The following is a 72,089-nucleotide window of genomic DNA, read 5'->3' on the forward strand; positions in this document are numbered from 1 at the left end:
TACTATTGTTTCCTTAATCATAATGGAAGCAAAATCAGTCTTTAATTTATTCATTTTTTTTTACCAAATATAAACAAGAAAGAAATCTGTCCAATTTTACCAAATGACCAATACCTTACCATATATAATTTATCATGTCAATTTAAACATACTCTACCATATATAAGCAAGTAAGAGAGGTCAATTAAGGATAACCATAAATAATAGTATACTGACAATTATTAAAAATTCACGGAATCAAATATATTGAATTACCAAAATAAATCTTATAATCAAATTGATCCATTATCAAATAGTCTACACTACAATTAAGCAAGCTAGATTAACAAATTACAACAATATGCAAAGATCAAATTTAGATATTAACGGGCAGATTTTAGAGACAAACTTATGCAATAAATCAGTGAGAGTTGTATCCAATGCAAGCTCAAATAGCTTTCAACGCAAGAATTATGAACAATTGTATATTACTGAAACATCACATACTATAACAAGCATAATAAAACAACAATAAGAAATTATACGCAAAAAAATATGAATCACTTAAAAGAAGAAACAGAGGGAGTAACGAATTTAAAAGAAATACCGGAGACAAGATCCATTTTCAAACTGACCCAAACCTTGTACTTCACCGGAACTCGCTTGGTCAGAGTTGTTGCTGACTGCTCGCTACACGGAGCTGATGTCGTTGTTGTTGTCTGCCGGCAGGAGAAGAGAGAAAGAGGCGACGGGGAGAGAAGGAGAAGAGGAAGGCGGAGGGGAGCATGTGGCGTGCTGGCTGCTGCTGTCGGTCACCTGGTGTTGCTGTTCTCGCCGATCTGCTGGACGCTGCTGCCGGCTGCTGGTGTTGCTGTCTTCGTCGGAGCTGCTGCCTCACGCTGGTGCGCTGCCGGAGCTGCTGCCTAATGGCTTCGTCCTCCTCGCTACTGCTGGTTGCTGCGCCGGCTGCTGGTTACTTTCGCTGAGCTGCTGGCCGGAGAGAAAGATGAAGCGAAGAGAGAGAGAAGAGGAAGGAAGAAGGTGGCGCCTCGCCTCTTGGTGGTGGCGATTTCACCGGGAAAGAGGAGAGGAGATGGAGAGGGGAGGCGGCGGTTTGGAGAGAGGATAGAAAGAGAATGAATAATCTTAGGGTTTTGGTCTTGACTCTTGAGGAATAAAATAGGCAAGAATAGATAGATTTAATCTAGTCCATTGATCTAAATGCGATGAACGGTCATGATTAGATCTTGAGCTTGATTAAGGTATTGGACGGATAAGATTAAAAGAGTGGATCTTGAATCTGATTTGAAATTGATTAGATTGGGATGGCTAAAATTGAAATAACACGAGCTAGAATTGAAATGAATAGGTGGCTATAATTGAAATAGAATTTGAATTGAGATGGTTAGAATTGAAATGAATTAGGATAAAATAGGCTAACATTTAAACAATTTTGAGGAAACATAAAAAAATGCTATCCAATTTAAATACTACAAATATTATAATATTTTTATATAATTAAAATCACTTAAATTTTAAAACATTTGAATAAAAATAATTATTTTGAGTTTTACTAATAATTTTAAAAATATTTTAATAACATTTACGATAATTTTATAAAGCACGCATACTAAAATGTACAAATTTTAGACAAAATCAACTAAAATTTTAGAACTCAAAATATATTTTAAAATGTGTATTTAATCGAATAGCATTCTTAAAAGGGTTAAAGGTCGGTCAAAATTGGGTGTCAACAATTACACATATCATGATGAGAGTGTAATAAAAAAAATGTGTGTTTCTCAAACTAATAAGTGATAGCTTAGGTATGAAACTCATTCTCTCAATAGTTTAGGTATGAAACTTACACTCTCAATAGTTTAGGTATGAAACTAAAAAATTGGGATAATTTAAGTGTGTTTTTGACCCTTATCTCTATTTTTTATTGATACTCATTTCATAACACATTATTAATATGAGGCTCCAATTTTTTAATTACCTTTATTTTTGCCCTGTCACATAATCAAAAATTATATTTAGCGACAATTAATTAATGACAATGAACTCAATTGCCACTAAATATGTATTTTTAGCGTCAAGTAGCACTCTTTGTATGTCCCTAAAGCTTGTAGCGGTATTGAATCTAATGACGCTTAACTAATGCCGGTAAAGAATTTAACACTCTTTATTAATGTGTCTATTTATTATCGGTAAAAGTCATTTTTGTTATAGTGTGCAAGCATATGACCTCCTCTAAGTGATTGCCCTTCTATTTAAGCACAGTTTCTCTTCACTATGAACTCCCCATCAACTGAAACTTTTTGAGTTAGAATTATACTAAGTGAGACTCAAACTTGTTGATTCTTTTTATGAGAAATTAGTATTATCTGTTCCTTGATTTTTGTACACCGTCTTTAAATTAGTTTACCATTTAATATTTCATATTACTTTGTCAATCATCAAAGCTTGCATGATTGTTTAATGTTGTTGGATCTTTAAAAGAAAACAGAGCAATCTGTAATCTTAATTCCTGTTTAACTTGTAGGTCTCAAGCTCTGGCCTCGAAGGTATCGATCATGTCAATATGTACGGTTAAAGCTGCTGGAGAGAGTGTGATTGAAGATAATTGAGTTGACACCATAGGACATTCTTGAGCTTCAAATTGAGTATCGTCAAGGTGGAGTCCTATATCGCATGCCTACATCTCAACAAGTAAGAGATATAACCAACGCTAGTTCCTTGCTTCATCATCTTAGAGTTTCACTATCTCGAGTTTTAGATTTCTTCCCTCCATTCTGCGGCCACCTTGAGGCAGAAGAGCAGAGTGGAACCACTTGTTTCTTCATTAAGTGTAACAATGCTGGTGTTCAATTCAATCATGCTATAGCTGATGGTGTTACTGTTGACCACATGTTGGATCAATCAAAGTGCGTTCCTCTACGAGAATTTTTTCCATTAAATGGAGTTCGAAACCAAACCATTTTTAGTTGTGCAAGTAACAGAGCTTGTTGATGGTATTTTCATTGGATGCACAAGTAATCACGCATTACTTGACGGATTATCTTTTTGGCATTTTTATGGTTCTTGGCCTGAGATATCTTGCGATTTTAATGTCATCTCAAAAAAACCCATTTTCAAACGTCAATTTCCTTTCAAAATTGACAATTTCTCTAATCGCATTTCTATACCAAATGAAAGAATCAATAGCAATAGCACACATATGTCGTCGTTGCAAGAAAAGGTATTTCATTTTACCAAACAAAGTATAGCCAAGCTTAAAACAAAGGCTAATCTTGAAATGAAAATCACCAAGATATCTTCTCCTCAAGCTGTGTTGGCTCATGTTTGGCAATCCGTTATACGTTGTCGTGATCTGGATCACAACGAAAAGACTACTTTTGAGGTACCAATTGACTTGAGGAAAAGATTGAATCCTCTTTTACCTGAAGAGTTTTTGGAAATGCAATTTACCCTGCTACCATAACGGTGAAGACAGGAGAGCTACTGGAGCACGGATTCGAATGGGCTGCTTTACAAATAAATGAGATGCTTGCTTCTCATGACCATGAAAAGTTTAAGTGCAAATACGAGAATTGGATGAAGGATCCAGAGATAACAAAATTGGGTGATTTGCCAAGTAATTACTTTATGTTGCACAACTCTCCGTGATTCAATTTTTATAAGTATGATTTTGGTTGGGGAAAGCCAATTGCACGTAAAAGTGGAGGGTCAAACATGTTTGAAGGGAAAATTACTGTGTCACCTGGACTAGAAGAAGGGAGCATGATTTTTGAGATTTGCCTTTCTCCAAACACAATACAAGAATTGGAGGAACACAAAATGTTTGTTCGTTTGTGTTATAGAATCTGTATAATAATATAGATAGATAATAGAGTTGATTCTTAGGGATTATAATATTTAGTTACCATAGTTAGCTTATTCTCTCCATGTATTTATACCATTGTTCTCTTTGAGTAATATACAAGTTATTCTCAATAAGTTATGATTTACATGGTATCAAAGCCAATGTCTGAGTTGGTATTTTGTCTTCGCCGGAAGTCACTGTGACTTCGTCGGAATCAACTATAGTTTCACCGGAAGTGATTGAGAGTTCTAAAATTTCTGTCACCACCCACTTAGGAAGAAGATACTTCCCACGATCTTAAACCCCTAGATCTCGACGGCTAGAAGTTACTTGTGTGAGCCTCACGTTCCATCAGTACCATTTCCAGTGAGACTGCAGTAGTGGTGTTGCATCAAAAATTCAATCTGCTTGCTATTCCAATTTCGCAGTGACATTTCCAGCAGGGATTTGGTGGTTGTTTGTTCAGCAGACCACGATTTGAGAGAGTTTCCCATTTCTGACCAATAATCTGGCCGTCTTTCTGTGTCGGGTAGCTTTGCATCATCAGGTTTTGCTCTTCAATCAACACTTTTACTTGGATCTTTATTTAATGATTTTCTGATTTATCAGGAGTTATTTTTGGGTCTATGATTAGTTGGATAGCTAGCCCTGAGTGAAATTGGTGTGGGGAAGAAATAATTACTTTGTTTATTGTTCCAAAATAGGTTATTGTCTATCTTGGGTATTGTCTGATTTTAGGATATAATTTGATTGGATTTGTTGGGAAAATGACCGACTATAATCAGAGAATTCAAAGGTCTAAAGTTGTTGGTGCTTGTAGTCCATTATCTGACAAAATGGTCCTAATTTCAGCGGAGGAGTTTGCTAAATTCTCTCAATACCAGAAAATCTCGAAGGAATCCACTTCAGTTAATTCCTTTGTTGAATAAAATAAAACATGTCTTATCACCTCTTCAAATAAATGGGTGATTGATTCAGGTGCCACAAATCACATGACAGACAATCCTAATATTTTTTTTTGCTTTCAAGCACACAAAGAACCCTCTATGGTTACCGTAGCTGATGGATCAACTTGCAACAATGTTGGATATGGGACAGTTAAGCCAACCTCTTCTATTACTCTGTCATCTGTATTAAGTCTACCAAAGTTGGCCTTTAATTTTATTTTTGTTAGCAAAGTTACCAGAGACCTTAATTGTTATATTTCGTTCTTTCCCGATCATTGTTTGTTTCATGATCTTAAGACGAATCAGGTTATTGGTAAAGGACATGTATCTGACCATCTCTACATCCTTGATGAATGGGAGCCTCGGTTTGTTGCCTGCTCTAGTGTTGTGTCTCCATTTGAAGCACAATGTCGATTGGGACATCCTTCTCTACCTCTATTAAAGAAGTTGTGTCCTCAATTCCAGAATATTTCTTCATTAGAATGTGAGTCATGTCGATTTGCGAAACATCATCGCAGCTCATTAAGTCCAAGGGTTAATAAGGGAGTTGAGTCACCTTTTGAGTTAGTTCATTCTGATGTTTGGGGACCGTGTCCTGTTATTTCCAAAACTGGACATAAGTACTTTGTTACTTTTGTGGATGATTTTTCTCGGATGACTTGGATTTATTTTATGAAGAGTCACTCAGAAGTATTTACTCACTTTTGTGCCTTCCGTGTTGAAGTCAAGACACAATTCAATGCTTCAGTGCGTATTCTGAGGAGTGACAATGCTAAAGAATATATGTCAGAATTATTTCAGTCGTATATGAGACAACATGGTATTTTCCATCAGTCTTCATGCGTCGATACACCTGCTCAAAATGGAGTTATTGAGAGGAAGAATAGACACTTACTTGAGACAACTCGAGCACTTTTGTTCCAAATGAAGGTTCCTAAACAATTTTGGGCAGATGTTGTCTCTACAACTTGTTTTCTAATTAATCGCATGCCATCTAGTGTGCTTGCTGGTAATGTGCCCTACAATGTTATGTTTTCAAACAAGTCTCTATTTCCGGTGGAACCTAAGATATTTGGAAGCACATGCTATGTTCGAGATGTTCGACCATCTATTACCAAGTTGGATCCCAAGGCATTGAAGTGTGTGTTTATGGGCTATTCTCGCCTCCAAAAGGGATATCGGTGTTATTGTATCGAACTTGGCAAATATTTAGTGTCAACAGATGTGGTATTTTCAGAGACTGCACCATTCTTCTATGCACCTCCGATTTCTACAGGTCAGGGGGAGGAAGATGAGCGGCTAGTCTATCAGGTCACCCGTGTTTTGACAAAAGAATCAGATATTGTCCCTCCATCTCTCAGTTCTTCTATTGAGGACCAATCGACTATTATTTCAGAAGCTTCTTCTCCATCTAATGTGGCAACACCGCTAATTGTTCAAGTTTACTCGAGGAGACGAGAGGCTAATGATACATGTCCTGCACCAAGTCCTTTGTCATCAGATCCTCATTTTTCTGATCCTCCACAAGATCTTGACCTCCCAATTGTTCTTCGCAAAGGTACACGTAGTTGCAAATCCTCATATTCCATTAGTAATTTTTTTTCCTATGGCCACTTATCCTCTACGTTTAGATCTTTGATTGCTTCTCTAGACTCTATTTCTGTACCCAAAACAGTGAAAGAGGCCTTGAATCATCCTGGGTGGTCTGATGCAATGCTTGATGAAATACATGCCTTAGAGGAAAACCACACGTGGGAATTAGTGGATTTACCTAAGGGAAAGAAATCGATGGGATGTAAATGGGTTTTCACAGTTAAAGTTAATCCAGATGGATCTATAGCGAGACTTAAAGCCAGACTTGTAGCTAAAGGGTATGCTCAAACATATGAAGTAGATTATTCAGACACATTCTCCCTGATTGCCAAACTCACATCTGTCCGTTTGTTCATTTCTATAGCTACTTTCGAGAATTGGCATTTACATCAGTTAGATATCAAGAATGCATTTCTTCATGGTGATCTTCAAGAAGAAGTGTATATGGAGCAGCCACCTGGTTTTGTTGCTCAGGGGGAGTATGGAAAAGTCTGTCATTTGAAGAAGTCATTGTATGGATTGAAACATAGTCCTCGAGTTTGGTTTGACAAGTTCAGTGAAGTAGTTCAGAATTTTGGGATGAAAATGAGCAAATGTGATCACTCAGTATTTTACCGGCAATCAACATCCGGCACTATCCTCCTTGTTGTATATATTGATGACATTGTCATCACAAGAAGTGATTATATGGGAATCTCTTCCCTCAAAACTTTCTTGCATACTAGGTTTCATACAAAGGACTTGTGTCCATTGAAATACTTTTTGGGAGTAGAAGTAATCAGAAGCAACAAGGGAATTTTTTTGTCTTAGAGAAAGTATATTCTTGACCTGCTTGCAGATACCGGAAAGTTAGCAGTCAAACCCTGTAGTACTCCAATGGTTCCCAATGTGCACCTTATGAAAGATGATGGTGATCCTTTTGATGACCCAGAGAGATATAAAAGGTTGGTTGTGAAGTTAAACTACCTTATTGTGACTCGTCCGGATATTGCTTTTGCGGTAAGTGTTGTTAGCCAGTTCATGAGTGCACCTATGGTCAAACATTGGGAAGCTTTGGAACAGATCCTATGTTACTTGAAAGGAGCTCCTGGACTTGGCATATTGTATAGTAATCACGGTCATACTCGTATTGAGTGTTTTGCAGTTGCTGACTTGGTTGGATCCAAGATTGATAGAAGATCTACTACATGCTATTGTGTTTTTGTTGGAGGCAACCTAGTATCATGGAGGAGTAAGAAGCAAGGTGTTGTATCTCGATCCAGTGCAAAATCTGAGTATAGAGCTATGTCACAGTCTACATGTGAGATTTTGTGGATACATCATCTTTTATCTGAAATTGGGTTGAAGCATCATACCCCAACAAAACTTTGGTGTGATAATATCAAGCTGCTCTTCATATTGCCTCAAATCCAGTATATCACGAAAGAACTAAACATATTGAGGTTGATTGTCATTTTATTCGTGAGAAGATTCAGGAGAACTTGATTTCCACTGGCTACGTGAAGACAAGAGAACAACTAGCTGATTTGTTTACAGAAGCGTTGAATGGAACTCGAGTTGATTACCTTTGTAACAAGCTGGGCATGATCAATATCTATGTTCCAGCTTGAGGGGGAGTGTTACAGAATCTGTATAATAATATAGATAGATAATAGAGCTAATTCTTAGGGTTTGAATATTTTGTTGCTTTCACGTGGGCTTGATTATCTTAAAGACTTGGTGGCATCAGAATCTGCAACCATGCGTGGCAACTGTTGTTCTTGCTCCTTGATCTTGTCTTCAAGTTCCTTAATCTTCTGACGGAGTACTCCTGTGCATTCTGTTCTTTTGCTTTCCTCAACCTTATGTTGAAGGATGTCAGACGGAGACATAAAACTCTTGCTCTCGCTCTTTTAGCTTGTCCTCAAGATCCTTGACCTTATTGTTGAGGCTTTTGCCCGTTCCAGTTTGTCCATAAGCAAAGATACATATATACATTGTAACCATCTAAAACTGAAATGGCCATTTTATTCAGATCTGTACACTCGATCATGCGCTTCATTATCTATCTTTACTTTCATCTCGACATCATTCATCGCCATGTGGTTGAGATTTCTCTAATAGTCTTAGCTTGCTCCTCCAATTTTTTATTAAGTCATTAACTAATTCATTTATATATAAATCATGCTTAATTTTAGCTATTAACTGTTGGGGTTGTAAGGTAAGAATGTAAAATGAGAAAAAAACATTTTTTGGATTGCACCTACTTTTTGGATTTTGCCTATTCAAATATAGTATTAATCATCATATCAATCCATATATATATATATATATATAAAGGCCAAACATACCTCTCTATGGCCTCCATTTCAATTTTTTTTACTTTTTTTTTTGTTGAATTTTTTTTTATTTAAATTAATTATCTTATTATAAAAGTAAATCACTTAATTATTACAAATTAATATTTTATTAATAAAGAAACACTCACAACTAAGACTCTTCACATGCCAAATTATAAAAACTTTATAGCCAACAATAGTGTTTATCTTTTTTCTCAAATTTAAATATATTTTCTCCTTTAATTTATTTAATACAATTAATTAATAAATTAATTAAGCCCACGTAGTTTATCAATTAATACAATTGATATGCTATATTTATATCTTCTTTACCTATGTTTTCCCATCATATTTGCTTATATATTTTTATACCATCATAACTCATAACTCATCTACTTAATTTTCCCTATTAATAATTCTCATAATTTACAACTTTTCATATTCATAACCACTAAATATTTAATGTAAAAGTTAAGACACCTTATGTTATTCCTTCATTTTTTTTCCTATATAAATTCATTTTTTTTTTAAGATTCAATTCAAAATTACCATTTATTTTCACTATTATATTATATTCATGCTTTTGTTTGACTTGAATAACAAGAAGAAAACTCTTGAATAGTGATAGTCTTGTGAAGTGGATATCGACAAGAGCTCACACAATTATGTATTGATTTCATTTTCCTTCTATTTTTATGATTAAAGTTGTAATGATATATGTATTTTATTTTTTCTTTCTTTCCTTTCTTATGTATTACTATGATGCCTCTTAAGTTTAATTTATATAGATTTATGATTGTTGTAAGTCTATAATTTCTTTTGATTCAAATTAGTATTTTAAAATGGAGTAGATCCTGAAGAGATATTACTTTTTTATGAATTTATCTCAATTATGATTGAAATTCAACTATAAGTACTAACCATGTTTAAATTTATAATTAATTTTCTTTTGCTCAAATCAGTAACTTAATTATGTTTTAAAGTCTGCTAACTACTAATCAAGTTTTAAAATTTATAACTGATTGCGTAAAAATAATTTTTAATGTTTGAAATATATTTTTCATTTGATATTTATTATGTTCAAGTTCTTCGAACTATCAAAAATTATGGCATGACATGAAAATTGATAAATATAAAGTAACGGGAGGGAGGGAGAGTGAGGTAATTCTAAAGAAATTATCTGTGCACAACAAATATTATTTATATTTATTTAGAATTGAGAACCAAGCCTTCCCGCGGCTGAAGAAGAGCCAGACATAAGTGCGTAGGAGTTTTCACGGCTAAAACATTATTCTTTGTTTGATGGTAATTATTACTCATTTTATATTAAAAGTATATTAATTGTCATTCACAAACTCAAAAACCTTATCCATTCTTTAATTTTCTTTTTTACTTTGACAAATAGTATATTTATGTGATTTATTTTTAATTTTTTTTATACATTGTAAGAATAAATATTCTGTTCTTTCACTTTTAAAAAATAATAAATACATCACATGTAATTTTCTTACTTTTTCCTTTGTGGAATCAAATTGTATGTCTGTGCACATTTATAGAAAGATATTATTATTTTATTTTATATATTCTTTTATGTAAGGAGAAATTCTTGAAAAATATTCACTAAACCCCAACTTAGATTTATATATATTAAATATAATATTAGATAAATATATTATCATATTTATAAACACCTCTTTCATATAATAATAATAATATTTAATAAATTATCTATTTTATATGATCGTGCGAAGCGCAAATGAATTCACTAATTATATTATAAGTGGGAAGCTTCCAAGTCAAAAGTTGAATTACGAAAATGTCCTTATAATGTCATAATATTGATGAATAAAAATGTAAATATACATTAATTATTAATAAATATTATCATATTCTATGAAACGCTATTCTTATATATTTATGGACAAAAATATAAATACATAATAATAATCATAATCATATTCTAAAATGGAAAACCCCATAATATTACTTCAAGTTTTCGGAAGTTAAACACAACTTATGACATGAATTAATATAAATACAATGAATATTTGTATTATTAAATGATAGAAGAAAATAAAAAAAAATTGTAATATTTAAACAAATCTCTTCAGATACTCCTACCGTGCAAAACTATAAAAAAAAATAATGAATTATATTCATAAATTATCTTAAATGCTAAGTAATAGCTACAATAAAATTGTTGCAAAACTTTTGATTTCCTTCCATCATAATTAGCATAAATTAATGATGAATTTTCTACTTGATAAATTAAATTTATCTTATATAAATGAACATTTAGCATATAACTAATTCTCACTATTTGGATGAAACAATATAATATATTGTAGGTGTAAACTTACCAGGTATGTAACAAAAATTCAGTCATTCATGTTTAAATATGAGTCATTTAGTTATTATTTCTAAAAAAAATTATTGTGCTTTTTATGTTGTGCTTCTCACATGAATGAAAGAATAAGATAATTTTGTTTGGAATGCTAAGAATATTGTCGTCACATATAGTTTCTCAAGCTTTTGGTATCTCAGTAATACTCAATAGTGTAGCAAAATTTATCGTCTTCTTATTTAGCTATCTCTAGGAGGTAAGCATAGAAAAGTTGGTTCAATTAATTTCTTAAATTGTATTTGTGTTATATATAACTTCTCTTGATTTTTTTCTACTAATCGTTACATTTTAAAGTACAATTGTGTGGGAATCTTGCAGATATCACTATGTACATATTTCAAAATGATCATGAATGTCGAAGCTTTATGACTTTGTTTTCTTTGATAATATCTCTAATTTATTGATAATGATCATTTCTTAGAAATTATTTTTCCTCTATAATTTGCCTTTTGACTTCTCTACGTTGGATACCTTTAAAAGCGGGATTAATTCAATAATATTTAATTTACGATATGCAAATAAGTCATAAAGAAACGAGAAGAATCATCTATTGATTTTGGATCTCTAATACATAATTATAAGTCCTATTAGACTAAGAACATTCTATCTTCACAAATTTTAACCTCGACTTCTATCCAATCCAAGATCAAAGGCATGCGACAACTATCGTCTCCTTTATAATTGTTCAATAATTTAGTGATATGACATTATTTTATTTTATTCCAACTACATAATAATCAAGTACTCTTCGCAATTTATGGATAATAAGGTTGTAAAAAAACTGACTCATAATTCAATTATTTTTGCGAAGGATTAGTATGGATTACACGTGCAACACACGTATTCAGAACTAGTATTATACTAAAAGTGGGAAGCCACAAAAGTAAAAGTTGAAATACTATTTTGCCCCTATCTTAATTCAAAATGTTATCAAATATCTAAGCAATTAAATATTAAATAATAATTACATCATATTATATTATATTAAATACTAAAAATGAAAATGTGTTTTAAAAGGCATTTTAAGAATGTCTCTCCATTCTCCAACACTACTTTTGAGTTTTCTACAGAATTCTAGGCAAACTTTATGTCTCTCCATTCTCCAACATTGTTGACACCCAATTTTGGACCTCCACATTATATATTAATCGCCGAGCCTCTTCAATTTCAAACGATTTAAAATAATTAGTCGTATAAAATTTCAAAATAATAATAATAATAATATGTAATGTAGTTTGCAAGTTATTTCAAATAGTTTGTCGTTTTATACTTATTTAAATAACGCATATGTTCTATATAAATATGTGTCTAATTAGTATATTCTATGAATATTCGAAAATCATCTCAAAAATATTTTATTTTAATTAAATATTTGGTTAATCATTTTTAGTTATATAATAGCTTATGTTTTAAATTGTTTAGTTTATAACTAAGTCAATTATTTTATTTCGTTAAGGTTAAGAAGCTCATTATTTAATTTATACAAATTTGTCTTGTTTAATTTTTGGCTAAATTAGCTTGCCTATTGTCTAATTATAATTTTTAGCCAAATCTATCAAATTGGTTTCAGTCCATTGAGAGACCAGATTTTGGGCCCATTTCGTCAACCCAAATCACTTTCCATCAGCCCCCCATTTACCATTCGATTCCACAAACCCATCAGCAAACATTACAACATGCAATACATACGTACACCAATGCCTCTATTAACCCAGGCCCAGCTGTTGCGGCAATACCAAACCCAACCCCCCTGAACCGACCCAGCCCATCCCATTTTTATTTCCAGCAAATCCCACCTTTGTAATTCCCAAACCTGGCCCACTTTCCATTGACCAAAAAGATTCTAGCAACATACAACGTTCTCAAAGCATTTAACCCAGAAAACGACGTCAACGACAACAACAACTTCACGGCTTCGTCCTTGCTCGTCTTGAGATGGATCCACGTTGCTCGTCAGGACGATGGGATCGATCCCAATCGTCCATCTCCCTTTTCCTTTTCCAGAATGGGGCAAATTTTCAGAAAAAGGGTGTTTGTCCAAATCGGTGAAAGATTTTGATTTTTGAATTTTGAATTGGGTCTTTGGTTTGAAAAAATTGAGGTCCGTTTTCCCCCTATTTTTTTCGAAGCCGATTCTCCCTTCTATATATTTGTTGGCTGTTCACTGTGAAAAAAAAATAATTTTGGGCGTTGAAGAAAATATCGGAAAAATTGGGGAGAAAAATCAGAAGGGAAAAAGGGGTTGGGAGGAAACCAAAAAGAAGATATATTTGCTCTTATTCACTGTGAGAGGGGAGAAGACAGGGGGATTTTATTTTATTTTTGAACAAAATACAAGGTAAGTTTTCTTGGCAGAAATACGAAGAACAACCTTTAGGAACAAGTAGCAATACACTCGAAATACGCTCCTGAATCGAGAACTGCTAGGACTTCTGCCCGGTTCCTCGACTATTGTTCGTGTTCAAGTTTCTCGTGGTGGAAAAACCATCGTCCTCTACTCGTTGTCTTAGTTCGCTGCCCCACAAACGATTCCATTTATTATCACCCTCGTTCATCTCTATTTTGTTAAGACAGCCAACCTACAGAAGGAAAAATCTTTTATGGAGCTTACATGGCTCTTGATTATTTTATATTACTTGCACATCCTTACTTTTTTCTGCTTCATATTTGTTCATACATCGACTAACGGAGGAGATAATCTTTTCTTCTGTTAGAGCCAAGCATAACCTTTAATTACTTCAGCTTGTTTAATTTATTTGTGTTGATGTGATTAGTGTTTTTGGCTTTACTTATATGTTCTCTAATATATAACTAGTAGTTGTACTTAATTTGGAGGTTTCTTTAAGCTATGAGACATTTCCCTCATCACATAAAACTCTTATTTTAAAGACTTAAAAAATAAGTGACCCATCTTCTTCTTTTGGCAAGACCATAATTAAAACTCGTAAAAAGACAAATTGGCTTTCCTACATTTTTGACTTTAAGTTGTGTGCTAGTTTTCCAACTTCTTATATTGTTAATAACTAGTTCTGCCCGTGTCTTGCTCTAAATTTGATTACACACTTTCCATATAGCCGTGTCATCCTTTTTCTTATATACTAAGTATTAATTATTATTTTATTTTTTAAAAAAAAATGAATAAATAATAAAGTAAGAAAATCAATCACTTTTCTTAGCCTAATTAATTAACATAAGTTTGGCCGGTTAATTGTTTTTAACAGATTTTAAAGGATGTTTTACCCCTTCCCTTTAATGTAAATTAGAACCCTTACCTAGAATCTCACAAGGTTAAGTAAATTTTAATATAGAGTTAATTTAGTATAATTTCAGCAAAATAAGTGTCCTAATTCACCTTTGACATAATCAGGTGGCGACTCTTTAAAATGGTTTTAAGATTCACCAATATGTTGTACACCATTTGAACTTCGAGTTAAAATGAGGTATAACGATATTTATTTGATTATTTGTATTTGACTAACCTTTTATTTGAATTGGTTTTATTTAATTAAATTCCCCAAAAGAAAGTCATATGAGTTATATTCTTAAAATCTTTTAGTTTATTTTATTTCCAAATAAAAAAAAATAAAAAAAAATGAAATGAATTTTCTTAGTTAATATTTTCTCAAAATTAGTCAAAGTCATTTTAGTCAAATCGCCGGTCAACCGCAAGTTAGCGGACATTCCGAGGGCCTAACACCTTCTCGGAATGTACATTGAACTTCGAACCCTTTTATTTTCAATTGATTTTATTTGTTTTAATCTTTTGAAAACCTTATATTTTTTCTTGATTTTTTACTAAAAATTAAGTGGCGACTCTGTTCTTTTGGGAAATTCGATTTCTCTTAAACTATAAGTTTAATCGATTTTTTCAAAACTCAGTCATTTTTCCTTTACTTATATTTTTAAATAAAACAAACATAACTTTTGAGCTTTCTACAAAATTCTAGGCAAACTTTTGGCTTGTAAATATCATGTGCATGAGGTAAAATTATTATTGGCAAATAAATAAGCTAATTCGCCTTTCAAAGCTCATAAGAAAAAAGAATCTGATTTCATCAATTACACAAATGCTTAAGCATGGAGATCACCGATTAAGGTAGAAAGTTGTAGTGGAGTGTTCTCTTGCTTTCCGAAGGATTTAGTCTTAGTGGTGTATGTCGTAGTAGTACTTTTATTCTTGTATTGTCTTGCTTTTGTTTTCTACTACCAATTGTTTTTATGATGTTTCAATTATTTCACTCTCTTTTTTGTCGTTGATACTGTTTTCGTAATAGTTGTTATATTATATTATATTTTCTTCACTATCATTTTTCTTTTTCATATTTACTCTATTTGCTATACTCGACTCAAGTTGAGGTTCTTCTGAATTGAGGTAAGGTTTGTGCACACCCTACATTTTGTAGACGGATTTCACGAGATATGTTATTATTATTAAAGAAATAGCTATAAAATCAGACAACAAATTTAAACGTTTTGGCTGAATTAATAAATGTAACGTTTAGGCTGAATTGATAAATGTACAACTATTTTGCTTTGTTAACAAGTTTTTTCGAGAAATATATTTATTGATCTTGTTTTATCAGTTATTGACAATTTTTAAGGATTTCTTTGTCTTTAAATTTCAATTCTCTTAGTTAATTTAGTATTTAGAGTTAGAGGTATTTACATGCATTTACAGCAATCTAGAGCATGAAATTCAGTCGACATATTTCTATATACCATTATCGGGCTATGTGATATTGATTTTCTTCACGTATTTATTGCTAGATGGTAACTGTGCTTGTCCGTTTTTTTGAGTTTATTTCTATTCAGCAAATAAATAACTAAAGTAATGAATTACAGTAAATACAATATAAGTTCACATTTTAAATGGTGTCTCCATATATGTTATAACAACAAATATTTTCTCAAGTGACATAGATTTTAAAATACATTTTTGATTTATTATTTTGTTACACAAATTTTATAATAAAAGCTGAAAATATATATGCAAAGCATGTATATATATGTATGTATGTTATGGCGTGTGAAGCAATGAATATGATGTCAAGCACCGCTGGTAAATTTTGTCTCTACTTTTATCAGAAATAAGTATTATCTTATTTTGGAGAAAAATATGATGCATACTTCGTTATACATAATTTGCAAACTGTAGGATTTGTCAGTGCAATTACTTCCCTCTCATGGTCTGTGCCTTTTGTTTTTCCTCTTTAAACTTGTAGCTTCCGAATTTTGAATATGGATAACTTATTGATTCTATATTTATTTTTTATCTATAATCTATATGAATAAAGTCTTACGAATGATGTGTATGTTGTATTTTTCTTCTATTTTTTGTATGGTTTTTCTCTATTAGACTTCACCAATCTACTTTTTATGAATTTTTTTATCATTAACTTAAGTCTGTATTGATATTTGTCTCAAATTAGTCATTTGTGACTTTATTGAAAGTGTGTTAACTACTAAACAAAGTTTTAAAAATTACCGATAATAGCTTCAACGGAATTGATTTATCGATGGTAGCTTCAAAGGAATTGATTTTAAACATTACAATGTGCCCCTCATTTGGTGTTTCTTGATGCACATTAAAAAAATATTACTCACTCCACACGATTTGCATAAATTTTTTATTGTTCTAACGAATCTATAAAAATTCACATAGAGCACACGTGTCCAGAGACTAATGTCATAAAATATGACAAGTAGAATTTTCATCATTAAACTTGACTTAGAATTGTCAACTAGTATTTTGTACTCATAATTTTGACAAATAAGCATTTAAAGTCGATAAACTTTTTTCTCATCCAATTAATGTGCATGTAATGCAACTGATTACACATGAAACTTTACGTCATTTTCTAATGACACATAACAAGTTAAATATTAGTAAATTAATTAAAGGAAAAATTGTATGAAATAGAAAATTATTAATTCAAATTAAATTCTATAATCATAGTTTATTTTATTTGTAATTAGCAGCAAACATTCCATTTTTTTGTCATCTGATTCGATATACAATTAGCCATTTTTGGTATACAATTACCCATTCGGTATACAAATGTATAAAATGTGTTTGTGTTTGTATAAAGCAAGAGAAAAGTGTATATACATATACATATATTTTCGTCATATACACTTATAATTATACAAATACATATCTTATTATACAAATTACAATGTATAAATGAATTTATACAAAACTGAATAATTTGTATAAAATTGGATGTATCTAGCGAATAATACAAATCAAAAGCTCCATAGCAAACATAAAATTTATTACGGAGCCCAATTATGCAAACTATAGCTATAACATACAAATATGATTTTTATGGTTGCTATATGTGAAAGTTGCTCTTAATTAAATCAAACAGGTCATTTCTGTGAATTCTATATTAAAAAAATTAACAATCATGTTCATCATTTTTGCTTGCAGATTGAGCATCAAGTTCATGCTAAATAACTGAAATTCTTCTTTATTTGACTTGAATTTTCAATTACAAGTTCGCAAACACAAATCAATGAACTCTAATCACCATTTTAAATTAATTTAACAAATTCACTAGACACATATATTGTTCTTTAAGATTCCTCAAACGTATCAATTAATTTTTTTTAATTTTCAATACACATTACCCACATTAGCTTTGTTGATGATCTTTTATTATTTTGTAAAGGTGATTTATTATCTGTGATTGCCTTACATAAGTGCTTTGAGGATTATTTTTTTTGGTAACTAACTGATTTATTAATCACCAGAAACAAACATTACATATCAAGCAGCTAACACAACATTCTTTGTTCTCAATAATATTCTATGCTTACTATAACTTTACTATAGCCTATAGCTTAGAATTTAAACTCAGTGAGTACATTTCTTATCCTAGGGGGAGCTCTAGCAATGGTCACGTAGACTATCTCCTTGGCCACACTTTCCGTCGTTTGTCTCTTCTTCTCAAAGATTATGTTGTTCCTCTTAATCCACACCCCATATACACATTCATCATAAATAATCTTGAACATTTGGGTTGCTCGAGCCTTCCCTTTTCCATGTTGTATGCTCCATTGTATAAACTGACCCCAATTTGCTGAAGTTACACTATGTTGTTGAGTCCATGTGAGCAATCTCTTTCATAAATATCTAGCATATTGGCATTGAACAATCATATGCTCTATAGTCTCACCAGACACAAGTATTTTGTTACATCCACACCCCACTTGGCTAGTCTGTCTACTGTTGCCAGTTTCTTGTTGAGCATAAGCCACATAGTGAAATAGGCTTTTGGCCTTGCTGCATTCTTGAACATTAGACATTTCCATTCACTTCTTTGCTGCTCTCCAATCAAGTGCAGATATATCTCCCTGATCATACTTCATTTCTTGCTCCTTCTCTGTTGAGTCTGCTCAATTATAACCCTGGCACTCATGATTTTCCTTACCATTCAGCTGGCTTGCTTGGTTCTGGCCATGGGTTTTGACCTTTTATATAGAATGTATGGATCCATCTGATCCATAACTTATCATCTTTATTAGCTAGGTCCCAGTATAATTTGGTAACTGCAGCTTTGTTCCATACTTTCATATTAATCAGCCTCATACCTCCTGCAGATTTAGGACAACAGACTCTATCCCAAGCAACTAAAGCCTTTTTAGTGACCTGTCCCACACCAGACCATAAATAGCTTCTACATAGACCCTCAATCAGATTGATTAGTTTTGCATGGATAATGAATAGTTGTGCCCAATATGATTGTACTCCAAACAACACAGTTTGTACTAGTTGGGTTCTGCCTGCATAGGACAGCTTCCTAGCTGTTCATGAATTGATCCTGGCCATGATTTTTTCAATAAGAGGGTATCATTGGATGACTTAAAGTTTCTTAGTAGACAGGGGTATCCCCAGGTATTTGTAAGGTAGTTCTTCCATTTTATAACCAAGTTGCTGGATGATTTGTTGTCTCACCCCTAGTTGTACTCCCCCAGAGAATATTAGTAGATCATCTGAAAAAACATAAGTGAGTAATGTCCATTTTAGAGCATTTTGGATGACATTTGAAAGTTTTCACATCCTAAAGCCTCTTGAGTGATCTGCTAAGATATTCTATAGTTATAGCAAAGAGGAATGGAGACATTGGATCTCCTTGCCTGAGTCATTTAGTAGCTGCAAAAGTCTGAGTAGGTTGCCCATTCACAACTATAGAGTAACTCATTGTTTCACACAAGTCATTACCCACTGGGAAAATATATCCGGAAAACCTAGCTCTTTCATAACTTGCTCTAAATAGTTCCATTCCACTAAATCATAGGTTTTTTGGCGATCAATCTTCAACATGCTTCTGGGAGATATATTCTTCCTAGTGTAAGCTTTCACCAGTTCATGAGCAAGTAGAATATTATCAGATATCTTTCTCCCTGGAATGTAACCAGCCCGACTATCACATATGACACTCTGAATAACATCATGTAGTCTTTTTGCCGATACTTTGGAAATGATTTTATACAATACAGTACAGCAGGCAATTGGTCTGTATTCCTTCACAGTTTTTGGGTTTTGCACTTTTGGGATAAGAGTTACTAGTGTGCAATTGACAGATTTGTAAATTTTCCCAGTTTTGAAAAAACTCTGAACTGCATCAATAATATCCTCTTTTATGGTCTTCTATGTATACTTAAAAGAATAAGCATTGTACCCATCTATACCTGGAGCTTTGTCATTCCCAATGGATTGCAACCCTGTTGTTATCTTCTCTTCAGTTATATCAGCACATAAATCTATCCTTTGTTGCCTTGACAGTGTAGATCCTCTCTTCATCACCTGGATATTTATAGCTGGTAGTGTAGATGCTGAGGATCCCATAAGTCTTTTATAGAATTGGACAAATTCATTTTGGATATCTTGTGGCTCATACAACACCTGTCCAGCTAGTGATGTGATACATCTGATTTGCTTCTTTTGAGTTCTCTCCTTTATAATTACACTGAAGTATTTATTGTTAGTATCCCCAGTTGAATCCATTTTGTTCTTGATTTCTGCCTTAGTGCACTCTCCTCTATCATAGACCATTTCTCCAACTTCATCAGGATTTCTTTTTCTTGATCAACTAATCATCAGTGGCTTGATCATACAGTTCTTCTTGGATTCTACTGAGCTCATATCTAGCCTTCTCAATCTGCTGGCTGATGTATTTAAATTCCTTGCTATTAACGTGCCTAAATCCAGGTTTAAGAGCTATTAATTTGCACCACACCTTATGCATGCTACCCTTACCATAATCCTGCTTCCATATACTCTCCACTAAACTCATACAAGAGTCATGTTCAGTCCATTCATTAAAGAACTTGAATTTTACCTTTACATTGTGCTGAGTTATTTGCACTGTGAGCTGCATAGGACAATGATCTGAAATACCTGGGTTCCCATACTCAGTAGTAACATGTCTTCATTTCTCCAGGCTTTCCTTTCAAAAGGGAACAAAGAAAAAGAAAGATCCATTCATAATTCCCAAAAACTCTATCAATCCTAGTAGAAATTCTATCAGTGTCATGTTGTTTATTAGTCCAAGAATAGTAATGCCCCTGCCATTGTAATTCAGTGACACCAATATCTTTAACACATTCTTCAAAATCCTTCACATTGAGACTCATATTTGCTCCAGCTAATCTATCTTGAGGGGTGAGTAGAGCATTAAAATCCCCTGCAATGAGCCAAGGTTGGGATATTCCTTGTGCCAAGCTGTTCAATTCTAACCATAACTCTTTCCTCTGCTCTATTGTATTATATCCATAAATCACAGTGAGCACAATTTGATCGTCTTTGGTTCTGTCCTTGATCAGGAAGTGCACTATTTGAGCAGTGCACCTAATTATGTTGGTCTCATACCAATTTACATCCCATATCACCCAAATCCTTCCATTCACAACTGCATTATAATTGTGCATTATACCCAACCCTGGTGCTATCCCCCTAAGGGTTGATGTCGTATTATGCACCTTAACTCTTGTTTCTATAAGCCATGCTATACTTATTTTATTGGTTTGCAGTTAGGCTTTAAGTTCCTTCTGCTTATACCTTTTATTCACACCCCTCACATTCCAAAATACCCACTTCATCAACAAGTGTTGGGGGCTCTACCTCTATCAATAGGTAGTGAAGCAAGTTTGCTATCCATAAGGCTCTCAAACCCATTTCAAGTTGGTATTGCTGCCAATATAGGAAAATTAGTAAGGCTAAAATCCAGGTGTTTACCTCCAGCATTAGGTCTCAGATTAAGTTGTGTTATCTCCCCTGGGTTTTGTTTGCCCTGTTCCTTCTTTATCTCATGATTCCCTTTCTCAGGATATTGTGACTGATCTCTCTTGCTTCTTGTCCCCTATTCTGCGCACATACCTGCTCCTTTGGTTGAATTGGCCCTTTATATTGCCATGCCTAAGTTACTTTCGTCCCCTGTTCTGCGCACATACCTGCTCCTTTGGTTGAATTGGCCTTTTATATTGCCATGCCTGAGTTACTTTCTTCTCTGGCCTTCTTTTCTTTGGTGGATCTTTCTTAGTTGTAATACCTGATTGACATTGGTGGCCTATCTTCTGACATTTATCACAAAATTGAGGTCTCCATTCCAGCACCACTTCCTGCATAAATGTTCCTCAATTGGGATCCATAATTGTTATCTGTTGAGGTATAGCCTTAGTAACATTGACCTCAATGAGCATTCTGGCATAGGAAATTCTTGTTTGCTTCGTGGTACATTCATCAGCAAAAAGAGGTACTCCAATCGCACTAGCTATTCTGCTTAAGGATCCCACACCCCAACAATTAAGTGGCAACTTGGGAAACATCACCCATAAAGGAATTTCAGCTAAAAATTCACTCCCAAAACCAATTTCTGGACTCCATTGCTTTAAAATGATAGGTCTATTGTTGATAGTATAAGGTCATGTATACAGGATCTCATTCATATCGCTAAGAATCTGAAACTTAACTATGTAATACCCTTCGTCATGAAGGTATACATTCAATTTAATCACAGCCATCCAATTCATTGTTATATACCTATTCATTGTGTTATACCCAGGGCATTCCCAATCACATAAGCAATGAGAGCACACTTCCATTTATCCTCTTCAACTTGAACCTCATCTTCCTCCAGCTGAACCATAGTTTGACCATCAAGTAGGTCAAGTTCATACCATTGTTTGTTGCTTAATTATTCTTGAACATATTAGTCCATAGTTCATCTTTACTATTATCTTTCCCTTTAGATTGCCCACCAGTAGTTCTTGCAGTATCATCAAAGTTTTCTGAATCTACGTTTACTGTTCCATTGCTTTCAGCCTCTTTCTCTTCATCATAATCCAGTCTGAGAGCTCTCTTATATCTGCTTTAGTTGGTGGAGTATTTAAGCTCAATCGCCTCACTACTTCAGCCCTCGATGTTGTTCCTTTTTCTATCGTTCCTCCTTCATTCAGTGGTAGGGTTTTGGATTGATCTTGCATTTGTAACTCCTCTCCTTCCACTCGAGTTCCTACTGAGCTTCCTATTGTCATTAAAGGAATTTTCCGGCTACATCCCCTTCCTCTGCCTCTTCCCCTCGCCATAGCCCACATCTGCGCACGTTAACTATCGTACGCTGAGAGCACGAAGAAGAAGAAGCGTTAAATTTCTAAAGCCTTAGGATTACAAGCTAATTTGGGGAAAATTTCTATGTGTTTTGGTGGAGTAGTTTAAACATAGACAATCACACATTTTATTCAATTTAGCTACATCAATACTATATAAGCTTGGTAAATAGTTAAAGAGTTTAAAATATTTATGCTACACATGTTTAGGGGTTTGGATGAAACCTCATGAAGTATAAGGGTCTAGTTTAACATTCAAGTCAAATATAGAATCTCTTATGTTATGCTGTCTTTGTTTAAAGCACAATTTCGATACGTGTATCAAAGGTCGGAATAAATTAGATTTTAACAAACTTTGTACCAACTTAGAAAACCCTACTCCCTTTGCCCCGCCTATAAATAATGTTTTAGCAATTTTCAGTCATTCTCAATGCAACTCAACATATGGTGGCTGAGAAATTGAAGGGCATTCGCCACAATGAGGAGGTCATTTATGACGATGACGATGGTGGAATTCAATTTCAACATGAATCCTCTTCTTAGATTCTCCATAACCAAATTGCCGATTCATTGCAAGTTCACTTTACTTTTTTGTTTCGGAAGTAACTCTCATCAAGTAGCACTAGTTTGAGGTGAACTAGCACTGGTTGATGTCAACCTTTTAGGAATAATTTATCAGATTGGTTAAATCTAAGATAATAACATACTCTTTATTTAATACGATCCCACTATACATATCGATTTACATATAGATTCACCGACTATATTTCAGCCATCTAGAGATTCTGATCTATTTAAACATTACTAGAATTGATATATCCATATATCATGTTTCTGCGGGCATAAGAGTTTTTTCCTTTATGTTCGGTGAAAATCACATGTTATACTATATTCCGATAAATAGATATCCGCGTTATGATACAAGTAAAATTTTATTTTCCTTATTTGATGATGTATTGAATTCATTTATTTCGTAGTGATTGAATAAACTATCATGGGCAAAAACATCTTCTTCTTTAAAATAACATTTTAATTTTAATTGGTCTATTTGATCTAATAGAAAAATTGACCAATATTATGTCTTTTAAATTAATTTTTGTTGTAAAATGAGAGCAAAATACTATAATACTAAACAAGGAGGTAAGACAAATAGAAATATTAAGTAGAAGTATTCTTTGAACTTTTTAAATATGTCTTTCATTAGGGTGAAAAGACTACCCTTTTATAGGATTTAGAAAACACCCTTTTACATCCTTCAATCAAATACGTTAGCACAACTTTTACATTAAATAGGTTCATTACGTTATGTTGTTAATGAAAAGAAACATCCACAATTCAATGGTTTTATAACACTCCCCCTTGGATGTTTATAGATAATGTGCCTCGTTAAAACCTTACTAGGGAAAACCCAGTAGGAAAAAGCCTAGTGAAGGAAAAAGAGTACACACATCTTGTAATACGCCTTGAGTGTTGCCTCATTAAAAACCTTACCAGGAAAACCCAATGGGACAAAACCTTGGCTAAGGAAAAAAGAGTACAACTCGTATTTTACTCCCCCTGATGAAAACTTTATTTGATATCTCGGAGACGACGCATTCCAATCTTATATCTTAGCTTCTCAAATGTTGACGTTGGCAATGCCTTAGTGAATAAATCTGCAAGATTATCACTCGAACGAATCTGTTGAACATTTATCTCACCATTTTGTTGAAGATCATGTGTGAAAAAGAACTTAGGTGAAATATGCTTTGTTCGGTCTCCTTTGATATATCCTCCCTTTAATTGAGCTATGCAAGCAGCATTATCTTCATACAATATTGTTGGAGTCTTTGTTTGCACAGAAAGACCGCATAATTGCAAAATGTGTTGAGTCATTGATCTCAACCATACACACTCTCGACTAGCTTCATGAATGGCTATTATCTCTGCATGATTTGAAGAAGTAGCAACTATTGTTTGCTTCATCGAACGCCATGATATAGCCGTACCTCCATATGTGAATAAATAGCCTGTCTGAGATCGAGCTTTATGTGGATCAGACAAATAGCCAGCATCTGCATAACCGATCAATTCTGACTTGGATGCATTAGAATACAACAATCCCATATCAATTGTTCCTTGAAGATATCTGAATATATGTTTAACACCTTTCCAATGTCTTCTTGTTGGACATGAGCTGAATCTCGCCAATAAACTTACTGCGAAACAAATATCTGGCCGGGTATTGTTGGCCAGGTACATTAGTGCCCCAATAGCACTAAGATATGGTGTTTCATCACCAAGAATCTCTTTATCCTTTTCTTGAGGTCGGAATGGATCTTTATTTATATCGAGAGATCTCACAACCATCGGGGTACTCAATGGGTGTGATTTATCCATGTAAAATCGCTTCAAAACCTTTTCAGTATATGTTGATTGATGGATAAATATTCCACTTTTCAAATGTTCAATCTGAAGGCCAAGACAAAATTTTGTCTTTCCAAGATCTTTCATTTCAAATTCTTTTTTCAAACACTCAACGGCTTTTGAAAGCTCTGTAGGAGTTCCAATGATGTTCAAGTCATCAACATAAACAGATATTATTACAAATTCAGATTTTGACCTTCGTATAAAAATACAAGAACAAATAGGGTCATTCTTATACCCTTCTTTTAGCAAATATTCACTAAGATGATTATACCACATTCGCCCTGATTGTTTCAATCCATATAAGGATTTCTGAAGCTTTATTGAACAACTTTCTTTTGAATTTTCATATGCTTCAGGCACTTTGAGTTCTTCAGGGATTTTCATAAAAATATTGTGGTCTAGTGAGCCATATAAATAGGCTGTGACAACGTCCATTAGATGCATTTCAAGCTTTTCATGAACTGTCATATTTATTAGATACCTGAAGGTAATTGCATCTACCACAGGAGAATATGTCTCCTCATAATCAATGCCAGGTCTTTGCGAAAATCCTTGTGCCACAAGTCGTGCTTTATATCTTACGACTTTACCATTTTCATTGCATTTTCGCACAAAAACCCATTTGTACCCCACTGGCTTGACACCTTCAGGTGTTCGGACTATTGGTCCAAAAACTTCACGTTTTTCAAGTGAAGCCAATTCTGTTTGAATTGCTTCCTTCCATTTTGGCCAGTCATTTCTCTGTCTACATTCATTGAGAGATCTTGGCTCCAAATCCTCATCTTGTTGCATTATTTCAACTGCAACATTATAGGCAAAAATATTATCCACCACAATATTATTTCGATTCCACATTTTTCTCGTCGAGACATAACTTATAGAGATTTCCTCATTCTCATTATTTTCTGGTACATGGACTTCCTCTTTGGTGTCATCATTTATTATGTCTCGGAGCTCTTCATGCGCAATTGCCTCCATATTATGATTATCTTGATCATTTATTCCTTTCCTTTTCCGAGGATTTTTATCCTTGGAACCAATTGGTCTACCACGCTTTAAGCGTGGTCCAGACTCATTTGCCTTAACATTTTGTCCTATCGGGATATCAACTCGAACTTGAGCATTAGCAGCTGGGATATATGATTTAGTAACCCGTGGAAGGTTAGTAAATGCATCCGGCAGTTGATTTGCAATATTCTGCAAATAAATTATCTTTTGAACTTCCAGCTCACATTGATTTGTTCGAGGGTCTAAATGAGACAGTGAAAGTGAATTCCAATCTATCTCATTTCCCAACTGCTTTTGTTCTCCCCCCAATGTTGGGTATACTGATTCATCAAAATGACAATCAGCAAACCTTGCCGTAAATAAATCTCCAGTTCTAGGTTCCAAATATTTTATAATAGAACGAGATTCATACCCAACATATATCCCCAACCTTCTTTGGGGACCCATCTTTGTGCGCTGTGGTGGAGCAATTGGAACATATACCGCACAACCAAATATTCTAAGATTGGAAATGTTTGGCTCCTGACCAAAAACCAATTGTAATGGGGAGATATCATGATAACTGGTTGGCCTTATGCGCACAAGTGCCGCTGCATGCAAAATAGCATGCCCCCAAACAGAAACGGGCAACTTTATTCTCATCAACAATGGTCTAGCTATTAATTGAAGACGTTTAATCAATGACTCTGCTAAACCATTTTGAGTATGAACATGTGCAACAGGATGTTCAATTGTTATTCCCGTGGACAAACAATAATCATTAAATGCCTGAGATGTAAATTCACCAGCATTATCAAGACGAATTGTTTTTATTGCATAATCTGGAAATTGTGCTTTTAACCTTATTATTTGAGCCAACAACCTCGCAAAAGCCATATTGCGAGTTGATAATAAGCATACATGAGACAATCTTGTAGATGCATCTATCAAGACCATATAATATTTAAATGGTCCACAAGCAGGGTGAATAGGTCCACATATGTCACCCTGTATCCGTTCCAGAAATGCAGGGGATTCCATCCCAACCTTAGCCACTGATGGTTTGACAACCAACTTTCCTTGTGAACAAGCAACACAAGAAAATTCCTTTGATTTGAGAACATTTTGGTTCTTCAAAGTATGTCCATGTGAATTTTCAATTATTCTGCGCATCATATTATAACCGGGATGGCCTAACCGGTCATGCCAAATGATAAAATCATTAGAACCAGTAAACCTTTTGTTTACCACGGCATGTGATTCAACTGTACCAATATTTGTATGGTACAACCCAGTAGAAAGTGCAGACAATTTTTCATGCACAATTTTCTTCTCTGCATTTATTGTAGTAATATAAAGGTATTCAACCTTTCCTTCATTCGCAGTCTCAACATGATAGCCATTTTGGCGAATAACCTTGAAACTTAACAAGTTTCTTTGAGACTTACTACAATACAATGCATTATCAATTACCAATAATGTTCCTCCAGGTAGTAATAAGGTTGCTCTTCCAGAACCCTCAATCAATTTTGTACTACCGGATATTGTATTAACATATGCCTTTTTCATTACCAAATGAGAGAAATATTTCTTTTCTCTTAGTATCGTATGAGTTGTGGCACTGTCCAGAAGGCACATATCTCCATTACTCATATTGAATCCAACTGAAGACTGGAAAAATTTATTTATCTTCATAAAAATAAAAATACATAATAAGAAGTACGAAATTTAACAAAAAAAAATCTTAAGTACATAAACTTTAATGAAGACATTAAAAATACATAAAAAAAAACATTATTCATTTTCCAGTTTAATTATCAATCTTCAGTTGCGATCCCCAAAGAAGTCCTCAGCTTCTAGATGAGTAATATCATCGAGCCCATCAAAAGCATCATCTTTCAATGCTAAATTCGCCTTAACATTCTCATCATATTTTTGAGAAGACCCTGCCTGAGCATCATCTTTGAGAGTCAAATGTGACTCCACTCAGGCATTATAAAAGGAGGCACCACCTTTATTCCCTTTCCTTTTAAAGAAATTTTGATACAGCCTGACAAAATGCTCAGGTACCCGACATTCATTTTTCCAGTGACCTTTAAGGCCACAACGATGACAGTGATCGCCCTTGCCTTTTGAAGGATTATTTTGAGAACCCATATTGTTCTCCCTTTTGTTATGACCACCACCTCGACGATTATTATATCGTCTTTTGCCTTTGCCACGTCCACGCACATTATCATGGCCCCGATTATTTTGTCTTATTTTAGACTGGCCGTGTGCTTCTACCCCGTGGGCCTCCGGTAATGGAGCACTTCCAGTGGGACGGACTTCATGATTTTTCATTAAAAGGTCATTATGCTGCTCAGCCACCAGAAGGCATGAGATTAATTCAGAGTATTTTTTAAAACCCTTTTCACGGTATTGCTGCTGTAATATCATATTAGAGGCATGGAAAGTAGTTAGTGTCTTTTCCAACATGTCCTCATCTTTTATAACTTCCCCACATAATTTTAATTGGGAAGTGATTCTAAATACAGCAGAGTTATACTCAATTACGGTTTTATGATCTTGAAACCGTAAGTGCATCCACTCATAACGAGCCCTTGGCAATACCGATGCCTTGAGGTGGTCATACCTCCCTTTCAAACCTATCCACAATTCAAGTGGATCTTTCACTGTTAAGTATTCAACCTTCAGGCTTTCATCAAGATGATGACGAAGGAAAATCATAGCTTTCGCTTTATCCTGACTTGATGCCTTATTTCCTTCGATTATACAATCACCAAGACCCTTAGCGGTAAGGTGAATTTCAGCATCAAGTACCCATGACAAATAGTTCTTTCCAGAAATGTCAAGTGCCACAAATTCAAGCTTTGATAAATTCGACATGATGAAAACTATCATAAAATAGTTGAGTTAATAACATGATTTTGATTTCTTTATAATGAAAGATAAATTAATATTTCAAATGATTAAGAATTAGTATAAAATATATCATATGCATGAATATGGGATGTTACAAAAGCATGTAAACTCATAAAGTATGAAACGGTATATATTCTAATTATTTTACTATATTTATTACTAGTTCAATAGTTATTAACGCCAAAGCTACCGTAAGATTTTAAGTCATATTTAATATAATACTATTATTCTTTATGACACACCAATATTTATCATAAATTTATGACAAGAAATTAAAATACTTACGATTATTCTAACTAGCATGTTATCATATATCCTAGTATTTAATTTAGAGTTATAAGTTACTAGCATATAAACAACATAAAAATATAAACCTGAAACGTATTGATTATTATGCCTAGTAAAGTATCATACAAATACCTAAAGCAAGTTATATATGCAGTAATTAAATCGTTGATCAAAGACTTATGTAAGTCCTATTAGATATGTTATAAACATATAAATGTATACCTGACTCGAAAAGAAAATTGATTAACTTTTTAGGGAAAAAGATAATTCCGAATTAGGTCTTAATTGGTTAGAGACTCGTGCTGATAACGTGTTGTAAAATGAGAGCAAAATACTATAATACTAAACAAGGAGGTAAGACAAATAGAAATATTAAGTAGAAGTATTCTTTGAACTTTTTAAATATGTCTTTCATTAGGGTGAAAAGACTACCCTTTTATAGGATTTAGAAAACACCCTTTTACATCCTTCAATCAAATACGTTAGCACAACTTTTACATTAAATAGGTTCATTACGTTATGTTGTTGATGAAAAGAAACATCCACAATTCAATGGTTTTATAACAATTTTGTCTTAGATTTATTTTTAATTTTTTTTAGAATAAGTGGTTAATTCAACATTTAATAAATGAGATATAACTTAATTTTTTTTAAAATTTCCAAATTAAAAACAATTTGCAGTGAGTGATTCAATTAAAAACGTTGAATCACCTACACTTAATCAATAGACTTAAGATCATTTTTTTCAATTAAGCTTTATTTAGATGAAACTGATATATATATATATATATATATATATATATATATATGAAAGTAAGTCTAAAAATTGGTGGGTAGATTATTCAACTTTATGTTTATTATACAAATTTTATTTTTCCTTTTTATGTTACATAGAAATTATATTACTTTTTCATGGTTATCAAAAAATTATTTTGACCGAATTTTATAAAACTTCCACGTAAAAATGAAATGATAGTCTTAATTAGTGTTTGATTTTAATTAAATAGAATTATTCATTATTCTATTTACTCATATCATTATTCATTGTATCACTTAATTTTGCTTTCTCATTTATATTGTATTGATGTCAATCCGGAGGAGTTTGCTCCCTTAGAATTATAATTAATTAAGAAAATTAAATTTAATTGTTTTTAATTTTGAATTTTTTTGCCTAATTTATAATTTACTAGATAATTTTAAGTCCGTGATACGGGCCCAATATAATGAAAGGCCCATTTACGGGCCCAATATTACAATATTATATATATTTATAATAGAAATTTAATTAGTTTTCAAAAAGAAAAATTATTATGACATTTTCAAATAAACATGATACAAATAATAATAAAATATCAAATGCTCTAGTGCTCATTATAACATCATGTCAAACATATATATTCGAATTAAATAATTAATTTAATGATATTCTTTTTCTATTTTATTTGAAAATTATTCAAGAGAATAGATTAAAATTATTCTCAATTTATTAACAATTTTCATAAAATATATGAAGCAATAAATTCTACTATTCACCTATAGATTAATTTTGAATACACTTATAAATTTGTTTTAAAGGTGTTTAACAAACAAAAATAACGACCTACTTGATGAAAATTAGAATGAATCATCTCATTATTTACAAAGTGATAAAGGATAAAAAAAAAGTTATGACTTTATATCTTGTTTTTATATTCATTAAAATTAGGAGAACAATCTAGTATAGTAACGAAAGATTTTTTTTCTAAAGTAATTTATATATCCGATGAATGAATGTTATACCTCAAATAATGAGATGTTAAAAATATTAACAAAAGGTAATATAATTATAGATTGCAGAAATTTAACATAAGGTAGTTAAAATAATAATTTATATAACTTGATAAAAATGATTTTAACTGATGATAAAATAATAGTACTTAATAAATAATATATGTTTCTCAATAAATTATATAATGACATATATGTTATGTGAAATTTTGGGATTATACATAAAAAGAGAAATCAAGTAAATTAGATACTCTTTACAATCCAGAAAGAAAAGCAACACCAGGAAATTGAAAAGTCTAAAGAGAACCAAAGAAAAGGACATAACATGCTCCGAAATTTTTGAAAATTTTATTCTTGAAGAGCTTGCTCACTGATTGCATTCCTTATGAATTACGCCTTTTGAGAATTGCAATTATGATTGATATTGGATTTAACATATTAACTGGTTCATTATCATATTCATTAGAATGTTTGAAAAATGTGGATCAATTGAATTTTGTTGAAAATTTGTTATATGGACAAGTTCCAGAAGTGATGTGTTCACTAAGAAATAATGAATTTTACTTTTGTCTTATAATTGTTTTACAAAAGTAGGGCCATTAGGGAATAGATGAAAAATGAAGTTCTTAATGTTGAAAAAATTGTGTTATTAGTCTTCCGATTAAGAGATTTATACTGAAGTGTGTAATATTTAGAACTATTTAATTTTCTTGATATCATTCTTGGTAGATTTTTGTTAGCGTAAAATTACATTTTTACCCTTGATCATAACATAATTCACTTAATATATAAAAAGATGTTTCTAGAATTATTTACTATCTTTCTTAATAGATTTTTGTTAGAATGAAATTATATTTTTACCCTTGGTCGTCCTACATATTATTAATTTTTATCACACTTATTTCTTTTCAAGTATATTAATTAGAGCCAAAATAAAGGTCAAAATAATTAATTCATAATGAATTTTTATATTAAAGTAGGCATTTTTGATAAGCATAATGAATAGAAAAAATTATTAAGCATTAAATTAACGTAATAGTAAAATAGAGTAATGAATAGATATTACAATAACTCACAAAAGAAAAGAAAAGAAAAGAAAGTGAAGTAATAACAAAATAAGTTAATGGTAATAACAATAACAAAAGATGTTTCTAGAACTATTTAATTTTCTTGATATCATTCTTGGTAGATTTTTGTTAGCGTGAAATTACATTTTTATCCTTGATCATAATTCACTTAATATATAAAAAGATGTTTCTAAAATTATTTACTATCTTTCTTGATAGATTTTTGTTAGAATGAAATTACATTTTTACCCTTGGTCGTCCTACCACTTCACTCTTCTATATAATAGAAATATTAACTCCATAATTGTATAATATAAAAAGAACAAATTTCTTTTGTACCTGGTAGCTTGATGAATATTGATGATGTACATTATTAAAATTTTATAAATTAGTTGTCTCAATATTCATGAAAAAAAAAAAGTGAACATACCACATAACTTTCTCAAATATATAATTTTAATAAATTAATAATCGAGCTTTTTAGATATGTGCCCTCTTCTTTATCAGAAATATACCTTTCATTCATAAATTTGGACTATTACAGCGAAATTAGACAAATTTTATGAATTCATAAATAGAAATTAGAGGGAGCCATGATTTTGGAACGTACCTGAATTGCAGAGATACTCTTGAAGTTATTCATGAAGTTACTACTGCAATTTATGTTCGTTTCAAAATCATGGGTCTCTAATTTCTATTTATGAATTCGTAAAATTTTGTCTACATTCATCTACTATTGATACACAACATGATTTTTTTTATACGTTATAACTATGAGAGAAGTCATTCTTAGCGCGAATTATAAATAATTATGAATTTAAAGTATTTTGAAAAAGAAATGTTCACCATCAATTATACTTGTGATTCTGATAATTATGATTATTATTTCATGTTCATACATGTTATTTACCACATTATCTTATCCATCATATAAGAGTAAAATTTTACCTTCTTATCACTTTAGTTTCATGATATGCAATTCAAAAGATGATTGAATATTGATAATCAGAAGCTACTAAATTTAAATGATACTGTTTTGAGGCAGATATTTTGTTAATATCCTTGTTAATCGCTAGCTAAAGATGAATAGCAATAAAAATTAAGAATCATTTCATTGATGACTTAAAGTCACATTAATCTGAACTTAAATTACATGAAAGGAAATTATGAAGCCTTGCATCTCTGTTTTCATGGTTATTGAATGATCTATGAAGTTTCATTACTATGAAAAATAGAGATGACATGCTTCATTGTATGAGTTCATACTAATCATTTACTTCGACTTTAAGTTATTAATAACATAAATTTTTCAGTCTTTATTGTTACCACATTTCTGATAACAAGGCTTTCAACAAAAAAATTGCTTTAAAATTCGATAACTTATGTTTGTCTGATTGAATCATTATTTGGGTTGTGTATCCTGAAAGTTGAACGATACAAAAATTAAATTTCATTCTTATATAACTGATGAACAGTAAAAACAAATAACATGCACAGGTGTGGATAATAATCATAATTCTTAGGATTAATTGTCAACATTTTTAGTAATCATGCAATATCATGATTTGTTATTTGTGTTACAATCAATCTTCATATTTTTGTAAATGAATTGAATTTTTATTATTCATTTATTAAAATATATAAAGGTCAACAATGCTAATTAAGAGATTTGACATGTGAGTTTAATTGAAATTTTCGAGGGAGCCCCAAACATTAATTATTAGACAAGTGATACATATTTGGGAAAAACTTGGCAAATTTGGTTAGCTCATTATATGAAGAGGATGGATAATATGAATAACATGGACATCCATATAATCCTACATATATGGCAAACAGGTTTAAGCAAATAATGCTCCCCAACAATTGTACTGTTTGAATAGACAATATTTGTTTTTACTCATTTATTTATTCAGAATATCAGAATAGACAATAGCAATCGTGATGTAACATAAATGAATGTGTTTGTTTTTACTCGATCTTTCTTGCATATCACTTGTTCAGATTCGTGTTTAGGACACCCGAATGAATACCAAGCTTGATTATTAAACAGGATGAAATATAAATGCTTGCTCCTGTCTATTCTCATTCAACGATGTAGTTAGACAATCGATTGGAGTAGACGATTAGAGATCGAGAGATCATGATCATAAAATCAAACCTATAAATCAGTAATTTGATAACCATAGTTAATTCAGGCATGAGATGAGATGTGATACCCTTGGGTCTAATAAAATATATTTGGGTCCATATCTAGTCTCTTAAAATAGAAATAAGTTTATTTCTCTATCCAAATAGTAATAATGTCATAACATATGACTCAAGTAGAATTTTTATCTTACTTTTGTTTACACCAATTTTTAGAGTTGTTTCTCTATACAAATACACTGAAATATATCGTAGCTAAATATGAAACTTTTTTACGGCCATCAGCAATAGCCAAAAAATGTGTGCGAGGTTTCTTAATATTTTTTTTAAAAAAAGTAGGATAATATGGAAATCCATCCTCCTCTGGGTACATGTAATCGCGTTGGAAGAAAATGAGGCTTTTTGTACAAGGTGAACGTCTCGCCATTGAAAACTTGCATATAATTAACGAGATGGATCTGCAAAAGCAAAGAATAAAAAGGAGAGAAACAAAGACACTCTCTATTATTTATGTTACATCACGATTGCTAAAATCATAACACAGTTGGAAGCTGCTAAGTCCACAACTTTTTACATTTAAAGGAATATTGAGGGGGGACTAGAAACTGCAGTTCCCGACATCAATCAAACAAATGGGGGTCTTGCCATATAGCCCAAGAAGCACAATTGCTTGCTATTACAACTACATACTTCACTACTAACACATGTTAGAGAATATTGGTGCACAGGGAACCCCTCTTCTATGTTTGATTTCCTTTTTCCAGCCTACGAAATTGTTCAATCAATATCTCAACACTGCAATCATTGGCTCCAAATGCAAGCCCTGAAACAAAAATGTTAAATGATGCAAAGATCAATATACTGGTATGTTTTCATCATCCTAAAACCTATTAAAACATAAAACAACAATGAACACTAAACAAGTAGATAAAGCACAAGTAAGATGCTTGTATCAATTAACTACATCTCAGTCTCATGCGCAGATGCTATATTATCAGTAAGACCATATTCCTTCCCCTCAATTCGGACCACCTTTTCTTCAACCAAAAAGGATCTTGCGGAAAAAATATTGCATCGGAGTATAACACTGGAAAAAGAGGAAAACAGCACAAAAAACATTGTTGATATACCAAATACAAGAAGTAGCACAAAAGTAGGCAAATAGTAAAAAGTAAAAGAAAAAAGACACAAATCAAGTGAAATATTTTAACCCAACAGGGATCTAATTGACTACATGCTCATTCATGAAGGATAGGGACAGCCAAGAGCTAAGCAAACAGGTTTAATAATTGGGCAAAATTGGTGTTCCAAAATATTCATGTCTCGAGAAGATAATACTTCTCTGTTTTCTCAGCAAACACTCCCAAATTTGGGACTACTGGTCAGCGTCTTTTTCTTCTAAAACCAGCTTTTTAAAACTAAAAACGAAGTGTACGCTTCCAGCACTTCTCTATTTCAACTGAGAAACACTTGTTTTTTCACTTCACGTCGCCATCAGCCTTAAAAAGCAACAAACCTGCACCTCGTTGGGCTCGCTTTCAATAGCACCGATAGGGAATATCCCTTTATCTCTTTAATGAACCCAATTTGGATTTCCCTTGTCATGGAACCAATTAGTAGTTCAATCTCTTTTCCCTTGAATTGATTATCCTTTTCTCCTAATTTCTGTTCCTCCCTAATCTAATTTCTTGCGTTTATCCTATTTTGTTCTTAATTGTTATGTTTGAGGAATTAGTCCACAATATTATTAGGAACAAACCCCAACTTCAATCCTACGAGAACAACAACAAATCTCAGATAAAGCAATTTGAAGTTTCAGCTTCAAGCTTCACCCGAGTTCCAACGGAGTTCCGCGTGTTTTGCCACAATTTCTTCCAAATTTCAGCCAGAGTTTCGATCTTACAAACACAATACAATCAGTTTTCCAACTCAATCAGTACACAAAATTTCGAACTCAACCGCTTCATTTCAAAGCTCTCTTGGCCAACAATGGCAGATTCAATTTTCATCCAAGCCTAATCCAAATGGACTCATATGCGAATCAGGAGCTCCTTACAAGCATAGGAACTAAGACCAGGCAAGCAATTTGATTGAACCTTGACAAAATCAATCGAACCTAGATAATCTTCTTTGCCAAGTCAGTTGTAAATATTTTCGGTCGAACCCAGTTCAAACATGCTTCAATTGACTCGAAACCTCAAATTCAAACTCGAAAATTAATTTCCAACCGCCTTAGACGACACCCACTTGAATTGGACCAATATCTTCAAAGAATTTTCAGATTTGAAAAGCTCTGAACCCGTCAATGGTAAATTGCAGATTTCAAAAACAGAAACAGTAATCAAGTCCAGATTTGGGTCTTCAAATCACCCAAACTTTCTTAGATTAGCAAACCTCAGGTACCAGTGGAGAAGCACAAAGAGAAATAGAGAAGAACAAGATGAGTTTCGATATTCATATTTGTTTTAAACTCAAACAGTGTAGTGCAATATGAACCAAAAAGAATAAACACATATTTACTTTTCTGATTTTTTGATAAAAATCAAATACTTAGTGTGTGTAAGAACAAACACTAATCCAAACTCTGACACCAAGATGATACAAACTCAAATGTGAAAGCAATAAAATAGAAGAAGACAATTACAAACAAGATAGTATAAAAGGGTTAATACAAGAAATTAGATCAGGGAGAAACAGAAATTAACAGAAAGATAAAAGGGATATTCCCTATACACTCACAAACTGGAGTATCATACTCATTCATCAGAATCTAGACTATGGAGAATTAAGTCATTGACCATAAACTATGCAGCTATTTATAGTAGCTACTCATGCTTATTACAGAAATGGCCAAATGGGCTGTGATTGTTAGTTGTAAAACTTCTTGACCTACTATAGCCCTTTACCTTGATATCATCTTATAAGGGTTCCAAATTGAGAGTACTAGGCAGAGATGTATCAGGAGGTAAGAAGATTTAACATTGGAAGTCTCCTCAGCATCTTTGAGACCTTGGAAAGTCTTCTTCAAGATGTTGACGAAACCAAGAGCTCTCTCAAGTTCCTAATCATTCAAGAATCGAAAGTAATATTCCATCCTTGATATCCCCAAACTGCTTCTGGTTTTGCTTCAAGAAGTGATACAATGCTAAAAAAAACTTGAAACAGATCAAGAGAACCATGTCTTAACCAGTTATCACTCCAAGAAAGTTTTTCCCTCCATCCCCACCACCACCACTCCTTTATAGTAGTATCAGCAGCCAAGGAATTCCAGTAGTCTGCTATATTCCAAACCCCAAACCCACAAGGACTGTTAACAATTCTTGAGCACCAATGTCCATCCCGATCATACTTGTCACAAATGACCCTTCTCCACAAGGTATTAACTTCCAGGTTATACCTCCATAGCTATTTCATAAGTAAGTTTTGATTGTGTGCCTTGAGATTCTTGATGCACAAACCTCCTTTCTTTTTACTTGTGATAAGTGTGTTCAAATTAACCAAATGGCATGCTTTATTGTCTTTGTTTCCTTGCCATATGAAATTCCTCCTTAATGCATCAATTATTTTCCTCACTTTGCAAGGTAAAAGGAACAAAGACATGACATAGGTAGGAAGTGCATCAAGTACAGTGTTCACTAACATCACTCCTCCTCTCATAGATAAATATTGGCTCTTCCAGATTGCTACTCTTTTCGCATCTTTCAAGTACCCTATTCTAGATTTCATGAGCTTTATCTTTGGAGCCCAAGGACAGCCCGGATAAGTAGTTGGTAGTGACTCCACACCTCACAGCCCAAAGTTGCTGCTAGAACCTGAATATTAACAATCTCTTTAACTGGGAATAGCATACTCTTTCTCCAGTTAACATGAAGCTCCGAAACTGCTTCAAAGATGATTTGAATAAGCCATAGGTGTTTAAGCTGATTTGCTTTAGCATCACAGAAGACCAGTGTACCGCATGCATTGAGGAAATGAGTGGTCTCCATATTGTCAACCTCCCTATTAGAAGCTTTAATCCTTCAGCCATCCTTTTCCTTTAGATAATGGTGCTATATAAATTAGGCAAGTTCTGGTGGATAAGGACTTGTATATAAACAACAGAGAAACCTAGATACATAGGGCTAAGAGCATGGTCTCCCATAAAATTTATGATTTGTCTGTATTTATCGCCTCACGAGGCACCAGAAAAACATTTAGGGTTCTTGATCCGGGATTTTTACCTCATTGACAGATGGTTGCACCCTTCAGAATCCTAGACCCCAAGGTTTTTGCCTCATGAACATTGAGTAAATCCCTTCATCACTGATCCACCGTAATTCTTACACAGATGCTCTCTAACTTGTAAGATTTGGCCGACTGAAATCTATTTTCCCCCCTCCTCCCACACCCCACACGTACAGCTAGAGCTAGAATTAGAAGCTCTGTAACTATTTTTCTCTTTTCCTTTCTTACTCTTTTTGGAGGTCTCTCGCATTGATAATGCTGAGGAATACAATAATACCAGTTCCTCAAAACAAACAAACAAAAAGATAGAAAAAGTTTGTTTTGGTTTAGACAAAAACAAATATGGAAAAGACAATGTTGAACATTTTTTATGACAACGTGTAGTTAATGAATTGACAACCTTACCAATAAAAAAAGTAATGACAATTACCAATAATATATGATACAATTTTTTTATAAGGCATGATCTAAGAAGTGTTCAAGCAATCATCTATAATACATATAAGTAAAACCTACACTGAGCTAGCGTTTGGCCATAGATTTCCAAATATTTTTGGCAAATATTATTTGTGTTAAAATTTGGGTGAAATTTCACCATCTGTTTGGCCATAGTATTTGGGAAACATATTTCACTTTTTTAGGAAATATGATTTATACCCATAAGTTTTAAAAACTATCAAAACTAACCATATGTTTGTATTACAAGTCACTTGGATCTTCGTTGCAACAAATAACTAGTGTCCATGACTCTGGAGCAATATGATAGTTCGGAGTAAGTGTAACAAGCATCATTCCATACATAGTGAAGTAGACAAAGCAACCCTGAGCTGATTGTTCATCATTTTCAACAATAATCATATCATCACTTTGGTGTTTACATAAAAAAATTATGTAATACAACGCAAACAACTAATATAGAAGGTGTTTTTTGCAAAACAAGAAAGTTTGGTGTAGAATTTAAATTTTTAAAAGATTCCAAATAATGAGATTTGGCTCAAAAACTAGTTTTTTCTAATATTTGGGAATTTGGGTTATTTGCCAAAAATATTTGCCAATAATGACAAATTATATGGACAAACACTATTTGCCAAATTTTCGTCCAAATATTACTTGGGAAATCTATGGCCAAACGGGTTTCTATGTCTCCCACAGCCATGAAACATTTTATAAATCTCAATGCATCATAAATTTAAGGACTTACACGAGTCAAACATTTACACATTCACCATTATTTGATACTCTTACATTATGTTTGTATAATGTGGTACCCTACTTTGTTTCAACTACTAGACAAGCCATCTCTGCTCGCCGCCCTCCCCGCTTTGGTGCTTACCTAATGCAGCGGACTTCACGAGCTTTTATGGTTACATACACTACATTTTCCTCTCTCTAATCATCTGATTTTACATTAAAATACATAATTTTTTCACAACCAAACAGGAGGCATCAGCTTCATTTCCTAAAGGTATATGCCTATCAGTAAAGGTAAAAAGTTTATTCTTCTTTTAACTTGTTTTTCTTTTTCTTGTAGAATGGTCAGATCCATCTAAAGGACTCATAATTCATAACCAACGCATGTGCAATTCTAGACCATTGTAGACCGACTTAACAAGTCAGCACATTTCTTACTGTTAAAGTTGGCTGACACAGCGTAGCAGTATGCCAAGTTGTACTTGAAGGAGATTATCTGTTATTATTTAATCATGTATTATAATCCCCACATTATCATTCAAGTATAAATTGTTCACAAACCAAACAACCTCCAGTACGGATAAGCTCTTGCTTTATTCTGTTTAAGGTGGGGCATGCTTAAGTTCAATCTTTTAATTCTGGTTGGAAATGAATTAATTTTATTCTCTTGTGTCGTTAAAAAGGAGAGTGCCTTAGTTAATCAAACAAATATCTAATGAACAATTGATAGACTGCCAAAGAATTCAAATTTAAAAAACAACAGGAAGGCAACTGAAGTTCAATAACCAGCAAAACGACAAGATTAACGACCATGCTACTTCAGAATATAATATAGAAAAAACTATTAGTTCATATAGAGAACGGTCAGATACCCTAGATTTTCGATGCCATTAATTGGCTCGAGAAGCTGCAGCTGATGTTGCTGTGTCTCCTGTTCTGTCTGAATTTGCTGCAATGCCTGCACATTACCACCATCAATTGGTGCTGCTGCAGTAGTTGGAGTCCCTTTCCCTTCCACTAACCGCCACATATACCATGCCCCTGCAGATCTATATGGCTTCCATTTGTCACATAATTGCTCCATCTGCGACGGTCTTGGCAGTTCCTCCAGCCCATACAGCAATTGCACACCTTTCCTGACCCCCAAGTCACTAACAGGCAAAACATCTGGTCTATGAAGTGAAAAGATCATGAACATGTGCACTGACCAAGAACCAATACCCTTCACCATTGAAAGCATGGTAAACAATGACCTATCATCCATCTTTACAAGAGTTTCATCAGACAAAATCCCACTTCTATACTTGTTTGCCAAGTCATGGAGATAACTAGCCTTCCGCCCTGAGATTCCTACTTGCTTGAGCTGTTGAGGAGAAAGGTCGAGGACAATATCGGGGCAAACAGCGTCCTCTCCTCCACAAAGTGACACAAAGCGAGTGTAGATTGAGGTGCCTGCTTTATAAGCTAGTTGCTGATAAAGAATGCTCTTGCTAAGGGCTAAAAACGCAGAATGGTGCAACTCAAATTGTGGGGAAGGAAGTGTATCTATTAAGGAAACAAGAAGAGGGTCCACAGAACGTAGATGCTGCAGTGCATTGTCAATCTCTCCATCAGCTGATAAGGGTTTGATGATTTGGGGCAAAACCCTTGATGATTTCGGTGCACTCTTCCGACGATTCTTCGTTACGGTAATCGCTCCGCTGGTTGCAGTGGATGATGCTGGTACGGTGGTTTCCGGGGTTTTCCCATTGGAGGATGGGGTGGAAGAGAGTTTTCGGATTTTCTGTGGTCGAATTGGGATTTTGGAAGGGTTAGAGGGGTTTGGTGGAAGATCAACTGGAGAGTTCGATACAAGGGTGGAATCAGAAATGGGTAGAGGTTGAGGTAGAGGTAGAGGTTGAGGTTGAGGTTGAGGTTGAGGTTGGGGTTGGGATGGAGTTTGGGTCTGTTCACTCATGAGCGCTAAAAATAGCCACGAAAGATTCGCTAATATTTTCCGGCGGTTTTGTAAGAGGAATAATTGGAAGTTTCCGGTGGCAATCGACGGCGGCGGCCCGAAGAGTAGCTGAAGACGACGGTGAGCAGTGCGGTCTCGTAATATTGAGGTGAAATAATCAAAATGTCCCCTTATGGCAAATGCTTTTTAAATAAAATAAAATCGTCTATCTTTCCATTTGTTGGACCTTTAATTATTATTATTTTAATTAAAAGTATCTTTTTCAAAAAAACGAAATTATAAAATGTCATATGTAATTTATAAAGTTTTGATAAAATAGTTAATATTAACTTATTAATATATATGTTGATATTATTAAGACTAATTCATAAATAATCTAATCGAACTAAATTTATTCGTGTTGATAATTATTGGAACTGAATTTTTAAAAAAATACATATGGGAGTAGTGTGTTTTTGGATCTGAATTTTTAAATGATGTATCTACAGTATGATGCTCTAAATAAACTTATATTTTTTTGGGTTAAGTCATCCACGGCCTCTTAAAGTTGTCCGCATAATTCATTTAGACATTTTAATTACGACTTGTACCTATTGAACACTTAAACTATTCAAAATATTTACATATTAAACACAAAATGCTTATGTGGCAAAATAAGTGTAGTTCACTCTAGTTGGGCGCGTGAGTAGATTCCAGATTTTTATTAAATTTTTTTTGATAAATTTGTCTTTTTTTGACACATGGCATACAATAACTAAAAGAATAATAATTTAATTCAATAATAGTCTTAATTTTTTTTAAAAATAACCAACCCACACTTCTTTACCGTCTTCTTCACTACAAAATCTTTGTTCTTCCTTTTGGTTCCATTAATTTTTCTTCTTCATTTTTTGTTTAAGGAACAAATTGAATCTGAAGAAATATATCTGGATAGAGTGTTCTTAGCGCCAATATCATTGTCGAAAAAACATCAACTAAAGAAATAATCAGCCAAAACAGAAAAAAATCAAAAGAGATTATTGATAAAAATTGTCATTGAAGTTGTAGAAGAGTATTTCATCAAAAAATAAAAATTAAATTGAGTCAAATTCCAGCGAACACTACTTTTTCCGACAAGACTAAACGGATTTGAAATTATTTTCTTTAAAACTGCTAAAAAATCAAACCATAAAGAATCACAACATAGAAGAAAAAGTAGAATATACAAATCTGAATTGAGTTTTAAAAAGAAAGTAAATTTAGGAGTGGCGATTGTGTGTTCTCAGAAGAAAAGGGGAAGATGAACACGGGGTGGTTGCGTGGGTGGGTGGGGGTATTGTGCTGAAAAGAAATTGGGGAAGGATGACTTTAATTTTTATTTTATTTTTGGCTAAACACATAATTTTCATTTTTTTTCTTGAATTGTTATTATGGGTCCATGCCATATGTCTTTTTTTTTTATTGGTCACTATGTCACATCATTTGCGAGTGTATAACACATTCTCTTTATTTTTAGTTGATTATCAAAAAATGTTCGATAGGTATAATTTTTAACTAATAAAGGTGTTCCAATCAACAAGCCTAAGATAAGGTGTCTAATTGAATTATCTGGATAATTTTAAGGGACCGTCGATGACTTAAGCCTATTTTTTTTATAGAAGTATTTGGTGTAGCTGATATATGCATAATTTAGCATGTGCATCTCATGTATTTAATCTTTTGTCTCATAATCAGGCCTCTTACCACATTATCTTGTGATTTCAATAATTTTTACTACCAATTATAATTATCATTTAAGAAAAATTATCTAATCATCTTAACCAAACTTCAGATATTTTTTATATCTATTCAATTATCAATTAATATTTTCACATCATTTCGTACCTTTATTTTCGAAACGTTATTTTTCTAATGAATATAATGACTTAATAGAATATTTCTTTCATGTTTTATGCAATTATAAAGTACACTATAAATTTCATATGAAACTTTTACGATTTAGTTCAAAACATCATCATGTGAAAGTACAATTAAATTTTAAGAATTTAGTTTTGATAGTAAACATGACATTTTATTATGAATAGAGAAAAGACATAAAATCATCACTGAAGTTGTTACGAATTTTCAAAAAGACATCTTAACTTTGAGGACGTCCTATCACCCCACAAAAGTATTGAATATTTTTGTAAAAAGACCATTTTGACCCATTTTCTCATTATGTTTGTGAACACGCACATGATGCGCGTGAATATCCGTTTTTAATGCCAAAAACCAATTAAAAGCTGCCACATTTAAGTTATTTTCTTTATTAATTATTTACTCCTTTCAAATTCATCATCTTCCCCAACAAAAGAGTCATAGCTACTCTATGATGAGCTGATGAAATCAACTTAATAAGGTAGGAATTCGTTTTAATTTCCAATCGAAAAAGCTAATTTAAAGTTGCCCGATGTTTCATTTCTTCTTAATTTCATTTAGTTTTGAGAACCCAAAAATCAAACAAAACTCTCAAATCAGTTGTTTTTTCGGGAGGATCAACATCGACCTAAGACTTGCTAGCTTTTGAACTTTGATCGGCGGCGGCGGGGTCGCAAGATGTTTCCGAGACTTGTCCATTGAAGCTCGAGTTTTATCAAGCCATGGTTTGAAAACAAGCCCAATCGCCAACCACTCAAAAGAATGGCTCCAAATACTAGTACTACTATCAATTTCAATGAATTATTCTTCGTCATTGAAACCACAAGCAGCTTTTCCGATATACATGCCGATGAGGGTTTTAGTTTGCAGCTGAAATGATTTGTTATTGTTACTATTCTAAATTGTTAATCTTCAATTCATTGTTTACTCTTCTAGTTCTCCAAGAAATTTGACCAACAAACATCAAAATTGTAGGAGATGATGTCAAGCCCCGAGCCTACACCCTGGGCAGGACTGGCACTCGAAGACCATTGTTGGCCTCAAGCGAACCCTTGGCCTGGCTTACTGACTCAGCGGAAGACTATATGCAATAAGAAAAGAATTCAAATGCTAACTGACTCAATTGTCTGGAACTGAAATCAAAATGTTTTTAAAAATAAACATTTAACTTAGCCAAAGTGGCAACCCAAATCTGAACATAAGTCAATAACAAAATAAAAACAAATGAACTAACTGAATGTCTATCTATGAAGTCTTTAATAACTGGGATGGATGTTGGGACAAGCCCCACAACATCCTAATGAACTGAAAGCAATAAAATGAGTCCTCTGAAAAGCAAGGAGGCTCACCAAGTGACTCTGGAGTGCTCAACTAGATCAACGATGCGCTGGATGCTGATCCCAATTACCTATGTCTGCATCATAAGACGATGCAGGCCAACTGGCATCAGTACATTGAATGTACGAGTATGCAAGTTGGAATACTAAAAACAACATAAGTTTGAAAGGATTCTGAAAGAAACACTTCCCTTGGCTCTTCCCAACTCATGAATACTTAATTGAACTCATTTCATTATAAAGCAGTTTTAAACAAGTGCAATATAAAGAAAAATTGTTGAAAACATGCTGTCAATTCATAATCATAATACAATAAAAAGACAAACCATTCTTCCTCTCAAAGTCTACTTGTGCAATGCATGAATGAAGTCACCTACCCCCATTCACACTAAGCAGAACCCCTTGAGGAACCATGCAACTACTGTTGTGGGAGTTTCTCTAACCAACAACCATCACTTAAGAACTATAGTGATGATACAACGTTTTACCTCACGCTGCCGACGTCCATCCTATACCTTGCAGTGGTATAGGAAGCTAACTCACTAAGTGGATCCACTAGTCTATGCGAAAATTATTCATCTAAAAAGTATGACCCTTTTTCTACCCATGATGACTACATGGTTTATGGAGACTTGAGTTAATATGAACTCGCATCCCTATATCGGTGCTCAATACTACTCCAAAAAATATACTTAGTTCATATGTTTTTTTAAAAAAACCAACTTCTTCTGTGATTTGAGATTAATGCTAAAAAACTTAGCTCAAAGGTTATCTTGGAAATCAAAGTTTCCTCTCTTGCTTTATTTAGAAAGCGATTACTCTTTTCTGAAAACTAGCACAAAGGCTCTTTGGAAATCGAGGTTTTTCCTTTCTTGTTTGAATGTGAAAACATTTTAAGCCATTTGGGAATACATAGTCCCATATACTTTTGAAGAAATGAACTTCAATCTTTACTCAACTTGAACTTTAAGTCTTAAAAACAAAGTTAAAAGCATTTACAAAAGACTTCTTGAAAAGACTCTGAGAACTTTCTAAACTTGGCTCTTAACTTCTCTTAATTTTGATCCTAACTTTCCTTGAATTGAATTATGGATTCAAGGTTCATGATCTCATATTTATGGATGATTTCATGATGTTTAGATGTACCGTAGAGTGTTGGAATCAACTAGAAAACATAGGTACATTGTTAAGGAACAAGTACGAAAAGCGGGGGAACGAATGGGGAGAACTGGCGTCCCTGGCGCTCTAAGAGGCGCGGTGCGCAAGCCCTCAATATTCAGGGAATAAGTTGGGGCGCTCTGGCTGGTGCATAACCCTAGAGCCCAACATTCAGGGACTGCTTTGGGCGTGTTGGCTGGCGCGACGCCCCACCCCTTCCCCAGGTGTTTGACAACTTTTCTTCTCCGTTTCTCAACTCTAAACCCTCTAAACTTCAATGGTTCTTTCCCCAAACACTTAGGATCATTTATACCCTCAATATATGATAGATTCAAACTGAAATTACACCCGGAAACATGAATCAAATCACAAGAAACTTCAACAAAACAATCCACAAGAATTCAAACGAATTACATCAAGAACTCAAAGGATTTACTTTCAAATCACACCTATTTCGCTTAATTGAATCATGATTGGCGCATGGGTGAACTAACACAACGCTATGTGATCTCACATACCTTGTAGGGATTACCTCCGGAGAAATCCACAAGCAAATCACGATGATCTTGATAGGTCTTGAACGTTCTTCTCCTTTCTCTTTTTTTCCTCCTCTTCTCTCAAAACCCTAACTCTTTTGGTAAAAGTGTAAATTGATGTAACTTAGCTTAGACCCCTAATTAATAACCAAAAACAAATTAAAATAAAAGGGTAAGGAAAAGACCAAACTACCCTTTAAAAATCCGGATTGGACTTTCCTTATTCCAACAACCCAACTTCCAAAGGGTATAACTCACTCATACGAACTCAGAATCGCGCAAACTTGGCGGCGTTGGAAAGATCATTCCAAGGGATTTCCAACCATCTCTGAAACTACACATAACTCATCCTGAGCTAGGAGTTATGGTTGTTTGAAGTTGACCAAAACTCAACTTTAACTTACTTACAATTTTCCAGATTTCCTTATACTTTCCAAAAATAACTATTTCCAAATTTTTAAACTTCATTCTAGTTCTTTCTAGTTGTGAGGTGTTAAAATATATCCCCCTTGGGAACATTCGTCCTCGAATGAGATTACTCTTACTAGGCTAAGGGCGTCACATCAAACATACAGTTTAAACACCAAATAAGCACAATGTAATTTCAACATGCCAACTTAATATCAATGCCAAGAAAATGATTAGTAACTTAAATCTGGAATTTCTCTAGGTTCGAAGAAGTGTGGGTATCTCTTCTTTCTATCCTCTTTAGCTTCTCAAATAGCTTCTCTACAAACTGATTTCTCCATAGAACTTTGACTTGGTAATACTTTCTTAGTCCTTAACTTGCGAACTTGGTGATCTAGAATCTGAATCGGAACCTCCTCATAAGATAGCTATTCTTGATACCAATATCCTCTGTTGGTATAAATAAGGGAAGTATCTCCCAGGCACTTCTTCAACATGGAGATGTGGAACATCGGATGGACTGCTGCTAACTTTGGTGGTAGCTCTAACTTATAATCTACATTGTTAATCCTCTTAGATATTCTGTAAGGACCAATATACTGGGGACTGAGTTTTCCCTTCTTACCAAGTCTTATAACACCCTACCTGGGTGAAACTTTCAAGTAACTCAATCATCTACCATTGGTACATACAATTTACCTTGATATTTCAATACACCATCTCCCCCTTGTTCAAAAGCTAATACTTTTTGCTTATGAACAATTGCCTCCTACTCAAGCAAGAATGGGGTATTAATCTTGCTTCTCTTTTACTTCTGACACTAATGATGATTCAGCTCTATTCGTCACCACTATTCCTCCTTCTGTGGAATCCATAAGTCTGACTCCCAGGCGTGCAAGTCTGTGCACATCCTTTACTAACTCTCTATTTTCTTCCTCAACATGGGCGGTACTACCCATAGATAACTTGCTTAATGCATCAGCAACCACATTAGCCTTACCTGGGTGGTAAAAAATACTCATGTCATAATCTTTGAGTAACCCTAACCATTATCTCTATCTGAGATTAAGCTCTTTCTGACTAAATACATACTGAAAACTCTTGTGATCGGTGAACACTTCCACATGAACACCATAAAGATAATGGTGTCATATTTCAAAGCAAAAATTACAACAACCAACTCTAAGTCATGGGTTGGGTAATTCTTCTCATAAACTTTCAACTGCTCCTTAAGCTCTTTCAACTCAACTGGTGCCATTCTATATGCAGAAAAGATATAGGACGAGTATCTGGAATGATGTCTATGCCGAAGTCTATTTCTCTCTCAGGAGGGACTCCGGGTAGGTCATCAGGAAAGACTTCTGGAAACTCTTTTACTACTGGAACTGACTGAATGAGAGGTACCTCAACACTTGAGTCATTAACTCGGACTAAGTGATAGATACAACCATTCGAAACTAACTTTCTCATCTTAAAGTACGAAATGAAACGACCCTTAGGCACTGCTGGACTACTACTCCACTCTATGACTGGCTCATTAGGAATCTGAAACTTGACAACTCGAGTTCTACAATCTATTGATGCATAACAGGCATGAAGCCAGTCCATACCTAGAATGACATCAAAATCTACCATATCTAACTCAACTAAATCAGCCATGGTACTCATAGAGGCGGTTTGCTCCTCTGCTACCATTTCCTTGCATGTTCTTTGGACACTCTCGCATGAAGTGACCCTCTTGTCCACACTTGAAACAACCTGTCTGGCCCTGACGACACTTTCCTGGGTGGGTTCTACCACACCTAGCACATGCAGGAGCCCAATTACTTCATTGTGCCACACTACCCTAAGACTGTGCGGGTTTAGCTCTGGAATTCTGACCATTGTACTCACATTTGTTCCTAGGTGCAGGTGTACTACCAGATGATGGTGCAGGTCTCTTTTGCTTCTATAAGGACGAATGATTCACACTACCCTTCTGCTGCCCAGACTCATTCTCTGTCTTCGCTTTCTTATTTCTGAACCCTTCCCTGTCTCTCTGCTTCTCTTCCTCAACTTGCTGCACATAAACCATCAACCTTGATATGTCCATGTCACCTATCAACATCGCTGCCCTTCCCTCTTTGCTTGATAGACGGCCTAAACCAGCAACAAACAAACTCATTCTACTCTTCATATCCTTAACCATCTCCGGAGCATAACGGGATAGTTGGGTGAACTTCAACCCATATTCATGAACACTTAGAGAATCCTGCTTAAGTGTAAGAAATTCCCGTACCTTAGCCTCCTTCAATTCTCGGGGAAAGAATCGCCCCAAGAAAGTTTCCTCAAAACAGGCCCAATTCGCAGGTGGTGCATCCTCAGCTCTACCCCTTTTCCACTGATCAAACCAGGTCCTAGCAACACTCTTCATCTGATATACAACTAGCTCAACTCTTTCAGTATCAGCAATGTGCATCACATCAAATACCTTTTTCAGTTCTTCAATAAAGTTCTCTAGATCTTCAGTAGTGGTCGAACCAGTGAAACTTGGGGGATTCATCCTCAAGAACTCACGAATCCTCGAAGTGTCAGCCCCTTCTTGTCGAGCTTCTCTTTGCTGACGAACCCGGTTAGTCACAACTTGACTCAGCATTCTAATTGCTTCTCTGAACTCATCATTAGTAACTTCTCCTTGCGGTTGCACTTCAAGTGCAGGTAACTCTTGCTCTTCAACATTTCTCCTAGTTGGACGACCTCTGACTGCTGTTCGTGGAGGCATAATTGTCTGAAACACGCGCAAGCACAAATTTAGAGGGAAACTTTTTAGAGATCAAACTCTAACGCACAAAAATAGTATGAAAGAAGTAAGATAGTTCCTAAATATTGCAGCCTCCTAATTATAGATGTGGTGCACTTCACATCGATAAATAGAACTCTACAGACACGACTTCATAGACTCCCTAGGACTCTTGAACTCTGGGATCTGATACCAAGTTTGTCACACCCCGAGCCTACACCCTGGGCGGGACTAATGTTTGTCTTAACCAATGACACAACTTTCAATTCAAGCGTCTACGATCGTGCAACAATATAATAACCCAACCAAGGGTTGAGGTCGTCCCAAGGGAGTGGTTTTGAGATTAATAGAAAAATAAAATTTAGCTCTAACTAGTCGTAGCTAAAGATATTAACGAACAAAACCATAGTAAATTAAAGGGGGTGACACGAAAGTGTCAAATATTAAATGGGGGTTTTGTCACAAGTAAGTTAAGAAAAACAAAAATTAATAAGAAAATCAAGTATGGGGAGAGGTTCTTGGGGAGTGAACGCAACATATATTGATATAAAGATGTTGGGTACATGCTTTCAATAGGAAATTTGCAAGATAATAGTGACTAGGTTAAGCTTTAGATGGAAATAAGTTCCCTCTCGGGTAACTTACCTCGTTTCAAATGAGTTCCTCTTGGACACCCATTTGCTGCATGAAGGCTAACCTACACCTTACCCCACTCACTCTCTCGAGCTGAGTGTTAGGATATGAGACTAGGGCTCACCCTCTCGAGTTGAACCTCATGTCGACCCACTCCTTAGTCCATCAGTCTAGTGGTCTTGGTTTCACGAACTCTCTCTCGGGCATGCCGAAAACACATGGGTGGTTTTGTATTTCCAACTACAAACCCATTAAATTAAACCACAACCACTAGGTGAAATTAAAATATATCTAACATATTAGCAAGCAAGACCCAACGATAATATCAACACATATTTGCTAAATCACACCCCCAAGAATGGGGGGTTTTAGCCACACATCAAGAAATAACAAAAATATACCTAAAATGATACTAAAATCAAATGGGTATAAGGAATTAAACCTTGATTTAAGCAAAGGAAGAAGAATGGAGAAGATCCACTTCCAACTTGGGGAAGATGAAATCCTTCTTTCTTCAAGTCTCCCAAAAACCCTTTCCAAACTTGAGAGAAAATATCTAAAATAGTACTATTCTATTGTGAAATTAATAATAATGGTTCTCCTCTTAAAAACTAATAAAGAGTTTAGTATTTATAGCCATTAGAAATTAGTGTTGGCAGATAACTCGGCGAGGTTAGTCGAGTTCGTCGAATGACTCGACGACTCGCCCTTCTTTTGTCCCATAGCCATTTCATGCTTGCCTTCAGCATCTTCACGTTATGGATCATTAGGCGGTATAGTACGGCTTTGTGAAACTATTCGGTGAAGCGCCGACTGCTCCTTTCATCGCCTCTTTGATCCTCTTCCTTCAGGGCTTCGTGTACTAGAACAAAGGGCGGAATCTATCCCTTTGGCGACTCGCCAAGTGTGCTTGGCGGAGCTCAGGCTTCAGCTTTTTCGTTCTTTTCAGCCTTTTTGTTCCTTTTTGCGCCTAGGCGTCCATGCTTTCGCTAAAACTTCAAATACCTGAAACTTAAGAGTTTTCATCAGATATTGAGACAAAATAAGCATTCGAGGACACTATTTCTATTAAAATAAAGCCCTCCAATTTGTGGACTCATCAACACCCCCAACTTAAACTTTTGTTTGTCCTCAAGCAAACTCAAGTTCACCCGTTCAAAAAGGGTGTCTCAAACAGTGCTACATAAGACTAAATCATAAATGCACATAACAAGACTCAATTTACTTATGCAAGGAGCAATTGTGTACTCAAAGATTCAAGTTGTGACACACCATTACCAAAGATTCTCGTGCTCGCAATACTTGTTACTTGTGCAAGTTCAAGCTCAACAAGAAGTATCTATTTGCCTTCGCGTAAAGAATGATTTCATGTTCACACACAGATGCTAGTCAATTCAAAATCAGGAATCACATGCAACATTCACACTCAAAAAGAGGAACACAATGCATGTTTTCACCCATTGGTTTGCCCTTATTTTCTAATCGACTTTCGATTCGGCTTACTCAAGATCAAAAAGGTCTTTCTAAGGCTTGTAGTGGGGATGAGTGCAAAGGTATGGTCATTTAGGCTCAATGACTTTTTCCTCGTGAGATGTGGTATTATCGAGGCATCCCTTTCTTTTCCTTTATCAATTCTTTTTTTCTGGTGCTTCTAAGTCATCTTTTTATTCACCTTCATAGATTGCTTGGAAACCTGATTTCCTTTGTACTTTATTCCACACATTTTTTATTTTATTTTTTTATTTGAAGGGGTTTCCATTTTTATGCAATACCATGGGTTAAGGAGGATTTTTCTTGTACTTCTTGATTTCTCCTTTTCCTTTTCACCACACCCCAACTTAAACTTTTGGCCTAAGTTGGCTATTCGCTAAATCACAAATCAAGAGGATTATAGGTAGTGGGTTAAGTAAGGTTTAGGGTTCATCGGGGTTCTTCCAAAGAAAGGTAAGGCTCAAAGGGTGTTCAAAAAAGTTTCACACACTCACGGGTAGGCCACTAAAGAGGTATATGTCAAATTTAGCTCACACTCTTTAAAGTTGCCTAAGATCATCTCAAGAGGACACCTTTCTAAATCAACCAGACTAACGGGGCAAATTCTAGGTTTATTCATGCATGGTTAAAAGACAGCTAATCACACAAGGCATCAACACTTAAGTCACACAAGACTACATACTTTCGCTAGTGTGCAATGGTCATTACAAGAGAATCAATTCGATAAATGGCTAATCACAACGAGATGCAAAGAGTTTACATATTGTTTATGCAACTTCATTTGGCCTCATCATAATCGTACATTAGGGGTGGCAGGGGGACCGGGTCGGCCTGCCCCGGCCCGCGACCGGTTTGAGAACCGGCCTGCCGGACCCGGTCCCGTTTGAATATCGCGGGATGGGGCTTTCGGGATTAGGGGACCGGTACCGGTCCGGTTCACCCGTTGGTCCCGGTTGACCCGGCCCAGATGAACCGGCCGGTTCGCGGGATCCCCTAACAAATATTATTTTATTTTTAAAAAAAATTCTATCCGTTGGGCAACGGCTAGTGGGCCCCCCCAACGGATATTTTGACATTTTTTCCCCCAACCAACACCCCCTACCACCCCTACTTTTAATAATTTACTTTAAACCCTCAAGTTATTATAAATACACTTTAACCCACTTTTAATATTATAAATACCCCTCTATCCCTTATTATTTCTTACAAAATTATATATTCTCTCATCTATTTTTTATATTCTTTCAAGTCTCAACTCTCAATCTTAAGTCTCAAATCTCAATATTTTATTTCATTTAAGTCTCATATTATATCATAATACATATATTTCAATTCTAAGTTTTCATATTATATATCATAATATATATATCTAAGTTTTCATATTATATTTGCTATCAATTATTGGAGTTCCAAATTACAAGTTACAAGTTACAACAAACTACAAGCTTCAAGAATCGGTTATAACGTCTGCTATTAACGCAGACGTTTGGTACATTCGTTTCATAATATTTATATTTTATTTTTCGTCATTAATTTTTGTGTTATTATTATTTTTATATTATACTTTACATATAATTAAATATGAGTTCTAACAAAAAAAAATACCGGTAAAGGAAAAGAGAAGGAACCAAGTGGTATTAGTAGATTATTTAATTTTACTAAAAAAAGTAGTAAGGAAAAAAATAAGAGTAAATGTAGTGGTACTTCTAGAGTTAGATTTAATACAAATGATTCTACTTATGTTGATGATACTTCTTATGATATTGATTCAAATGCTCAACTCGATCATGAAATTTTACAACAAATTTATGGTGATATTAATCCTTATCTTGATGAAAATTCAGGTGAAGAAGTAGAAGGTGGTTTGGGAGAAGATGAATTAGAAGATACACCTACTAGTCCGGTGACAAATGTTCCAAGTGAAACTACAAATTCAACGGAGCAAAATTCTGGACGCCCACCCCTTATACCTCCTACAAGGGAGAAGGTGAAGTATCAACGCCCTAAAACTTCTGTTGTGTGGCAATTTATGACTTTAAATAAGGAAAATTCTATTGCAATTTGTAATAAATGTAAGCAACCTTTTAAACATAAACAAGGTGGAGATCAAGGTGGGATGGAGGGCTTAAATAGACATTTGTTATCTTGTGTGACGATTCAATATAAAGAAGTTAAATCATTAGCCAATAGAAAAAAAGGAATTCAAGTTAATGATTTTGATATTAATGTTAATGAATCGGTAGGGGCTTCTAACATGGTTCAAGGAACATTAGATCCTTCTAACCCCGGTGGTCCACTAACACAACGTAAATATAATAAGGAAAGAGATCGTGAAAATTTAGCTAAAATGGTTTCTGTTTGTGGTTTACCTTATAGTTTTCCTTCACATCCCGGTTTTATTGAATATATTCAACAAACTTATAATCCTAATTATAGAGGTTTTTCAAGAAATACTGTTAAATCTGATGTTTTTGTATATCAAGGTAAACATTGTCAATATCTTCGTTGTGTGTTTAGCATATTAGATTGTAAAGTGTCTATAACTTCGGACATGGGTCGTAGTGTTAATGGACGTGATTATTTAACTGTTACAGCACATTGGATTGATCATAACTGGAATTTGCAAAAAAGAATCTTAAGTTATAAAGAATGTGTAGAGAAAAAAACTGGTGCATATTTAGCTTCAAATATTTTGAGTGTTATAGATTATTACATGCTTATAGATAAAGTAATGTCTGTCGCATTAGATAATGCATCTAATAATGTAAACGCTGCTAGTATGTCAAAAACTAGATTATGTCCAATTGATGATAATTCTTTTCATGTTAGATGTGTTGCACATGTATTAAATTTAGTTGTACAAGATGGTATTTCATTATTTGAATGTGGTTGTATGAAAATTGAATATGCTGTTGCCTGGATTTTTTATGCAAATAGAGCTGCTAGAATTAGGGAATTTAATGAGCATTGTGTACTATGTGATTTGCCACCAAGAAAAATTCCAAGACATATTAAAACAATGTGGAATTCTTTTTACGAAATGCTTTCAGTTGCTTACGAATATAGAGGACCCATACAAATGGTGTTTAATGCTCATAATGCTGACCCATTAGACAGAATTTGTGAAGAAGATTGGGAAGAAAGTAATGAACTATTAGAATTTTTAAGACTTTTTTATGATGCAACAACCATGTTTTCTGGAATTTATTATCCTACTATTTCATCAGTATTAATAAATATTTGTGCTATTTCAATTCAATTTTCTAAAAATAAAAAAATTGAAAAATTTAGAATTGCAATTGAAGGTATGATTGAAAAATTTTAAAAATATTTTTTTCCTATTCCTCAAATTTTTTTAACTGCTACTTTACTTCATCCTGACTATAAATTACAAGGTGTGCAGGGACTTGTTGACACTTTTTATGATACCTTAGAAATTTCACCGGAAATAAATCCAACTAGTCAAATGTGTAAGTGTAGCATAAAAGTAGAAGCAAAAGTTTTGTATGAAAAATATAGAACTACAGGAAATACTCAAGAAGTTGGTCAAACTTCTAATCCTCAGAGTAAAGCTCGAATTTCAAGTTATATGCGAGATTTTCTTGGTCTTAATTCTACTAACCGTGATGATTTTGAAGAATATCTTAATCAATCTTTAGAAACAGTGGAAGATGAAGATGGCAATGAAGATTTATTAGCATGGTGGAGGAGGCGGAGCGTTGCATTTCCAATTTTAAGCAAAATGGTTCGTGATGTTCTAGATATTCAAGTTTTATCAGTTGCATCAGAGGCTGCTTTTAGTGCGGCAAGGTTTCAACTTGGCGATCATAGACATTCATTGGCGGAAGACAGTTTGGAAATATCAGTTTTATTTAGAGATTGGGTCAACGCTGAAAGGAGAAATGATAATTTGCCAAAGTTAAGTTCCAAACAAGAAGCTTGGATTAATGCGGTACTTGGATCTAGTGATGATGAATTAGAGTCACAAGAGTTTCTAGCAAGTTTGCCAACACCGGAGGATGTTACCGTCGATATGATGCGACAATCAGAATTGAATTTTAAAGGAAAATACAAATATTAGATTACATCCGAGAACTAATTGAAACAAAACCCTTCCTAGAAGGTGGCTGCGTAAATTAGTTACTCATCTAATATTTGTAACAAATATTAGTTTTACATATGAGAACTTATTGAAACAGAACCCTTCCTAGAAGGTGGCTGCGTAGATTAGTTACTCCACTAATATTTGTAAATTGTAACTTCTAAGTTCTAAGTTGCAATTAGATTTTATTGAATAAATTTGAAGGCTTTATTAAGTCTTTTTTATATAACTATTGTCTTGCATTTTAATTTTAATATATTCATACATATTTACATATATACTAATTTGTTTGAAAATAGTTGAACATAATAAAAAGAGAACTAGCTATTACAAAATTTTATAATAAGGAACAAATGTTAAAAAATGGAACTTTAATACATCAACTAACACCTAGATTATTAAAAAAAAAAAAAGAAGGAAAATTCAAAGTATTGCACATAACGTCCTTCTTTTTTGGGGTCTTTTCTTCATTTAAAAATCAAAATTTCAAGTTTAAATTACTTTAAAATATTTAAAAGACAAATTTGAACTTCTCAAATTTGTAATTTCAAAATTGAAGTTTGAAATTTGAAAGTTGAATTTGAAATTTGAAATTTGAAATTTGAAAGTTGAATTTGAAATTTGAAATTTGAAATTTGAAGTTTGAAATTTGAAGTTTGAAATTTGAAGTTTGAAATTGAAATTTGAATTTTGAAATTTGAAAACTTAAGCATTATTTATTAGCTAAAAATGTTATTGAAAAAAAATCAAATAAACTAAAAATGTTATTCAATAACATATAATTTCAATACAAATAAATAAGTATATAAAAAAAAAAAAAATCCCCCGTCCCGTCCCGTCCCCCCAAAACCCGTCCTATCCCGTATATATAGTGGGACGGGATGGGACTTATTTTTGTCCCCCCAATCTCGGTCCCCTCAATCCCGGTCCCGTCCAAATCCCCCCAGAACCGTCCCCCGTCCTGTCCCGTCCCCCTTCGTCCCGTCCCCCAGTCCCCATCCCCGTCCCCGTCCCCTTGCCAGCCTTACCGTACATTCATGTTCGTTCAATTGAGAGCACTATTCAAGTCATTGGTATTGATCGAAACCGAGACTCAAATTTTTGCAAAAGAACAACCACATTCAACTCATGAGGGGTGTCAAAAATGTGCGAAAAATTCAAAAAAAAATCGAAAGGGTCAAAGTCATTTGCAATTAAAAATAAGTAGAGCCTCAAGCTCAAACATCCATAAAAAGCAGTGTAAAAACAATATTAAACAGAGCAACCCAAATGTATACAAAACAACAACAAAAAGTAGCACACACAGGTGGGCCTCACCCCTCCAAAATAAAAGCAGTTGTCCTCAAATGCGAATAAAAGTATCCAAAACTAAAGTAAGTAAGACAAATAGAGAGGTAAAGAAGTGATCCTGGCTATGCGGTTGCTCTATTTGTCATTGCATCAGTATCTGGAGTAACCACCAGAAGGACCAGCTCTACTGGATCCCGCAGCAGGAGACTTTGCTAAAGATGCTTGCACAACAACATCTATCATGATTTCTTCAGTCTCGACTATGTCGTCCACTATAACTTCCTCAAATATCTCTTCGTCAGTTTCTGCCTCCGATTCAGGATCAGCTATATGCTCCATTCCATCTTCATGTCCTACGGCAGTATGAGGCATTTCGGGGACATCTGGAACTTCCACTGTTCCAAAGATCATAGATATATCAATAGACTTTAGGCAGTCCACACCTTTCTTCAGCTCTGCAATGGTTGCCTTTACAACTGTTACTTCCTCTGTGGCTCCTTGATCGTGTTCACACACTAACATCCTGGCCTCTATAGCATCAATAGTAGTGCTTAGTGGTCTCATAGCATTGTCCAGGGCAACCCGAATCATGCCTGGAATGGAGCTTTTTATGTTGGCAGTCCGACAATTAGTAGTTTGGGCAAGCTGTCCCATTCGAATCAAGGATGCCTGAGTGATCAGTTCACAGGGGGCAACATCAACTGTAGATCTGGGTGGTAATGAAGCAGCAGAGGGACCTGTAGAGTCAGAGGGAGTGGTAATGACATCATATATACTTGAAGGCCCAAGGGCCGGAGTAGGCAAAAATGCCTCTGCAGGTATAGATCTAGTGGCCACCGCTTCCTTCTATTTTTTTCCTGCTTGGTCCTTAAGATATTCAGCTTCGATCTTTCAGATACTGGTAGAGGTGGTGGCAGCCAATTCCATGTCCTTCGTTGAATCTCTAAGAACCTGAGCTCTTTTGCATAATTCAGTGATTAATACCGGGAAATGGAGAGATGTCTGGCTTTGTTTTGCACGCATATGGATCTTAGAGGAAATGATATTCCCGAGATTTATCCTGGTTCTCTCCATGATGTATCCAAGACAGGCTGCCTTAGCATGACGAATGATTGATTCATTATGTGATGGCATAATTGTGCTACTGATGAATCCAAACCAGTATCGTGAAGTTATGTTCATATTTTTCTTCTCAATTGGAACTCTTTCTGCTAACCATGTCGGAGCATTATCATCTTAGACTAGCAGAGCTAACCACTTTTTCATTGCATCCAGCTTCTGTGTCCTGATCAAGTGCTGGAAGTGGTCATTAATCTTATCAAACATACCCAAAGCTGTGTTGATAGTCTCACTGTCACAGGTTACATTCCTTCCTCTGACAACCACGTAGTCAACTGTTTTAAAAGATGAGACTAACTTTTTCTGTTGAGGTACCAATGCACATGCGTCGTAGAACTCTCTAACCCAGCTTGGTATGTAAGAGATGTGATGTCTTGTGAAGATTTGGAATTTGTGGTGTTTCAGGCACTTCATCACTTCTGGATACCTATCAATAACCCCATATATGAAAAGTCGTTTCTCCTCAATGATCGTTCTCAGACCGTCCGCCTTTGATCTATTCATTGATCCATGTTTGGGATCTTGTATTGGATGTGCCAACACTAATGCTTGTCCTGGAGCTGGAGGAGTTGGAGTGTTGGATTGACTATTTCTGATCCGATATGGATCATGTATCCTTTTGGATCGCAACTCAGCCCTCATTGCCTCTGTTTGGTAATCTTCGTCAGACTCTACACTCTCACTGTTATATGTGGGTGGCTCGGTGGTGTAGAAGCATGTGCTGTCAGAGCTTGCATTGGATAATTCAAGGGCTTTGCCATTCCTTTACCTTTTGAAGTTTTGGTGGCCTTGCCTCTGGGTGAAGGTGCATTTTCACTGATCACAAATCCTTTCTCCCTTTCTCTGGTCGGTTGTTTAGCCATATCTGCAAAACGTTAGAGAGAATAGTTAGTAATTACATTGTAACACAAAATTGCAAACAGACTCGCCGATCTAATCAGCGACTCGCCAATTAGATTTGGCGAGCATGGGTTTGTCTGCAGAAAATCACAGAACTCGCAGCACTTAAGATATGAAACTAAGTATGATCTAGGGTTAGTAGGCGAACTACCAAGTGATTTGGTGAGCTCGGTCGGCTCGCCGAATGACCTAACGTGCCGAGATTTAACCCATTTCTAAAAATCAATCATACAAACCCAAAAACAAAATTAAACTATGCATTAATGAAATTTAGCCCAGACCCATATCACTCATTCATGGTCAACACCCATTATGCACAGTTCACCATATTTGGTTTCAAGGTAAGCAAAGTGAAAAAAGGAATTTGAAGCAGGCATTCGAAAACTGGACACCTAGATTGCAAATGAGGTGGAAGTTCTTCAAAAGCGAACATGAGATTTTTAGAAACTAACCTTTTTGCTGAGTAAACATAATTATAAAGCTAGGCGGCAACGAAAATCTGAGTTCCAAGCGTTAATCCGCGTCTAGAATACTAATTTAAAGTGAGTAAGTGTAGATTACTTCCTTGGTGTGAAGTTATGGAGTTTGAAAGTGAGAAAGAATGAAAAAGTGTGATTGTTGGTCGTATATGTTGTTCGATTTGTGTCCATTTGGCGACGTTAGTCGCACTTGCCAACCTACTCGGCGATTCGCTGAGTGGTCATTTATCCATTCATTTATGTAAAGCATCAGTTTCTTGGGGATCAGGTTGGTGAAATGAGTCGACATCGCCAGACAGGTTGGCGATACACTGACTACTTTTCAAGTTCGCCGAGTTTTACAGGATATGTATAACACTTGCATTGAGCCAAACGGCGAACCTAGTCGGGGTCGCCGACCTACTTAGCGGTTTGCGGAATAGACTTCTGCTCGCCAATCTTCACTTTTCTGCAGTTCTTTCACTTTAACCTACATCATCAATGCACCATTATTCGTAAAAGCAAAAAACCTAGTCATTTACGACCTTGGGTTGCCTCCCAAGAAGCGCCTTATTTACCGTTGTGGCATGACGAAAGTCATTGCTCAAGCTTCGTTGTTGGGATTGGTCATGTCCTCATTAGGCCACCCCTTATTTCTCTGTGGATGGAGTTGAGGCAATACATGACTCATTAGGTCCTCGAGCAGTTGGACAACTTTCGAATAAGACCAAATAATTCGTTTCATTCCTTCAATGTCTTCTTTCAATCCCTCCAGCCCTTTGTCTTGCTCGGTCATCTTGTAGATAATTTTTGAAAGCATTCCCTCGATGCGTTTGATCTCCTTGTTCTCATTGTTTCTTCTATTATGAGGGGGAATGTATTTATCCTGCTTTTTGCAATGAGCTTCGACCTTCACCATGTTTCTTTTTAACTCATCCATTTGAGTCATTAGTGCGGTCATCAAAAAATCCTTTTCAATCTCTTAGCTCATTTTAGCCATATTGTTGTTAATGTCTCGCCAGGAAGGAGTTGGTCAACTAACATCTTGTTTCTGGGGTCAAGACTTCGGTAGAAGCAATCAATGAGGATCGTACCAGGAATTCCATGAGTGGGGCATTGAGACATTTCATTGAATCTTGTCCATGTCTCATGGAGCCGCTCATCCTCCAATTGCTTGAAGGTTAGGATACGATCCCGATACATCATTACCTCTAATGGAGGAAATGTCATTAGCTCCCGAATATTTCTCGCCATGTTTGCTTCCCCTGCTTAGATTCAGACAAATAGCAAAACTAAGGATTAAGTTAGTAAACTACACTAAGAAGAAAAAAAACTCTATTAGTCTAAAAATTCTCAAGTAACACCACTCCCCAATAGCGACGCCATTTTGATGTTTGCCGTAATCAATGACACAACTTTCAATTTAAGTGTCTACGATCGTGCAATAGTATAATAACTCAATTAAGGGTTGGGGTGGTCCCAAGGGAGTGGTTTTAAGAATTGATAGAAAAATAAAATTTAGCTCTAACTAGTCGTACCTAAACATATTAACGAACAAAAACATAGTAAATTAAAGGGGGTGACACGAAAGTGTCAAATATCAAATGGGGGTTTTGTCACAAGTAAGTTAAGAAGAGCAAAAATTAACAAGAAAATCAAGTATAGGGAGAGGTTCTTGGGGAGTGACCGCAACATATATTGATATAAAGATGTTGGGTACATGTTTTCAATAGGAAATTTGCAAGATAGTAGTGACTAGGCTAAGCTTTAGATGTAAATAAGCTCCCTCTCGGGCAACTTAACCCGTTTCAAATGCGTTTCTCTCGGTAACGCATTTTCCGCATGAAAGTCAGCCTACGTCTTACCCCACTCACTCTTTCAAGCTGAGTGTTAGGATATGGAAGTAGGGCTCACCTTCTCGGGCTGAACCTCATGTCGACCCACTCCTTAGGCCATTAGTCCAGTGGTCTTGGTTTCACGACCTCCCTCTCAGACATGCCGAAAACACATGGGTTGTTTTGTATTTCCAACTACAAACCCATTAAATTAAACCACAACCACTAGGTGAAATCACCATTAAAATACATCTAACCTATCAGCAAGCAACACCCAACAATAATATCAACACATATTTGCTAAATCACACCCCAAGAATGGGGTTTTTAGCCACACATCAAGAAATAACAAAATACACCTAAAATGATACTAAAATCAAATGGGTATAAGGAATTAAACCTTGATTTAAGCAAAGGAAGAAGAATGGAGAAGACCCACTTCCAACTTGGGGAAGATGAAATCATTCTTTCTTCAAGTCTCCCAAAAACCCTCTCCAAACTTGAGAAAAAATATCCAAAATAGTACTATTCTATTGTGAAATTAATAATAATGGTTCTCCTCTTAAAAATTAATAAAGAGTTTAATATTTATAGCCATCAGAAATTAGTTCTAGCATAAAGCTCAGTGAGGTTAGTCGAGTTCGTCGAATGACTCGACGACTCGCCCTTCTTCTGTCTCATCGCCGTTTCGTGCTTGCCTTCAACATCTTCACATTCTGGACCATTGGGTAGTATAGTACTGCTTCACGGAACTATTCGGCGAAGTGCCGACTGCTCCTTTCATCGCCTTTTTTATCCTCTTCCTTCAGGGCTTCATATACTAGAACAAATGGCAGAATCTGCCCCTTTGGCGACTCGCCAAGTGTGCTTGGCGGAGCTCAGGCTTCAGCTACTTCGTTCTTTTCAGCCTTTTTGTTCCTTTTTGCGCCTAAGCGTCCATGCTTCTGCTAAAACTACAAATACCTGAAACTTAAGAGTTTTCATCAGATATTGAGACAAAATAAGCATTTGAGGACACTATTTCTATTAAAATAAAGCCATAAATGAGTCCAATTTGTGGACTCATCAGGGACTGACACTCGACGACCATTGTTGGCCTCAAGCGAACCCTTGGCTTGGCTTACTGACTCAGCGGAAGACTATATGCAATAAGAAAAGAATTCAAATGCTAACTAACTCAACTGTCTGGAACTGAAATCAAAATGTTTTAAAAATAAACATTTAACTTAGCCAAAGTGGCAACCCAAATCTGAACATAAGTCAATAACAAAATAAAAACAAATGAATTAATTGACTGTCTATCTATGAAGCCTCTAATAATTGAGTTGGATGTTGGGACAAGCCCCACAACATCCTAATGAACTGAAAATAAAATTGAAAGCAATAAAATGAGTCCTCTGGAAAGCAAAGAGGCTCACCAATTGACTCTGGAGTGCTCAACTGGATCAACGATGCGCTGGATGCTGATCTTGATTACCTGCGTCTGCATCATTAGACGATGCAGGCCAACTGGCATCAGTACATTGAATATACGAGTATGCAAGTTGGAATGCCAAAAACAACATATGCTTGAAAGGATTCTGAAAGTAGCACTTACGTTGACTCTTCTCAACTCATGAATACTTAACTAAACTCATTTCATTATAAAACAATTTTAAACAAGTGAAATATAAAGAAAAACTGTTGAAAACATGTTGTCAATTCATAATCATAATACAACAAAAAAGACAAACTATACTTCCTCTCAAAGTCTACTTGTGCAGTGCATGAATGAAGTCTCATACCCCCATTCACACTAAGCAAAACCCCTTGAGGAACCATGCAACTATTGTTGTGGGAGTTTCTCTAACCGACAACCATCACTTAAGAACTATAGTGAAGATACAACCATTTACCTCACGTTGCCGAGGCCCATCATATACCTTTCCATGATATAGGAAGATAACTCACTAAGTGGATCCACTAGTCTATGCAAAAAGGATTCATCTAAAAAGTATGACCATTTTCTACCTATGATAGCTACATGGTTTATGGAGACTTGAGTTAATATGAACTCGCATCCCCATATCGGTGCTCAATACTACTCCCAAAAATATACTTAATTCATATGTTTTTTTTTTAAAAAAAAAAACTTCTTCTGTGATTTGATATTAGTGCTCAAAAACTTAGCTCAAAGGTTATCTTAGAAATCAAAGTTTTCTCTCTTGCTTTATTTAGAAAGCAATTACTCTTTTCTGAAAACTAGCACAAAGGCTTTTTGGAAATCGAGGTTTTTCCTTTCTTGTTTAAATGTGAAAACATTTTAAACCCTTTGGGAATACATAGTCCCCATGTACTTTTGAAGAAATGAACTTCAATCTTTACTCAACTTGAAATTTAAGTCTTAAAAACAAAGTTAAAAGCATTTGCAAAATACTTCTTGAAAAGACTCTGAGAACTTCCTAGACTTGGCTCTTAACTTCTCTTGACTTTGATCCTAACTTTCCTTGAATTGGATTATTAATTCAAGGTTCATGATCTCATGTTTATGGATGATTTCATGATGCTTAGGTGTACCTTAGAGTGTTGGAATCAACTAGAAAACATAGGTACATTGTTTAGTAACAAGTACAAAAATAGGGGGAACGAATGGGGAGAACTGGCGTCCCTGGTGCTCTAAGAGGCGCGGGGCGCCAACCCTCAACATTCAGGGAACAAGTTGGGGAGCTCTAGCTGGCGCATCGCCCCAGAGCCCAACATTCAGGGATTGCTTTGGTGCGTGTTAGCTGGCGCGACGCCCCTCCCCCTTCCCCAGGTGTTTGACGACTTTTCTTCTTCGTTTTTCAACTCTAAACCCTCTAAACTTCAATGGCTCTTTCCCCAAACATTTAGGATCATTTATACCCTCAATATATGACAGATTCAAACTGAAATTACACCCGGAAACATGAATCAAATCGCAAGAAACTTCAACAAAACAACCCATAAGAATTCAAACGAATTACATCAAGAACTCAAAGGATTTACTTTCAAATCACACCTATTTTGCTTAATCGAATCATGATTGGCGCGTGGGTGAACTAACCCAACGCTATGTGATCTCACATACCTTGTAGGGATCACCCTCGACGAAATCCACAAGCAAATCACGACGATTTTGACGGGTCTTAAATGTTCTCCTCCTTTCTCCTCTTCTCTCAAAACCCTAACTCTTTTGGTAAAACTGTAAACTGATGTAACTCAGCTTAGACCCCTAATTAATAACCAAAAACAAATTAAAATAAAAGGGTAAGGAAAAGATCAAACTACCCTTTAAAAATCCGGATTGGACTTTCCTTACTCCAACAACCCAACTTCCAAAAGGCATAACTCACTCATACGAACTCGGAATTACGCAAACTTGGTGTCGTTGGAAAGATCATTCCAACGGATTTCCAACCATATCTAGAACTACACATAACTCATCATGGGCTAGGTGTTATGGCTGTTTGAAGTTGACCAAAACTCAACTTTAACTTACTTACAATTTTCCAGATTTCCTTATACTTCCCAAAAATAACTATTTCCAGATTTTTAAACTTCATTCTAGTTGCAAGGTGTTACAGATGATTTTCAACAATGCCTATGATTGAAAAAAATGATGAGAGAAACTAAGAAATGAAAAATGGAGAACAAGAGTTTTCTTTATTGAAACGATTTGGGTCGGGTCGGGTCGGGTTTGAAGAAATTAATTTAAATTAAATTATTAAAAAGAGTGAGCACCACGCGTCTGTTCACAGTAGAGAAAATGGGTCAAAATGGTCATTTTACAAAGATATCTAATACTTTTGTGGGGTAATAGGATGCCCTCTAAGTTAAGGTGTCTTTATGAAAATTCAAAACAACTTTAGTGGTGACTTTATGTCTTTTCTCTTATGAATATGACATCTATTCTCAAAACCATATTCATAAATTTTGAATAAAACATAGCATGAGGTATTAGCTTCACCTTTCAAAACATAATTCAAATTTCTTGTAAAGTACATCATGACATTGTTAAAATAATATGAGAATTATTACTCGCTTGTCTATATGAGATCTAATTTACACATTTGATTCTACTATATAAATATTTTTTTTGTTTTCATCCGGAAAATATAGTTTAGGTAGGTTTTTACATAGTAGTTTTACTTTTTGTATTTGTATTTGGTCTTCTTTATCAAACTGATATTCTATATCTTTCTTTAGTTTTCATTGTAATGGTTTTAAATTCTCTGCTAATTTTGGTATGTATCCTCTTACTTGGTTTACAATATACCTTTGTCTCTTGCTTATCCATGATAGCTGAATTATCTAGTTGCTCCATTAGGTTTCTAAAATGCAAATATATTAAGAGTGTTTTTACAAGTGAGCTTGCTTCGTAAGACATTTATCACATACAAAAGAGTAACCAAGGGACACTTATTTTATATAAAATTCTATACAACACCAACAGAGGAAATAAAACCTCTGATCCAAATTGTAAAGATAGGTTTGACAAAAGATATGATAATACCAGAAGATATCGAACAACAATCAGAGATACCCAGTTTTTACATTTTAGATATTTTTATAAACACGAATATTTTCTGACTTTAGAAAAATTAATTCATGAAATGATATATTTTATTTTTTTTCTTAAACATGTTTATTAATTCACTAAGCGATATCCAACAAGCTCAATAACATATCCAACAAACTCAACACCATCATGATTAAACTCAAGAATATCCAACAAGCTCAATAACACCAACTATATACCATCGAACTCATATCAACAAATACTCATTCAATTTCATAATAAACGAATTCACTAGTGACTACAAGCTCAAGTCGCATGTATTTTTAACTGCTTGATATTATCATTATGACTATTATAAATTATACGTTCAAACACTCATTCATTGTTCAATTTTGTTTATTTCTAATCATGGGTTCAAGAACGTTAAGAAACACGGTAAGAAACATACGAGTAGAAAATTAAGAAAAATAAGAAGAAAATTAAATAAATTATATCCGAAATATAAACAACTTAATATCACAAAGACTGATAATAAAAAATTAGATCAATTAATAAATAATATATCTAAAATAGAATATAAATATATTCAATATTTAAAAATACAATGAATAACAAGAATAACGAATATAGACAAAAACTTAATGAAATAATCATAGAAAAACGACAAGAATTAGAACATAGGCAAAATAGACTTAACAATAATATATTCGCAGAATTTTGTCACAAATCTATAGTAGCACAAAGAAAGACTATTTTATATTTAGAAATACAAATAAATAACTTAGAATATAAACTACAACATAATTTATAAATGAATAAAGAAGAATACGCAATAGATGAAAAAACATATGAAAATCATGACGGATTAAAAATAAAGATAATATTTTTTAATCTAGGAAGAAGATATAAGAAAATATGTGACAATATAAGTTTAATGTTGGAAAAATAAACGGTAAAACTAGAAGATAGTTTAACTGCTATGGTAAGAATAACAAAAGAAAATGAAGAAATAGATAGAAGAACGGAAATTGAAAAAATAAAACAACAAGCAAAAAAGGAAGTACAACAATTAGAAGAAGTAAAAAATACTAAAATAATAGAGCTAGAAAAAGAGCTAGCAATATTAAAAGAAATGTATGAAATTAAACAAAAAGAAAAAGAACAAAAAACAGAATTAGCAAATGAGATAATTAAATTTAAAGAAAAATTGCAATTACAAGATGAATTAGGAGAAAAAGAAGAAAATAACCAAGATAATCTACCCGAAATAAGAGTTGATGAAATAAACGATGATGATCTAGAACAACATTCGGAAACAAGCGAAACATATACGGAACTTTTAGCAAACATAGATAATACAAAGAATTTAGAAGTAAATACAGAAGACGTAGACATGAACGAAAAACCTAGCACATCAGGGGTAAAAAACCTAAAAAATTTTAATCCAAAATATTATAATGAAAATTATGAACAATATGATAAAGAAAAAACTAAATGGGATAAAAGATTAAATAAAAAATGGACGCCTAAACCAATAACTGGACAACATGAATTTTTAGATTTAGACTGGGTAGCATACATAAATAAAACAATCCAATTATGGATAGGATACATATCAAAACAATTAATAGATAACAAGATGGTAATAACAGAGGCACCAGGATACATAGAAAGAACGCTTATAGGAACAGTAAAATTATGGCTACAAAATTTAACAAATGAAAGCTTAACAACTTTAAGAAATAATAAAAAATTTGATGGTGGAATAGCCACTACAACCATGGAAATATTATATAAATATGAAATAGCTATAAGAAATGAATTTAGTAGTATGACAACAGAAGTAGAAGAACAAAATAAAGAAAAAATCATAAATCGGAATCTAATGACAAAATTAGCAATATGCAATATGTGTTACATAAATGAATATACATGTGCATTTAGAGAATATTATTATCAAGGAACATATAGCACAGAAGAAAGTAAAGAAATAAGAAAATTATATTTTACAAAATTACCAGAACCTTTTAATTCAAAAATAATAAAAAGTTGGAATGAAGCAGGATTAACGGACACCTTAGGAGCTAGAATGAAATTCTTGCAACAATGGTTTATGGAACTATGTGAAAAGCATAAAGAAGAAATAAAAATGGAAAAAATATTAATAAAGAACTTAGTATGTTGCAAAAATAAAACAGCACCCCAATTTGGTTGTACGGATAAGTATTACAAAAATAGAAAGAAATATAATAAAAAATATAGATCAAAATATAAATATAAAAACCAAGAAGAAGGTACTATGTTAAAAATTACAAAACCAAAAGACCATATAGACCAAAAAGAAAACTAACGGAATGTACTTGTTATAATTGTGGAAAATTAGGACATATAGCTAGAGATTGTAAATTACCTAAAAATCCAAAGAAAAAACAAATATCAGAAATAATAATAGATGACGAAAAATATACACAAATAGAATACGTAGATTATGAATTAGAAAGCAATGATAGTATATATGAATTATCGGAAAATGAAATAGATAATGACATAGAAATAGAAAATGAATTCTATAATATAACAAATGGCTGAAGCAGATATACAAACAATAAATAAAGAAAAACATCAAGACGAAGAATATTTAGAACAGAAAATAATATTTGATAATAGTATATTTGAACAAATAAAAGGAAAAGAATTAGACATAAGCGTAGCAAAAATATTCGAAATACCAACAGTAAGAAACTGGTTTAAACGACAAAAAGAAGAATATTATGTAGTAAGTCAAAGATGTAATGACCCGGAAGGTCATTTTTGAAAATTTTGAATATTCATTTAACTAGAGTGAATTAATTGACGGTTAATTATTAAATAGCTAATTTTAGTTAATGCTTAATGGGTCATGTTTTTAATTTATTTAATACCACTTGACCATATAGGGGAATAAATTATTAGGGTTGAGAAATTTTGGATCATAACTTAAGAAAAGAAGAAGAGAACGGAAATTACTTGTGGGAAGAGAGCCGACGTAGAAATCGAAAGATTACTTTCAAGTAATACGAATTTGCTTCCTTTTAAATTATTATTAAAATATGCTGGTAATTAAGGAGTTTTGATCTTCAATCCCTGCCAATATTGTTTTATTCAAACTGATGGGCAAGTATCATTTATGGGTCACTTGTTGGAAAGTTTTAGTGGATAAATGATAGAGTAATTATGAGCAATGATTGGGGATGATAATCTAATCATTGAAGGATGGTATATTATAGTGTAAATGCACAAACAACGTTCTGCTATTAGTTCAAGCCTAAGTATCATTTCGTAAAGTATCATTCCGTAACTGGTTTTGATTCCATATATTTTTTTTTTATAATTACCATATAATTCAAGTTTTTCTATATTGAAATAGATAATTAAATATTAGTGGTATAATCTTATATAAATATCATTAGTTTTATGATATTGGAAAAAAAAAATGAGACTTAGCCCTAGGCTTGAAGCTTAGGAACTTGATTATAGAGTTGGGTGTTGTTGGTTTTGAAATCTTATTGTGGTCATGTACTTGATTAGATTTGCATTGATTTGGAAGCTCAGCGAAAGGGAAAGGCTCAAGTCCCGGAGTGATTGTTTGATTACTTGAGGCAAGTGGATTTCTAAACCCTTGTTAAGTATATGGAATTCATGTATTTCCTTGTAATATGTGTTTAGGGTAATGAGGCTTGGTGATGGGTTGACTTGTCCACATTGATTAATTCTAATGATGAGAAAGGGATAATAAAATGCAATGTGATCAATTGTTTGTGTGATGTGTTGAGAATTGTTTGAAAGGCTTGTTGAATCATTGTTGATGTTGTATCCTGATTGTGTTGTTGTGAATTGTGCAATGTTATGAAAATGGTCATCTCTTCATTATTTGTGTGAACATGTCATTTGTATTGTTCTGAGACATGGTTGTGACAAGTGTTATGTGCATTGAGAAAGAATAAGAAAATAAAGAGGATGTACCATTTCAAAGGACGTATCGCGCGCCACGATGGATACTACATTTCGAGGGACGTGTCGCGCGCAGCGACAGATACTATATTTCGAGGGACGTATCGCGCGCCGCGATGGTTACTATTATCGAGGGTCGTATCGCGCACCGCGATGGATGCATGGACAGATATGTCCCCCATGGGTCCCGGACTGAGAGACAGCGGGTGTGTATCATTAGGTCAGACATGCATCACTATACTTGACATTGCATTTCATTGCATTGCACTTCTTTATTATTAGTGAACTTGACCTTGTGTGTTGCTGATCTTGCGAGTGCCTTTCTATGAAACTTGTGACTGATGAATATTGGGCTTATTGTTGAAGATATGCAATTGTTAGAGTGTTGCTGTTGAGAATATGAAACTATTGTTGTTGTTGAGGATATGAAATTGTTAGAGTGTTGTGTTGAGCTATGTGCTTTGTAAACTGTGAACTGTTATGTTGGGCTGATACTAAGCAGGTTGTAGTTGTGGAAGTGGTAATTGATAAATATTGAGCTTGTTGTTGAGAATATATGATTGTTAGAATGTTGTTGTTGAGATATGTGCTTGTAAATTGTGAACTGCTAGGTTGGGCTGGTTTTATACAGATTGTAGTTGTGAAGGTTCGGTTGGGGTGTAAGGAGTACTTGTAATCTATCCCCTTAGCTAGTGTATAGACGTTTACTTGCTGAGTACCGTGTGGTTTGGTACTCACCCCTTTCTTCTACAAATTTTTGTAGGTTACGAGCCTGGATTTTTGTGGTACTTGTCATTCTCTTCTTTTCCAAGGCTTCTGGGAGATTTGTGAGGTAGTTGTTTGTCTTCTCAGCGATCCGTCTTACTCCTGTTTATGATCTTGTTCTACTCTAGAAACAATATCATATGAGACTTGTATTTTTCTTTTGATTCAATTGTAATACTTTAGAGGCTTGTACACGTGACAACCAGATCTTGGGGATATATTTGAGTTTATTATTAAAAAAAATTCCGCATTTTATTGTAATGGTTAAGTTTTAGGCTGACTTGTCTTGGTGGGTTAAGACGAGTGCCATCACGTCCATTTTGGGTCGTGACAAAAGAGAACATATCATAGATTGCAAATACACTAAAGGAAAGGCCAAAATACCAATAATAAATAAACGAATAATAAATAAAGAAATACAAGATATTAAGGCTAAATATCCAATTAAATATGTACATTTAGGAGGAACAGAAATATTAATAAAAGCATGTTTTAGAGAAGGAATAGATACACCCATAGAAATATACTTAGCGGATGATAGAATTATACAACCCATAGAAAAAAGTGTAATAAGTGCAGTAAGAGGTAACCTCATATACCAAAAATTTAAGTTTATAATAAGTGCTAACTACTCAGTAGCAATAAATGACAGAAATATAGATAAATCACTAGTATTATACTGGCGAATGTCAGGGATAGAACTAGCCCCAGGAAGTAAAATATTTACAGCTAGATGTAAAAACTTATATGTTCTAACAACAAAACATAAAATAACAGCAAAAAATAAAATAGACAAAATAAAAATAGAAGATCCCTTTGAAAGAATAGTTACAGTCATAGATAAAAATGATTATAGTTATAATGAAATTGATATAGAAGAAGATTTAGAAATAGTAAAAGAAAGACTAAGCACATAGAAAATAATAAACAATGAGATACCCCAAACATCATCAAAAATGAGTATCTCAAGGAGAATAGATAAAACCCCACAAAAATCAATAGAAGAAGATATAAAACCACATCATTACTACATAACCGGAATAATGGAACAACGAAAATATTTAATATTAATAGATACAGGACGAGAAGAAAACTATATTACAAGAGAATTAGTGACGGAATATGAAATAATAACTATTGAACAATCATGCTCTGAATTACCAAAAGCATTAATGTATACCGAAGAAACTA

General features: G+C 34.1%; 3 protein-coding genes across 3 annotated transcripts; all 3 read right to left on the reverse strand.

Moving 5' to 3' along the window:
• Positions 1–27,939: 27,939 nt before the first annotated feature.
• On the reverse strand, positions 27,940–29,004 carry LOC125825190 (uncharacterized). The gene is made up of 2 exons (XM_049504523.1): positions 28,186–29,004; positions 27,940–28,065 (listed from the first exon to the last, which is right to left on the reverse strand). The coding sequence occupies exons 1-2, from the start codon at positions 29,002–29,004 to the stop codon at positions 27,940–27,942; spliced, it is 945 nt and encodes a 314-aa protein (XP_049360480.1).
• Positions 29,005–35,075: 6,071 nt separating this feature from the next.
• LOC125825191 (alkylbase DNA glycosidase-like protein mag2) lies at positions 35,076–41,682 on the reverse strand. Its single transcript, XM_049504524.1, has 2 exons — positions 40,598–41,682; positions 35,076–35,133 (listed from the first exon to the last, which is right to left on the reverse strand). Exons 1-2 carry the CDS (start codon positions 41,680–41,682, stop codon positions 35,112–35,114), a joined length of 1,107 nt encoding a protein of 368 aa, XP_049360481.1. The 3' UTR covers positions 35,076–35,111.
• Positions 41,683–48,965: 7,283 nt separating this feature from the next.
• LOC125825192 (uncharacterized) lies at positions 48,966–49,778 on the reverse strand. Its single transcript, XM_049504525.1, has 3 exons — positions 49,574–49,778; positions 49,440–49,519; positions 48,966–49,076 (listed from the first exon to the last, which is right to left on the reverse strand). The coding sequence occupies exons 1-3, from the start codon at positions 49,776–49,778 to the stop codon at positions 48,966–48,968; spliced, it is 396 nt and encodes a 131-aa protein (XP_049360482.1).
• Positions 49,779–72,089: the final 22,311 nt, after the last annotated feature.

This window comes from Solanum verrucosum, unplaced genomic scaffold, assembly GCF_900185275.1.
Source record: "Solanum verrucosum unplaced genomic scaffold, falcon-dt-bn FXZP01000113.1, whole genome shotgun sequence".
In the NCBI taxonomy this organism is placed as follows: Eukaryota; Viridiplantae; Streptophyta; class Magnoliopsida; order Solanales; family Solanaceae; genus Solanum; species Solanum verrucosum.

Excerpts from the sequence above, each read along its gene's own strand:
- LOC125825191 (XM_049504524.1), bottom strand. The coding sequence starts at position 41,682 with ATGAGTGAACAGACCCAAACTCCATCCCAACCCCAACCTCAACCTCAA. Across the intron at positions 35,134-40,597 it reads AATGGCATCGAAAATCTAGG|GGCTTGCATTTGGAGCCAAT; the intron begins GTATCTGACCGT and ends TTTTTGTTTCAG.
- LOC125825192 (XM_049504525.1), bottom strand. The coding sequence starts at position 49,778 with ATGCCTCCACGAACAGCAGTCAGAGGTCGTCCAACTAGGAGAAATGTT. Across the intron at positions 49,520-49,573 it reads GGCTGACACTTCGAGGATTC|ATCTAGAGAACTTTATTGAA; the intron begins GTGAGTTCTTGA and ends CCACTACTGAAG. Across the intron at positions 49,077-49,439 it reads CTGAAAGAGTTGAGCTAGTT|CAAGTTGAGGAAGAGAAGCA; the intron begins GTATATCAGATG and ends GTTTATGTGCAG.
- LOC125825190 (XM_049504523.1), bottom strand. The coding sequence starts at position 29,004 with ATGTCGAATTTATCAAAGCTTGAATTTGTGGCACTTGACATTTCTGGA. Across the intron at positions 28,066-28,185 it reads ACTGGAAAAATGAATGTCGG|GCAGGGTCTTCTCAAAAATA; the intron begins GTACCTGAGCAT and ends GATGATGCTCAG.